The 72,089-nt window shown below is 33.0% G+C and overlaps 3 protein-coding genes and 2 pseudogenes across 3 annotated transcripts; 3 read left to right on the top strand and 2 right to left on the bottom strand.

Moving 5' to 3' along the window:
- Nucleotides 1-22,868: 22,868 nt before the first annotated feature.
- On the bottom strand, nt 22,869-25,619 carry LOC114724427 (probable disease resistance protein At5g63020). Its single transcript, XM_028910774.1, has one exon. It carries the CDS (start codon nt 25,617-25,619, stop codon nt 22,869-22,871), a length of 2,751 nt encoding a protein of 916 aa, XP_028766607.1.
- Nucleotides 25,620-33,503: 7,884 nt separating this feature from the next.
- LOC114724426 (MACPF domain-containing protein NSL1-like) lies at nt 33,504-36,618 on the top strand. Its single transcript, XM_028910773.1, has 5 exons — nt 33,504-33,629; nt 34,255-34,321; nt 34,404-34,604; nt 35,282-35,454; nt 35,905-36,618. The coding sequence occupies exons 1-5, from the start codon at nt 33,504-33,506 to the stop codon at nt 36,616-36,618; spliced, it is 1,281 nt and encodes a 426-aa protein (XP_028766606.1).
- A 3,131-nt stretch (nt 36,619-39,749) lies between these two features.
- LOC114724425 (MACPF domain-containing protein NSL1-like) lies at nt 39,750-42,654 on the top strand. Its single transcript, XM_028910772.1, has 6 exons — nt 39,750-39,887; nt 40,492-40,575; nt 40,672-40,774; nt 41,515-41,687; nt 42,053-42,080; nt 42,206-42,654. Exons 1-6 carry the CDS (start codon nt 39,750-39,752, stop codon nt 42,652-42,654), a joined length of 975 nt encoding a protein of 324 aa, XP_028766605.1.
- A 291-nt stretch (nt 42,655-42,945) lies between these two features.
- Nucleotides 42,946-47,280, bottom strand: LOC114724424 (probable disease resistance protein At5g63020; annotated as a pseudogene).
- Nucleotides 47,281-61,742: 14,462 nt separating this feature from the next.
- Nucleotides 61,743-68,061, top strand: LOC114724423 (MACPF domain-containing protein NSL1-like; annotated as a pseudogene).
- The last annotated feature ends 4,028 nt before the right edge of the window (nt 68,062-72,089 follow it).

Genomic DNA, 72,089 nt, shown 5'->3' with positions numbered 1-72,089 from the left:
TAATAGCCACTTTCCAGCAAGTTGAAATAGTATGAACCAATCAATATTTTCAGCCAAGACATATCAACATCATAACTTCATCTATATAGACACATTAATTAACTAACTAGTCAAAAAAGAAGAACAAATTACAAAAGTCAATATTGATCCTATTGTCTCTAAACATAAACTTGCTCAATCCCTGGATCACAATTCTTGAAGCAGTTGCTGTGCCAAAAGGTCTCGGATGAAGTTAATGTCATCAATAGTATATGAACAATCATTATCAAAAATATGTAAATTGACAAATGAACAAATTTAAACATAGGAAGAAAATAAAATAAGTAACAATTCAATTTAAAAATTCAACTATTACAAAACTAAAATTATATTTACTTACCTCATCAAATTTTGTAATACATCCGCTCTCAATAATCTCAAACATATAACGGATAATGTAATATCCGCACTCTGTTGGCCCTTGTTGCTTAGCACACTGCAAATCACAAGGAAATGATAATCCAAATTCATATATAAAATAACTGCCATCAATGAAAGAACTTCAATTTAAAGTACTCACACTAGGATATATCCAAGTTGTTGAGCCATTTTTCCCGGAACGCTTCCCACCATTTTTCCGTTATTGCTACGAGCATTCTGTTTAGCAAATTCAATAAATCGTTCTACTCCGTTCTCATATTCATCACTTGTTCTTAAAGCATTCATCCAACTATGATCCATTCTGTTACTACCTAAGGAATTATAAACAATTTAATTCCATTCAGCACAGTCCCAATAAACATTAACCAAATTCAAAACTAATGATATCAATTGAATCCGATTCATTCCAATTACAACATAAATCATGCCAATTCCAAACAAATGATTTCAAACTTCAAATCTATTACCCAATCAATGTAAACAAATTTTAACTTATCTAAATACAATTTTTTCATTAATCATTTAATGTATACCCAATCCTTAATCTAAATTCAACACATATAGCAAACTATCTAATGCAATCCCTCTTAGGCATTTTAACAAACACCTTGTATGCATTATTTTTCTAACAAGATTAACAAGGCTTGAAATCATTAAAATTTCTATCCAATCAATATATACAAATTTAAAACTATCTAAACACAATTCTTCAGCAAAAATTTAAACAGCAACCTCAGAAACAAATTCAAAACTCCTCAACCTACTCAAACCCACCGTACAACACACTAAAATGCAACGGTTGAATGAACTTACCTTCACCGTTCTGGCGTGCCTTCGAATCAACGGCCTACAGAGAGGACGACGACGGTGAGCTGCTGTGCGTGTGAGCTTCACGGCTTCAACGGCGAGCTGCTACAACACGGCTACTGCAGAATGAGCGACGCAATGGAGGGAGTCTGGCTACGGCGCGGCCTTGAAGAGCTGAAACCAGGGGGAGAGACCGAAACAAGTTGAAATAGCTCACGGCTACTTCACGAACAAGAGGAAAATGAGAGGGAGAGACCGATCGAAACTGAAAGTTGGGTGCGAGATAGCTGCGAGCTGGAGTTCTTCGATCGCGCGCGGTACATATGCAAATCTGATAGATAACTACTGATGCGGCGAGCTGCGCTAGCTGCGGGCAAATTTTTTTTAAAAATGAAGCCCCTTCACGTCTGTTTACTTAGAAACAGACGTGAGTTCACGTCTGTTTCTTATAAACGGACGTGAGTTCACGTCTGTTTTGGGTCAACGGACGTGAGTTCACGTCTGTTTTGTTTAAAACAGACATGAAGTCTCTTCTGTTTTGCAAAACAGACATAAATGAGGGAGGTAAATAATACATTTTGTTGTAGTGTATCTATTTCATGTCCTTTATTCCTGTTGTCCTGTTGTTCATTTCAACTATTATTATGCTTGCCTACCTAATGCTTTATTTGGCTTACCAGAGTTCAGGAGAAGGGAGGAGAGCGATCTTAACAATCCCTTGTTTGAAATATAATGATTGGAAAGAAAGGAAGGAATGTTAATGATACCTGCTTAGGAGAGAACCCGAGGGGAGCTAATAAAACAACTAACTATTTAACCTAATAAAATCTAAATCAATATTTCTCGATTTTCTATTTTATTAGTTTATAAATGTGTATAATGCAATTTCTCAATTCTGACTTTCCATAATAAAAATTCTTCATTATTTATAATACCGTAAAGTGTTTTTTAGTAGCACATAATATCTTAAATTAATTGTTACTGCATCCAATACCCTAAAATATTTTTTAAGAAGCTGAGTGCAAATGAAAAATCTTTTAAGAAGCTGGATGCATAAAAATTACTGTAGAATCCTAGATGTCATTAAAAAAAAAATAATTTAAGATGTTGGATACACATAAAAATTACTTTTTAAAATTTGCTTTGTTATGCTTGCTTACCGAACGCTTTATTCGACTCAACTAATTTGCAAAAGAACGAAATCTTAAAATTATATGCTTTATTTGTCGGGTAGCAATGTTTGGCTATCAGTTGGAACTATTGAAAAATTATGGTAAGCAATTTTTAATAATTTAAATTAATTAGACGGTCTATTATGCAATTAAGTTTCTCCATCAACGGTCTAAAACTGCGTTCCTTGTTTTATTTTAATTTTATTTAAATTGATGGTTATCCTTCCTTAGAAAATAATTACTCTATATATGCTAATATTTTAATTTATCGAGTGAAAACCAATTCTGGGAATTTGTATCAGTAAAATCCCAAAAGAATTTTGCACTCGACAGGACTTCTTGTGGTGTATGTGTTGGCATTTGATTTTCCTTTTGTATGTCTATACGACAAAGAAGATATTTTATATTTTAAAATACATTAATAGACAATTTAATCTTTGTTCTTTTCATGCATGCTTGAAGAAAATTATAAGATAAATTTTATTGGAGGGCTTTGATTTTTTTATAAAATAACATTTACTTTTTTTCTAAACATTTAATAACTTTTTTTCAATTTTACCCCATATACTTTTTTTCTTTACTGTTTAGTTCATTTACGTCCTGTTTGGTAAGCTGGAATTGAGGGGGCAGAAATAGAAATAAAAATGAAATCCGTGCCTCTTGCATGTTTGGTACATCAAAACACCATGGAATTGGCTTCCACATAGAAACCAAACTGATGGAATCCATCCTACAACCCAAAGATTTGCATTTCCATGCTACACATTTCATTTTTGCCCTCCTTTCATGCTTAACACACAAGCTTCATACCCCACCATAGGCAAGCTTCACAACGTAAACCCACCGCTGGCAAGCTTCACACCCCACTGCCGGCATCTTCTCAACCCAACGCTGGCAATCTTCTCACCCACCCGTAGATCTTGCCACTACCTGTTCTTCAGATCATAGTTGTTAAAGGTGTTAGCTATCGAAGAGATCTGATAAGTCGAAGAGAGGAAGAGGGGTCAAGAATGGCATCTCCTTTGTCTACCTGGGTTTCGATTCCGGATCTGAAAATTGAGGACGACGACAGCTTCAATCTAAACCCATGATTTCATCTCCATATTGAAGGGTTCCTTAGTTTTGCCATTTCTTCTGCCTTATGCTTCATTTGCTTCAGTGCATTTAGCTGAAGCTTGATGGCATCTTTTAGCATCTGAGAAGACATTTTTGCTTTTGCATCTCGTTTTTTTATTTTCTTTTGATGGTCATTGATTTTTGTAGATCAGTCATGGTGTGTTGATTATGGATTATTGGTAATGCTGGGTAGAGATTGTTTCTGGTTGGTTGAAGCATGGCCATTGTTTTCGGTTTGTTGAAGCATGGCCTACTATTCTGCAGCGTGATGGTTCGCGGAGGAGGTTGGGGATGAAGAAGGGGGATTTTCCTTTTTTTTTTTTTAATTAAAGGGTATTTAAGTCTTTTCAAGCAAAAGTTAAGTCTAACTCCACCACCATACCAAACATATTTTTAAATCCCATTTCCATGTTTATTTCCATTTCCATATCCATATCCATTTCTATTTCTATTTCCATCAAAATCAATTCCGTCATACTAAACAAGTCCTTATTGCATTTTATATATATTCTTTTTATTAATAAGGATATATTTTAATATATATATACTTTATATATTTATTGTTTTAAACTGATTTTAATTAATTTAGATAAAAATTTATCTTATATTTTGAATATATGAAACCCACAAACTGCAAGGCCTCTGCCAAAATAACCCGTAATTTGATGAGTACCAAATTTTCTAGGATACACGGACGACAAAGGAGTTGGATGTGATTTAAATAATTTTTCAAAGGTGTGGGCCCCTAACTTTTTCTCTTGTGCCCACAAAGCTGAGCATTTTTTGGAGCCTTTATAGGGGCAGGTGCCACCGGACTTGTTACCATTATAAGCCACCATCGATTTCATGCTTATCTTTAGTAGACTTTTCAATATCATTAATGTGATAATGAAATGGACCTCAGTGCTCACCTTAGTTAAGAAGAAAAATTCTTTTATACTTTGTGAAACTGGTTTTTTTTTCAAGTATTTACATTAGACGGCATAAAATTACTTGAAATAAACTAATCTTTATACGAACATATACTTCAACGTGTAAGTTGCTAGATACTAGCTGTTATTAAAAAAATGTTTTACTATGATGAGTGCACAAAAGATTATTTTAATTGTTGAAAAATAATTTAGATTGTTGAATGTTATCTTGAAAAAACTCAAGTATTTTACGCAAAAAAAGGTATAGTTTCAAGTAGAAGAGGGACATCACACAATAACAAAACAGCTTGTTACTGATCAAAAATTATCCTGTCGCTATGTTCCGTCACTGTTCACTTATGAAGTTATAATCCTCAAGAAATAAGGCACAATACAAAAAACATGATTTATAGGTATCATCCAGCAGTTTGTTATAACTAAATCACTACAAAAAAAAAATCGAATTAGTAACGAAATTTAGTGACAAAATTTTCGTTACTAATCAAAATTAACAACTGATTAGTAACGGAATTTTTGTATCATTAATTCCACCGTCACTAAATAATTAGTGATGGAATTCAAAATTCCGTCGCTAATTAACGACAGATTAATGACAGAAATTAGTGACGAAAAATCCTTTGTTAATTAGTGACGGATATCTCACAAAAATTTTGTCATAAAATAATGACGAATTTGTGATAGTCACTAATCCATGGCTAAATATGTTTATTTTGTAAATTTAAAATACTACTTGGCAACTATTGATTGCCGGCACGTGTCATATTTGTGACTGCCACCTCTTCTCTCTCTCATGTTATCATGTCATCCCCTCATCTACATTATTATCACGTGTCATCAACTTTAATTTTGAAAAATTACTGAAAACAGTCTTTGATAATTTGAACTACTGAGAAGTTGTATAAAACAGTGTTTCTTGTTTTCCTTTAATTTTATTTAAATTGATGGGTATCCTTCCTTGTAAGAGAAAACAATATTTCTATATGCTAATATTTTAATTTATTGAGTGAAAAACCACTTCGTGGAATTTGTATTGATCCCTTAAAAATGTGTTACTCAACAAGATTATACTAAGTTATTTCCATTAAAATCTCGATGTCCTTCTTGAAATCTGTGATGTCTCGTAGCTGGTACTACGAGCATTTTGAATAGGTTTAGATTTTTGTAGCATACGTTGGCATTTAATTTTCCTTTTGTTTATTTATATTATGTAATAAAGAGATAATTTATATTTTAAAACAAGACGGAAAAAAATGGAAAACACAAAGAAACTGCATGTGACTTGAATAATTTTTCCAAGGTGTGGGCCCCGCTTTTGATTTTATGCTTATCTTCAGTAGACTTCTCAATCTCAATGATGTGATGACGACATGGACTTCCTTGCTCACCTTGTTTTTTTTTTTTGGGGGGGGGGGGGGAATCTTTTATACCTTGTGAAAACAGTTTTTTCCCCCAAATATTTACATTACTCGGCGCAAAATTACCTGAAATTAACTAATTTTTATACAAACATAGTCTCTCATTCAAACTATATATACTCCTGTATGGGGAACATCGATCGACTAATTTGCACGAGCAAGAGTTCTTAAAATTATAAGTAACGTTACATTTTTTTCTGTTTTGAGAAGTGGACTTTACATTGATTAAACATATATATTTTCAGAATTATAATGCATACGATTATTAAATACTATGTACAAATTTAGTTCAATATATATATATATCCTCTTGGAATTTATTTACAGGAAAAATGACTTAAGAAATAGAAATCTGAATGTAATTTGACCTAGGAATAACATTTTACTGAAAATCGGATTCATCATTCAATCGGTCGAGACAACAGTGCAATTACACCCGGACCAGCCATAATTAAAATAATATGATTAAATATAAATATATAAAAATGTTCACAATTAATTTTATTTTATAATAAAAATAATATTTAAATAAAAAGACATTAATTCTCGCCCAGTCGAGCTCCTCTAGGTTCTTGCGCGGCCCTTCAATCCATCGTGCCGTAAATCTTTCATGAAAATATCAGTCTTTCAAGGTAATTTACTGATTCGCATGGCAGTTACCTGATTTGGGTCCTTATTTGTGCGTTCGGGCTTTGTTAATGATACCTGCTTAGAAGAGAATCAGAGGGAGCTAATAAAAAATTACTTATTTTAACCTAATAAAATTTAAATGGAAGTTTCTCAATTTTCTATCTTATTAGTTCATAAATATGTGTAATGCAATTTATACACTTTGGCTTACCATAATAAAAATTACTCATTATTCATATAAGCCTGTAAAATATTTTTTCAGTAACACACAATGTGTTAAATTAGTTGTTAGTATATTTAATATCCTAAAATATTTTTTTAAGCAATGTGCATCCTAAACTTAGATATCGAGCGCAAATGAAAAATCTTTCAGAAAGTTGGATGCATAAAAAAGTTTCTTTAGAATATTGAATGTTACTCAAAAAATAATTTAGAAAAAATTACATAGAGGTCTTAAGGAATAGAATTTATTCATCCAAAGTCCCTGAAAATCGTTAAATTGTTCTTAGATCTCTAGGAACTTGAGGGCAAAATACTACAATTATAAAAAGACTATTTTGGCTTCATAGATTGAAAAAGAAACAGATACGGAAATGGGGATCACTTTGTGCATCTTTTGCCGCTGCATGGGAGAGGGAAGATTAACAAAGAGGGAAAGGAACTCTACAACCATTTTCATCATCTCTATTATTTCAGGCAAACTATCTCATTGGAGTACTAAATTTGTGCAGGTTTACTTCATTTTCAAAACTCAATGAACATGAATTTACCAAAAGAAGCATGTGTCACAATTACAAGTGGAACCCAAATTTACATAGTGCAAATCAAATTGGCAAAATTATTTTCTTTTCCAGAAAACTCAAGGAGACCACTAAAAGAAGAAAAATATAGTCACCATCTACTATTCCTATTACTTGCAGAAAATGCATAAAGAAAATCAAGGAATTAAGCAAAATTTCCGTCGTCCAAAATCACAACTCATCACCGAAGCGAGAGGGAAAACTTCATCAGAATTTGGCAGCAGAGACAAATCTTTACTTTCCCACGGGCATAGAAGCTTGGAGTAACTTGAAGAGTAGGTGAGAGAAGAAGAAAATGGCTTTGAGCTCAAGGCTATCATAGGACACTGGACGAAGGTTAATCGGAGAGAGGAAAATACTCTGGCCTCAACATCTATCATCTAAATTCAATTAACCGTACTAATGAGGATAAATTGAAGCCTCTGCATGTGGTTCCACTTAAATCTCAGTCAAAAGCAGCACCTAAGACGACCTTTGACCAATTGATAACATGCACTCCATGACATAAAAGAAACATAACGATAATTCAGAGTTCAACATCATTTGCCGCGGCGAGCAAAGTCTTTCACTACGGTAAACACAAAAATAACTAAAATCAATAACAAGTCATGCAATTGATCCATGTCCCTAATGTGGCAATATTACAAGGAAATCAAAGCATTGGAGGCGATGCTACTCTCCATAATAGCTTCTAAACCTTCGGAGCCTTCCTTACTGGTTCTTCTTCGAAGCTCCAAGTACTGAAAGAGGAAAAAAAAAAAGAAAAGGAAAAGTAGCGAGACAAATGTTTCAGTCAAAGCCATTTGGAGATCCTCAACGCTAAAATGGTACAATAACCATCTTTTCATCAATCATGTACTTCAAGCTATGTTGATTGATTTGGTCTGCAAATATCTTGCTGTCAATAGAACATAGCAAATTCATACAAAAACTTGTGCCCTTCATAAAAGTAAAGACTGGTGGAATATATAAAAGTAAAGACTTAATTTTCAGCCGAAAATTAGATATTAATCATTGCAGTTAATGTCTTGATGATGCATATTCAATTGAAACTCAAACCACATAGCGCTGTAATATCAATAAATGGTACTCATTTGTCCGCATATTTGAGACTTTGCATCCCTGCATGCAAAGTTTAGCCGGGTAAAAAAAAAATAATCAGCGAAGGTTCTTGGTAAAAAAAAGAACATTACTGCAGCAGATGAAGAAGAATAGTTATTACTTTGATATTTCTTTTTTATATTCTATGAGTCAATAAATTTGTTACGGATTGGTTTAATGCCCGTTATTCTCTTGTAAATTTTCTCTTGTGCGTTGCTTTTCAAAATAAAATATCATAATTATTTTTATATACCACTTCTGGTTCTAATTATAAAACTTCATTTGCAGACTATAAACCAAATCTTATAATTAGAACCGGAAGTAGTATAATTTAACGTGTGTGCAATATATATGCAATTTTCTTACCAAAAAAGAAATATGTAGTTTTTTAAAAATATATAAAATAGAATTTGTGTGCATATATCATTTACCATTTTACTAAAATATCTCTTGAACACGGCTTAGAATTCAATGTTGGGTCTTTGAAGTATCTCTGATTAATTCTATTAATAAACTAATTAATTATTCACAAATTTTGAAAAATTAAACCATTTTATATTCCTTATATAAGTTTCAATAATTCATTGCATATAATAGCTTTATGGTTTTAATTGGGAATGAAAAAAAATTATATTCATATAATTTTTTTGGGTCAAATACCCATTAAACATTTTTACTTCAATAATAGAAACAGACTAGAAAAAGGCCCAAGCTAAAAAGAAATCAAGGGCACGAAACCCAAAAAATTTTAAACCAAATAAAAGCAATCTTTTTTTTTTGTTTTTTGCAGATTTATATGTCAAAAGACATATAAATTTGTCATTTCTCTTCATTTTCCCAGCAATTCTATAGAAGTGTGGAAACAAGACATATGCAGGTAACTGTGACAATATCAAAATTTTCATATGTTATTTGTACTTTTTTTTTGGCTGAAATATGCTGTGTGTACTTTAATAAAAAATTCTAGAAATTTTAAAATGTTGTGAAATTCAAGTGCAACAATCCATATGAGATAGTGGGAAAATAAATTATTCACAGACATTATAATCTTATGATAAATATTTATATTCATGTAGTGCTTGGGTGACCAATAAGAAAGCATTAGCATTTGCAAAGTAAGAATAACTTTACTCTAAAGCCTTTAACCGATTCCGTTTACTTGGCAGAAATATTACCTTTCAAATTTTGATGAAAGAAGATGCTTGGTTGCTTCATCTTCCCATTTCAATTGATCCAACAACTGATCAGGATATACTATAAAGCGTTGTAGGCTTTTCAATGCACTGAGAATTAAATGGGAGCCTCTTCAAATTGGGGCACTTTGTCACTCGAATCTCCTTCAAACAAGAAAACTGTAATGCCATTCTACAAATGCTCCTTAAGTTGCTCAGATATATCAAATAAAGATAAGTGAGACTAGACAATAGATTGCTTTTCACTCTCTCAATGTCAGCAGTCCCAAAATCTGCACTCACAACTTCAACCACTGAACCACAATCGGCTATTTGAAGGACTTTAAGGTTTGGTGCACGTATAAGCCAATTCAAGTCAACTATATTACCGCAACCATCGAGAACCAACTTGCGGAGGATGACTATATATTCGTGTCCTTGAAATGAGTTTCTCGGAATATCCGCAGCTTCGGAATCATAAACTCGTAATGTTTCGAGATGCTCCATCTTTCCAAGTGATGAGAAGAAGTCATGGAGTGGTGAGCTTACTCCTTCAACAAATAACTCACACATGCACCTTTCCAATTTTGAGGAGATCACTATTCTTCCAACAGAGGATATGCTAAAGACAGATATGCGCATATCTTAAGATGATCAAGCCTTCTAGCTCATCCAACAACACATTTTCATCAATCCCTCGAACCTGCAACTGTGTCGTGCTAAAAGCTCGAAGGGATAACAAACAAGATATAACTTCCTTTGGGAATTCAAGCTTTCTTAGCCCGTTTAGTAATAAGAACCTCAGCTTCTTCAAATTCTTCAACTCCTCTCGCAATTTTCTTATTCAAGTATATGATAGGTTCATGTGTTTGAGGTTTACAAAGTCCCTAATTTCTGATGGTAGATCTCTTATTTTGTAATTTGATGACAAGTCTAGTACTCTAATAATCCTTGGGAGAACAAATACCTCCGTTGGAAAGACTTGTATCCAAGTATTCCTAATAAGCAGAGGAACCAGATTATGACAATGAGGGTTTTGTGAGAAGTTTGTACTCACTTCAACCCTGCCCCACATTGACAGCTTTTCTACCTCTTTCCACTTTGCATGATTGTATACTTCAAGGCCACTAGTCCCAAAACCATCTCCTGCAAAGAATTTTGCCTTTTTCCCATGATCACAAGCTACCCAGAGAGCCATGTCTTTTTGATAAATCCCTATTTTAATATATTATTTAATGTCTTTTTGGGGATATTTATCAATTAAAGTGGGATAAATTGGATTGATTGCAGGTATTTTGAATCAAATACTGATTACATGAAATTAGAGATTTAATAGGAGATCTTATCATATTTTTATCTCTTTAAAATTGATTTTGGATTTTATGATAGTATCCCAATTTATCTTTTGCAGGCCTTAAAAATAAAGAAATAAAGATCATAGAAAGCTGAAAGGAAGAAGAAGAAAAAAAGGAAATTGGAGACACAAACAACTTGGACATCAAGGCATCAGATTATTATTTATATCTTTATTCATGAAAAAAAAAAGGGACAACAAGGAATTCCAGAAGGCTGCCAATCATCTCTGATCCTTCAGATTTGATATTGGATATAGATCCCCTCCTTCACGCAATTTCACGCGGCCACCTCCCTCAATCCCTTTTCTATATATGCCACCGCAACACACAATCAAGAGACGCCTCATACCCGTTCCACACATATACACCAGTTCTCACGCAATCACAGGCGGCGCACCCATTCAATTCTCATATTCCCCCTTCGGCCAAAGACGCACTTCACCCATAGTGGCGCGTTGTCCACCTATTCCACAAGCTTCATTATCATCATCCATCTCTTCCATAACTATCATCATCACCGTCGGCCCCTATTATTTGTATTCTTCTACAAATAATCTTCACACCCACTTTCTCACCCAAGCCTCCATGAATTCTCATTGCTTCAAAAATATTGTGGATTCTTTTAGAGCTATGAGAGGCTAATTTTCTTGTGCTTCTTGGAGATGGAGGAGTAGCTTGAGCTTGGAGCTTCAACGAGGGGAGTATTTAGTTTTCCAATTAATTTTCTTATGAACTTCATTAGATTTTTCCTGTATTAGGAATATTTCATTTGATTTGAAGGCTGAGATTATGCGTTATAATTTCTTTTAATTGGATTTTTGCAGTTTAATTTGAGTTGTATTACTTAGGATTTGAATTTATATATATTTCCTTTGCATTCATTAAAATTATTTTATCTGACGCGTTGTTAGATTTTATGATTGAGATGTATTGCAATTGAGTGTCTCCATGAGCATTCTTTGAGAGGGAACAAGTTTTATTAACTCAATTTAAGTTGCACATCAAGTGGTTTTTAAAAGTAACTTAATAACTTGATTACTATCTAGCGTTTAGGGTAGTTAAGTGTTGAGTTTGCTTGACCCAAACCGTGTTTGGGGTTGTTTCTCTTAACTTGGTGTATTATTTTACTCCCACATCTTTATTAAGCAAGGATAGCTATATTCCATTTTCAAGAAGCCTTCTCATTATTGATTTTCTAAAATTCAAATTTGCTTTTTTTCATTCTTTCTTTATTAAAAATACCAAAAAAAAAGTAGTTTAGATTTATTTCTTATGTTCATAATTAGTTTTATTAATTGAAAAATTCATTTTCCAAACCCCTCCTTTTTATTCCTTGTCACTTAGTTAACTCAGGAATTAATAAAAGGCTCCTTAAGAGACACGACCCGAGTTGTGCTTTACTGCATAATTTGGTTTTATTTTTGATTTAACCCAAGGCGACTAAAAAGGTTCAAGTCACTCTTATGACATCATACATTTTAAATGTATCTTGTTCCACACTATTTCCCAATAAGCAAGTGTTCTTTAGACTCGAAATTATGTCTTATATCTTCTCCTTGCTTACATGCTTCATGTATATCATAATCAAATTCACCCAAAAAAACCTTCTGCTATCCAGAGCAAAATAAGCTTTTGTTTTTCGAAGTTATAATCCTCAGGAAATAAGGCACAATACAAAAAACATGATTTATAGGTATCCTCTGGCAGTCTATCATAACTAAACTCAAGCAAGTAATAGACATCTTTAACAATACCTTGGACCTTTGATGGATAACTCCTCAAAATTTCTATAGCATGCTTCCATTTATTGGGAGTTACCTTGTTAGTCATTGCACATCTAATGGTATAAAGAGCAAGTGGCAGGCCTCGACACTCTTCTACTACTAGTTTTGCAAGAGGCAATATATGAAAGTTTTCAAGAGTAGTTTCACCCACTTTCTCCTTGAACAAGTCAAATGCTTTATCTAGCGTGAGACAATTTACTTTTATACTTTTTCGCGCAACCATTTGACCACATATCTCTTTTGACCAAGTTGTGAATATTATCTTGCATTCATGATTATTAGGAGAAGGAACCCCCTAATTTCAACAGGTCAATCCTTTCCCACACATCATCTACTAATAACGCAAATTTCTTATTCTTTAAGATATTATATAACAAACGAGCCCTGTCATCAACTGTCTTATTATTCCAAGTGTCATCTCTGATGCGCAATTTCTTCCTAATATCCTCTTGTATTTTTCCTGGGTCTACATCTTTAGATGCCTCAATCTGGATGACTACATATTGTGGTATTGTTGAGAGGAAATCATTGTTGAACTTCTTAAGCAGTGTTGTTTCCCATACAAACCAATGACGCGCACTTGATTGTTCTCAAAGCATGAACGTAGCTCCTCGAATGTTGGTTCTACACCCACGGCCCTATCCACGGGAACTTCGTCAAACTGATCACGAACAAACTTTTCTGCTACAACATCAAAATGTCCATTGCTTATAAGATCATTAACATCACTCAACTTCTGGGTAACGTCCTCGTGTAGCTTGTAGCTAGCCCAACAATTCTTGGGACAAGAACCTCCAAAGCACTTGGCTTGCATTTCTTCATCACCTTGCTGCAGGATGGCCGGACTTCATTTTGTAGGTCTTCAACTTTGCCCATCCAATCCCTTACCTCATTCAAAACCATCAGCTCTGGGTCTGGATCCTGCTGTGCCGTTTCGACCCTCATCTTGACATCAAGGTACCTGCTATTGAGTTGACTTGAAGCATTTCTCAAATAGTTGAGGTTGTCTCCTAGCTGGCGTATTGAATCGATCCATTTGGAACGGTAACCACACAAACAAGTTAGGATGTCGATTACAAGAGTAATAAGGTCCGCCGTGGTTTGGTTTGGGTGCACCAAAGAAGTGAAGATAGATATTAGTATTTTAATTTATTGAGTGAAAACCACTTCGTGGAATTTGTATTGATAAAATCCCTTAAAAATATTTGAATCGACAGATTTTACTGGGTGTTTTTTTTTTTTGGTCGAGATTTTACTCTATCATTTCCATAAAAATCTCGTCATATCGTTCATGAAATCTGTAATGCCTTGTAGCTGATACTACTAGCATTTTGAATAGGTTTAGATTTTTGTAGCATATGTTGGCATTTAATTTTCCTTTGTTTCTGTATATTATGTAATAAAGATATTTTATATTTTAAAATAAATTAATAGGCAACTTAACCTTTGTTCTTTCCATGCATGGTTGGAGAAAAAAGTGGTAGAGGCAGAAGAGCTGGGGAAAACAGAGATAAAAGGTTGCCTTTTACGCGACTTTTCCATGGAGAGAAAAATAGAAAGGACGAAAAAAGAAGATGGAAAATAACCTATGGAACCCGCAAATCTGCAAAGTAGCCTGTAACTTATCAGCATCAAATTTTCTAGAACAAGGAGACGATGACAATTGCTTGCGACTCAAATAATTTTTCCAAGGTGTGGCCCCCCACTTTGTCTCTTGTGTCCACAACGGCGAGAGCTTTTACCGGGACGGGTGACCCCAGACTCATTCCCATCATAAACTGCCATTGATTTCATGCTTATTTTCAGTAATCTTTTCGGGATGTGTAGGTAACATGAAAAGTATTTTTTAAAAATATTTTTTTTTATAAATCGAAATAAACTCTTCTACATATTAATTTCGTATATTTTAAAAGTACTTTTAAAATCATAGTTTTGATTTTATCTAAATACTCTCAGTCTCACTAATGTGATAATGAAGTGAACCTCATTCTTCAACCCTCATCTTAGTCTTTCTACTCTTTTTTTTTTTTTTTTAGGTGGAATCTATTTGTTTCCTTATGGGTTGCTTTGTTATTGCAGTTTAAGGTGACTGGGTTTGGATGCTGTAGAGCATTCCGAATTTCTGTCGGAATTGCATGGCTGCTCTGAAAATTTAAATGAATGTTTCTCGATTCTCTATTTTATTAGTTTCTGAATATATATAATGTAATTTATCAATTTTTACTTACCATAATAAAAATGATTCATTATTCATAAAACCGTAAAGTATTTTTTTAATAGCACACAATATTTTAAATTAATTATTAATGCATCTAACACCCTAAATTTAGGACACCAATCACAAATGAAAAATCTTTTAGGAAGCTGGATGCATAAAAATTACTTTAAAATATTAGATGTTACTGAAAGAATAATTTAAGAAGTTGGATGCACTTAAAATTAATTTAGGCCACTAATAAGTGTTTTTGGAAATATACTTCAAGGTGCAGCTTGCTAAATACTGAATGTTATTAAAAAATTATTTTATGATACAGAGTATCCAAAAATTACTTTAAGTTACTAAGTGTTATTAAGAAAATAATTTAGGTTGCTGAATGTTATTTTTAGGGAAAGAAGTGGTCAGACTCATTATTTTTACATCAAAATGGTATGGTAATTTTGAGTAGAAGAGTGGCAGCGAATGCTAAAAGTAAAGGAGAAAAATTGGTTCCTTTTTAATTTTGCTTACCTAATGCTTTGTTTGGCTCAATAGAAGAAAGGGAGAAGAATGTATGGATTTTAATTTTTAATGATCTCTTGTTTGAATTGATTAATTAGGAAGAAATGGAAGAATTTTAGTGATACTTTGTTTGACTTAATTAGGAGATGAAGGGAGAGGAGTTAATAAAAAATTAACTATTTTAGCTTTATAAAAATTTAAATGAATGTTTCTTAATTTTCTTTTTTTATCAATTTATAAATATGTATAACGCCTTTTATCTTCTTTATGAGTTTATAATTTCTGTGTTTGTTTTCTACGATTTTTAGCTTATGGGATGTACCATTTTTTTTATAGAGGCAATAAAGGAAACATGTACAAGAATGTGATTTTCTTGAGATGTTCTGAATTATTTTTTTTAAATTTCTGATTATTTTTATTTATTTCTTTGACCAATCTTGTTACTTTGTTTGATGTGTTTGGTCGGGATTTTTTCTTGGCATTAAAATTAGTGGGGAAGACAATTATGAAAACACTGGTTTTATTGGTTAGAGCACAGATGAGGTGGTACTCTCTGTATATGTAAGAATCTCTAAAATAAAAGGTGGGTGATGCCAATGTGGCAAGTGGGGATTGGAGAAGTGGCAGGCTCACGTGCGTCACTCTGTTTTAGAGCGAAAACGGCTTCGTCTAGGAGTAGAGGAGAGGCCGCGGAGATCATGAATAAAGGAGAGAAGCCAGATTCGTGTGTGTGTATAAAATCCAATTATTTAATAATTCCCAAAACGTATCTATTTAATCATATAAAATCCAATTATTATTATAAACACAAAAAATGCACCGTTATTTTTCCGTATAGTTTCAAGATTTCGTGCTTTTGCAAATCAATTGGACTCTCGTTAAAAAATTTTTATTATGTTATTTAGTTTGACTAATCAACTTTTGAACCCCTAAACAGAGCCATACTTGCGTTGTTACAAAAGTTGAATATGTTTGGCATATATTGGACCCATTTAGAATGCTTATAAATGGCTTATAAGGGATTCTAATCATGATTTCAAGGAGGGCCATAATTGAGAGCACATAAATAGCAAATTAGCATTTAGCACTGCTCGAAGAGGTACTGGAAATAAAAGTAAAAGTCATCAGCACCTGAAATAGAGAAAATCAACATCTTTTTTTTTTTTGAAAAAAAATTTTTGGCCATCCGAACAAATCTACACCTGTAATTAAGATGAAAAAGGAAAACAATTTGGTGGTCAATGAAAGAGTAGAGAACCCTTGTGGGTTTGAATAATGGATAAGAAAAATTATAAGGAAAATATGAAGGTGATCTTTAAACACTAAAGACTTACTAAATCTTCATTCAAAAATTAGATATTAATTATTGCAGTTGATGAAATATATTCAAATGAAACTTTGCAATACATCATAACATAAAAGAAAATAAGTTTCGGGTGCAAATAAAATTTGTTCTAAAAGTTTTCACTCAAAAGCACTGGATACTTGAAAGTTTTTCTTGGATTCAATATTATCCCTGAAGTTTAAAATCAAAATTTTGCTCCATACTATTAAAAATGTTGATGGTTAATGTTAATATTTTAATTGTCAACATTAGTTTTTTAATAATATGCGACAAAATTGGTATTATTTTAAGCTTCTGGAGTAGTACTGAACTCAAAAAGGCTTTCAAGTATCTGGTATTTCTGAATGAAAACTTTCTGAACAAATTTACCTTATATTCCAAGAAAATACATACATACAATCTTGACAATACAATACAACATGTCCTACAACATTTACTCATCATTTATTTTTCCAGAAATTTAATCTTCAATATAGACACTCTGCTTTTGACCGGAAAAGGAAAATTCTTTTATGCCACCTCATCACCAAGATGTTTCAGAATGATCCATCCCTTGTGAAAGGTTTACTCCCTGAGGCACTGGGCACTATTTTTTGGGTTTTTCTCTAAAGTAAGTATTTTGAACCAACTGTCAAGTATTCCTCCGCCTAGCAATGCTTGACCAGTTTATTTGAAGCTGTCAAGCATTTATTCACAATATTTGTACTTAAATAGCTGTCAAGTATTTCTTTTTTACCAATTTTTACCTCATCTTTTTTAACCTTTTTTTTTTCCCACAACCGTCAAATATTTGGCTTCAGATATTTAATATGTAGTAATTTCTCTTCCTTGGAATCCAAACTTTATCCACCATGAAGGTAATTTATTAGTAGTATTACATCATTTAAAGTATGAGCTTGCACATTGTACTCATGTATTTTCAAAACGGTCCACACTTGAGATTGGTTGTGGTCCCATTACATGCTCAGTTTTCTTTACCCAGATGATGTACCCACAAACGTCCTGAAAGCGGTGTTTGGTTTACTGAAAAGAAGGTAATCAGGGAATTCAAAAACAAGGTTGATTTATATTTTTTAATGCAGTGTTCATTATTTCTTTATTCTTGTTACTAAACACTGTTTATCCCTTATTATTATTATTTTAAGTGAGAGTTTAGGTATCATTTTGCATTTATTTTTCATTCTTTTTCAATACCTGACATTTTGCTTTTTGACTTTGCAAATTTGGAGGTTGACTCTGGATGTTATTCTGATATAGGCATTCTCTTGTTGTTGGAAGGCAGAAATTAGAGAGTGGCCGTCTATCTATCCATCTCCAGCATCTTTCAAATAGTCCACAAATCCTTATAATCTCTTATGATCTTGGTTGTGAATCTGGTGATGAGCCAGTTGACAAAACCTTCTTTCAACCTTTGAGGTGGAAAAGTTTTTCACATGTCTGCACAGCACCACTTGTTCCCTTTGATAATGAGGCCTCAGCCACTGTAACAAAAGGCTTGGCTTGAGTTCAGGCATGTGAAAAGGAGAAAAATTCTTTACTCGAGGCTTGGATTTTCTTTGGTGGAACCTATAGAAATTTACAAATCAGAAGAGGATGTATCTCAGAAGAGGGGTCAATTGCACCCTAGTGGTCGCTTAATTTACGATCCTTTCTGAATCTTTTTTTCCGAGTTTTTGATATCTTATGAATAAAAAATTGTAAATTTTTTTAATGATTTCTCAAAGAATCAAATATTAAATCCTTGAAAAATTGTCAAACAAACTTAAAATTGAACGATTTTTTGCCCATAGAAAGAAACTAAAAAAATTGGGAAATTCCTCAAAATTCGAGGGGCCAAGAAGACACACCCTGATATTGGGTGGTCATTGGAGCCAAACTTTGAAGAGAGGGAGGCAAACATTTTGGGCCTTCAGTTGCAGGATATGATTCCTTCTTTTCTAGTGAATACCTGCATGAACAAAAATTTTGCGTTTTTGCACTGTAATGAAGTTTGTTAGTTTTCGCTTGGTGCTGCCAATGGGGTTCCTTATGAATCATCTGGTTGTTGCCACGTTGGGTCACATTGGAAATTTAGCAATTTGACACCATTAGAGAAGGAGGAATGCTAATCCATAAGGACTATGCCCATGTCACAATTACTACAAATACCTCTAGCTGAATTCGTCTTGCTTTAAAATAAGCTGCAACTACTACTTATTGGGTCCTTGTCTGAGTTTGTGTTGGAGTGATTTTAATTATTTTGGATTCAGTTCTGTTTTTGGTTATGAAAACAGAGGTGAACAGAGCATATCAAAGTGTGTTTGTTTTCTTTGGATTACCAAAACCTCCCTTCTTTTGGACTCATTCCCAAGCCTATTCAGCATGAACAGTAAACAAACGCACAACTCTGAATATCAATCTATTACCAACTGAGCAACTTCCCGATCTTTCTGCTATAACTTCCTGACAAATTTTTGAAGCCAAACCTTAATCTCTGTGGCTCTGATTTGACATTCTTGACTACATACAGCTTCAAACAACATTTATTATAATCCTTCGGGTCCAAAAGACAAGATGAAAATAAGGATGTGAACCGCTTTGTTTCAATTCATGCTATCCATTTCCTTCTTGCTACCATGATCACTCCCAACAGACATCCCAATGGCTTCTACTTCCCCGTATATATCTATGAAGCTTCTCTCTTGTTCTTATTATCTTACTCTGGAAAACACTTGTGTACGATTTTTGCGAAGGGAGAAAAAGCAACCGGCACAAGACAAGGAGGAAAGGTTTGAAGAAGACATAAATGTCATAGCAGGAAACACAGTCACGGGGCTTCACATTCGTCTGTTTCTAAATCTTTTTCCAGGTACTCGTTCAAAAGTCTCATTTTGGCGTTCGGTTTCTGTATGGGTTTTTTTGCATAATACTACTACATAAATTCTTATCATAATCCATTTCTCCATCTCTATCAGAATTCCTTTTGGTCATGGCCTCTTACGTGTTGCGTTTTATGGCTCTATTTTGTTTTTGTCATGTGGTCAGCAAAGTTATCCACTCATCTCCCGAAGTAAGCAACTCCAAGCCTTTTAGAAATACAAGGACTAACGCTCCAATGGGACAAACTTAGAAGAATCAAAAAGCACGCTCTAATATTAGGGACTAAAATTAAAATAAAAAGAAAGTATAAGCACACTAATGATTATACTAATCCAAAATTATAAGAAAAATTATAAGCACACTAATGATTATATTAACCCAAAATCATAACATAAAACAAAGGACATAGCGTACAATCTTATGGCAATGTTTATGGATAAACAGTAAAAATATTCAAACCATAGTGCTTGAGAGGATACATGACGGTGCAATCTGAGAGAATATAGGAACATGGCAACACTAACTATAACATTTACTCACTCATTTATTTCCAGAAATTTTATCTTCAATATATATACACAAACTCTGTTATTCACCTGAAAAGGAAAATTCTTAGGCGCCCACCTTCGACGCCCGCCTGCAAGATGTTTTAGAATGATAACCTTTTCTTAAACGACACACTCAGATATTAGCCTGCATGAAAAGTTAGCAAGGGGAAAAAGTTAATTGGTGAAGGCTCTTGACAATTAAAAAAATACCACCTCTTATCTTTAATATAAGATCTCATTTAATTTTTATTTTGATCTTAAATATAAGATCCAAATTCATTTTATCTTTAATATTTATATATTTTTTCTCAAGATAGTCCTTCTAATAATAGTAATTCTAACCAACACATTTGATTAACAAAGATATTTTAAGAAATACAACACCTATTTACTACAAACAACCTTAATCTCCTCGAATTAGTCATCTAACTCTTATAATTAGAATTAGATGTAGTATAATATTGCAGCTGATGAACACAATTAATCCATCCGTTTATATTTCTTGTTAATATTCTATAAATCAATAAATTTGTTTAGCAATAATTTTATGCCTGTTAGTCACTTGTAAATTTTCTCACGTGTTGCTTTTCAAAATAAAATTTATAATTTAATGGATGTGTCTGTATATATATGTGTACTTTGATTCAAAAAATTATGAAGGCAACCTTTTTTTTAGGTGATCTTTAAACAGCAAAGACTTGCTCAATATGTAGGTTTGAATAATGAAACTTGCGATTGCAATCCATCATAATATAAAAATAAACAATATACTTCTCTAATCTTAAATATAAAACTTTTTTTATGATATAATTTATTTAGAAAATAGTTCTAAATATTGTGTATCAATAAAAGGTATTTGAAAGGATGAAATAAAAGGTACTCACAGATATAAGTGCTTCGGCGTAGCCGCCCAAGTCGAGGTCCAAAACGAGAGGCCCGATCTCTTAGCGCGCCGAGGCAAAAAATTAATCAGCTAAGGAATTGATTAAAAAAAAAAACCAAAAAGAAAAGATACTGCAGCAGATGAACACAAATAATTGCTATGGAATGGTTCAATGCCCGTTAGTCTCCTTTAAATTTTCTCTTATGTGTTGCTTTTCAAAACAAAATGTCATTATATTATTTTTATGTATAATTTAATATATGTGTATGGGTAATTTTCTTACGAAAAAAGTAGTTTTTTCAAAAAATATATATACAAGAATTTGTATGCATCTATCATTTACTAAAAACATTAGATCTTGAACACCACTTAGAATTCAATGCTGGGTCTTTGAAGTATCTTTGATTAACTACATTAATAAACTATAGTTAATTATTCCTCGTGTAAGTTTTACGCTATGTTTGGTACGGGGTTTTCGGAGGGGAGGGGAGGGAAGTTGCTCCCCTCCCCTTGTTTGGCTGGTATAATTTTTAGGAGGGGAGGGGAGGAGCTCCCCTCCCCTCGTTTGGTTAAGATGTTTTTTAAAGAGGGGAGGGGTTCTTCTCCCCTCCCCTCCCCTTCTAGCCTCCCCTCTAAAAGTGGGGTTTTTTGGAGGGGAGGTGAGAGATGATATTTTAATTCCTTATATGCCCTTTCGATTTGTTAACCTCTAATCAATCATAAACATTTCTACATAATAGAGTTCTTTTGAGCATCTAATAAGAGGTTATTAAGATAATTATCTCCAAAATTAGTGAGCATTTGTAAACTTTTTTTCTCTTCTTCTAATTCTAAGAGGCCGTTGGTATTTTCTTTCACCTTCAAGGTCTTTTCTCTGATTGAAATCTATCACTTGTGACTTTTTGTCTTGATATTCTATAAGTGTGTGACTGTATCTTGTAAATCAAAATTAGTGAATTGTATTATATATATATAGTTATATCTTAACAAAATAAAAAGTGAGAAAATTCATTTAAATTTTATGAGGCTAAAATAGTCAAATTTTTTTTAGAACAAAATAAGGTATTATTAAAATTGCTCCCTCCCCTCCCCTCCAATCAATCCAAACAGGAGATCATTAAAATCCCTCCCTCCCTTCCCCCTCCCTCCCCTTCCCTTTGTAGCTACCCTCCCCTTTCCTCCCCTCCCCTTCCCTTGATTAAAATCCCTCCCCTCCCCTTCCCTCCGTCGAACCAAACATAGCCTTAATAAATTTATTGCATATAATAGCTTAATGGTTTTTAATTAGGCATGAAAAAGAATAATTTATATCAATTTTTGCCAAATACTCATTAAACTCCTTTATTAAATAATAGAAACAGACCATACAAAAGCCTAAGCTAAAACAAAACAAAGGGCACAAAACCCACAACCAGCAGACAGCAACCCAAAAAACTTCAAACCAAATAATAAAAAATATTTTGTTTCAAAATATTTACAAATTTATTATTTTTCTTTATTTTCAGTTCTATATGGAAGAGGACGTATGCAGGTAAGCATGACAATATTATCAAAATTTTCTTACATGCTATTTGTACTTTTTTGGTGAAATATGCTATGAGTACTTTAAATTAAAAATTCTACGTTTTTTTTATGAACAAAAATTCTACAAATTTTAAAACGTCGTGATATCCATATGAAATATTGGGAAAACAAATTATTCAAAGATTTAATAATCTCGTGATATATATTTATATGCATGCCGCTCTTGGGTCAATTAGAAGATAGATTAGAATTTGCATGGAAGTGTGAATAACTTTGCTCTAAAGCTTTAACTGATTGCATTTAGTTGGGAAAAGTAATTACCTTTTTTCAATTTTGAAGAAAGAAGATGCTTGGTAGCTTCGTCTTCCCATTCCAACTGATCCAACCACCGATCATCAAGAGAGCCCACAGAAAAGCGTTGCAGATTATTCAATGCACTTTGAGAATTAAATGGGAGCTTCTTCAAATTGGGGCAGTTCGTTACTTCAATCACCTTCAAACAAGGAAACTGTATTGCCATTTTACAAATGCTCCTTAATTTCGTCAGATCTTCCAACTGAAGATAAGTGAGACTGCAAAATAGAGTACTTTTCTGCATCTCAGTGCCAAAATCTTGACTACTTATAACTTCCACCAATGAATCACAAGAGGCTAGTTCGAGGAATTCAAGGTTTTGAGCATGTATAAGCCAGCTCAAGTCAAGTATATTACCACACCTGTGGAGAACTAACTTGCAAAGGGTGATTCTATAGTCAGGTCCCCAAAATGAGCGCCTCGGAATATCCACAGCTTCAGAATAATAAACTCGTAATGTTTCAACATGCTCCATCTTTCCAAGTGATGAGAACAAGTCGTGGAGTGATGAGTGTACTCTTTCAACATGTAGCTCACATATGCGCCTTTGCAATTTTGAGGAGATCAGTATTTTTTCAATAGAGGATGTGTTAAAGACAGCAATGCGTATATCCTGAAGATGATCTAAGCTTTCTAGCTCATTCAACAACACATTTTCATCAATCCCTCGAATTTCTGACCATCTCATGCTAAAAGCTTGAAGGGATAACAAACCGGATATAACTTTCTCTGGGAATTCAAGCCATTCTGTTTCGTCCAGCAAGGAGCCCCCTGGGACAAAATGCACTCTTATTCCGTCCAACAAGATCTCTCGGACTGAACGCACTCTTATTCCGTCCAGCAACAGGACCTTCAGCTTCTTCAAATTCTTCAACTCCTCTGGCAATTTTCTTATACCAGTATATGATAGGTTCATGTGTTCGAGGTTTACAAAGTCCCCTATTTCTGATGGTACATCTTTTATTTCCCAATTAGAAGAAAGGTCCAGAACTCTGACAGTACTTGGAAGGACGAATACCTCAGTTGGAAAGACTTTTATCCAAGTATTTCTAATAAGCAGAGTCACGAGATTAGGACAATGAGGTTTTTGTGAGAAGTTTCTGCTCACATCAGCCTTGCCCCACATTGATAGCTTTTCTACCTCTTTCCACATCGGATGATTGTATACTTCAAGCCCACTTGTCTTGGAATAATCTCTTACAATGAATCTTGTCGTTTCCTTGTGATCACAAGCTAGCCAGAGAGCTGTATCTCTGATCACATCATGCATCTTAATTGTATCTTCTTCCTCACCATTTTCCAATAAGCAAGCATACTTTAGACGTGAAATTATATCTTCTCCTTGCTTATGTGCTTCATGAATATCATAATCAGATTTAGCCAAAAAGCCTTCAGCAATCCAGAGCAAAATAAGCTCTCGTTTTTCAATGTTATAGTCCTCAGGGAACAGAGCACAATACAAAAAGCATGATTTGTAGGTATCATTTGGCAATCTATCATAACTGAATTCAAGTAAGTGATAGACTTCATCAACTATACCTTGGACCTCTGAGGGATTCCTCCTCAAAATTTCTAAACTACGCTTCCATTCATCAGGAGTCTCTTTACTAGTCATGGCACGTCCAACAGTACAAAGAGCAAGTGGCAAGCCTTTGCATTCTTTCACCACTTGCTTTGCAAGAGGCAATATATTAGGTTTTTCAAGAGTAGTAACGCCCACTTTCTCCTTGAACAAGTCGTATGCTTCATCTGGTGGGAGGCAATTTACTGGGATGCTTCCATCTGCATCCGCACCCATTTGACCGCAAACCACTTTTAACCGAGTTGTAAATATTATCTTGCATTCATGATTATTAGGGAAAGGAACCCCCAATTTCAACAGGTCAATCCAGCCCCACACGTCATCTAATAATAACACAAATGCCTTGTTCTTTAAGATATTGCATAACAGAACAGCTCTTTCATCCACCGTCTTATTATCCCAAGTATCATCTGGGACATTCAATTTCTTCCAAATGGCATCTTGAATTTTTCCTTCATTTGCATCTTTCGATGCTACAACCAAGATGACTACGATGTTTGCTTTTTTTGAGAGGAAATCGTTGTTGAATTTCCTGAGCAGACTCGTTTTGCCTACCCCTCCCATTCCCCACAAACCAATGATGCCTCTCGGATTGTTCTCAAAGCATGAACATAGCTTCTCAAATGTTGATTCTACCCCTACAAGCTTAGCCACAGGAAGTTCATCGAACCTATAACGGGGAATCTTTTCTGCTACATCATCAAAATGGCCTTCGCTTTTAAGATCATCAACGTCACTCAGCTTTTGGTCAACCATATTTTGTAGCTTGTAGATAGCCCAACAATTCTTGGGACAATGACCTCCGAAACATTTGGCTTGTATTTCTCGACGACCTTGCTTCACAATTTCTTCGACTTCCTTTCGTAGCTCTTCTTCTCTGCGCATCCAACCCCTCACCCGATTCAAAACCGTCAGCCTTGGGTTCTGCTCTGCTGCTTCGACCTTCATCTTGACATCACGATACATATCATCGAGTTGCTTTGAAGCACTTTCCAAAGAGTTGAGGCTTTCTCCAAGATTGCGTATTGAATCGGCCCATTTGGCGCAATAACCACACAAACAAGTTAGGATGTCAATAACTAGAGGAATAAATTCGGACATGGTTTGGTCAGGGTGCACCAAAGATGCAGTGAAGATAAAAATTGAGAAGGAGAAGATAGAAATGCAGTGAATGACAGATAGCTACGTTTGGCTATCAGTCAGAGAAAGCTTTAAGGACGATACTTAAAGTGGATTCGTAGCTATCAGTCAGAGAAAGCTTTAAGAAAGATACTTGAAGTGGATGACCCAACCTGCAGCTATTGAAAAATTACAGTAAACAATTTTTAATAATTTAAATTAATTAGACGGTCTATGATGAAATTAAGTTTCACCATCAACGGTCTAAAACTGCGTTCTTTGTTTTATTTTAATTTTATTTAAATTGATGGTTATCCTTCCCTCTAAGAGAAAACGATATCTCTATATATGCTAATATTTTAATTTATTGAGTGAAAACCACTATTGGGAATTTGTATCGGTAAAATCCCTTAAGAATTTTTTACTCGACAAGATTTTTTGTAGTATATGTCGGCGTTTGATTTTCCTTTTGTTCGTCTATACTCCTTTAGTTCTATTTATAAGGTACTTCCAGCATATTTCACACAGACCAAAAAAAACCTTAAACTTCATTAACTCTCATTTAAAATTTAATAACTTTTCAACTTTATCGTTATTTAATATACATTATACCTCATATAAACAAAGTCAACACAATAATAAATGAGGGGTAAAATTGTATATCCATACAAAAAATTTTCTCAGTGCCCTATAAATAGGACCAAAAAATACATTCTCTCTCTGTCCTATAAATAAGACCAGAGGAGTATTATGTAATAAAGAAGATATTTTATATTCTAAAATAAATGAATAGACAATCTAATCGCTGTTCTTTCTATGCATGCTTAGAGCAAATTAAAGTAGAGGAGACCGAAAAGTAAAGCTGGGAAAAACAGAGAGAATAAATTGCATTTTAAGAGGTGTTTGGATGAAACCAAACTATAATTTGAAAAATAGCTTCTGAAGAATAGAGTTTGTGAAAAAGTGATTCTGAAAAGTGAGAGTGTTTAGATAGTTATTATCATAAGCACTTTTTATATATACAAATTATTAAATAAAAGTATAAGTTAATATGATCATTACATAAAAAATAGATTTTACAATACATTTTAATTTGAAGGAATAAAATTGTTAATAATATATTTTTTACCAATTAATAATACATAAGATAATGTAATTAATAAATAATTAATATGTGTATATATATTTATAAGATATAAGATTAAATATGTTTATAAAAAAATAATTGAGGGATGTTAAAGTCATATTATTGTTGAGATTTATTCTCATAGATACAATCATACTCTCCAATTTGAATTAGAAGCAGAATAAATTTACTTCTCCTGAAACCATGGTTTTGAGTTCCAAAACTATGGTTTTGGCCCAAATTATGATTTCAGATTATTGGTCTAAAATTAATACTGTTTGGATGACATCCCATCCAAATTATAATTTTGCCTCCCAAATCATGAATTTGAGGTGCATCCAAACATGCCCTTACCCGACTTTACCATGAAGAGAAAAATAGAAAGGACAAAAAAAAAAAGAACAGGACGGAAAATGGAACCTACAAACTGCAAGGCCTCCGCAAAAGCACTCGTGACTTTTTCAAATGTGAGGACCCCGAACTTTTTCTCTCGTGTCCACAAAGCTAAGCATTTTTTGGAGCCTTTATAGGGACAGGTGCCACCGGACTTATCACCGTTACAAAGCACCACTGATTTCAAGCTTATCTTCACCAGATTAAATAATTATTTTCTTGCACGCCTTAGATCTGGATTAGTATAGGGATGTTGTCACGAAAGACGCTTATTTTCCTGGGATATCAGATAGAAAAATCCAAAAAAAAAATATTTGTTTCCTTGTTATTGCAGTTTAAGGTGACTAGGTTTGGACGCTGTGGAGTATTCCGAATTTCTGTTACTTCTCATATCTATTTCATTTTCTTTATTCCTGTGGTCCTACCGTTGATTTCAACTATTGTTATGCTTGCTTACCTAACGTTTTATTTGGCTCAACAGAGTTTAGGAGAAGGGAGGAGCGGGATCTTAACAATCCCGTTTCAAATGATTGGAAAAAAAGGAAAGAACATTAATGATACCTGCTTAGGAGAGAACCAAAAGGGAGCTAATAAAACAACTAACTATTTTAATGAAATAAAATTTAAATGAATGTTTCTCGATTTTCTATTTTATTAGTTTATAAATGTGTATAATTTAATTTATCAACTTTGACTTTCCATAATAAAAATTATTCATTATTTATAATACCGTAAAGTGTTTTTTAAATGGAAACAAACACCCTAAACTTAGGATACCGAGTGCAAATAAAAAATCTTTTAGGACGCTGGATGCATAAAATTACTTTAGAATATTAGATGTCATTTAAAAAAAAATTCATGATGTTGAATGCACATAAAAATTATTTTTTAAAATTGCTTTGTTATGCTTGCTTACCTAACGCTTTATTTGACTCAACTAATTTGCAAAAGCACGAAATCTTAAAATTATATGCTTTATTTGTCGGATAGCAATGTTTGGCTATCAGTTGGAACTAATGAAAAATTACGGTAAACAATTTTTAATAATTTAAATTAATTAGACGGTCTGTGATGCAATTAAGTTTCGCCATCAACGTTCCGCCATGAACGGTTTAAAACTGAGTTCCTCATTTTATTTTAATTTTATTTAAATTAATGATTATCCTTTCCCGTAAGAGAAAACAATATCTCTATATATGCTAATTTTTTAATTTATCGAGTGAAAACCACTTTTGGGAATTTGTATCGGTAAGATCCCTTAAGAATTTTTTACTCGACAAGATTTTTTGTAGTATACTACATGTTGGCATTTGATTTTCCTTTTGTTTGTCTATTTTACGTAATAAAGAAGATATTTTATATTTTAAAATATATTAACAGACAATTTAATCTTTATTCTTTTCATGCATGCTTGAAGAAAATTATAAGATACTCTAAATTATATTGGAGGGGTTGGATTTTTTTTATAAAACAGAATTTACATTTTTCTAAATATTTAATAATTTTTTTTAAATTTTACCACCATATATTTTTTTCCTCTTTACTGTTTAGTTTATTTATTGCATTTTATAGTCATACTTTCTATTTATAAGGAATTTTTTTAAAAAATATATATTTTATATATTTATTATTTTAAACTAATTTTATCTAATAGTGCAAAGCCTCTGCAAAAAATAACCCGTAATTTGATGAGTACCAAATTTTCTAGAACACACAGAAGACAAAGAAATTGCATGTGATTTAAATAATTTTTCAAAGGTGCGGACCCCAAACTTTTTCTCTTGTGCCCAGTTGCCCGCAAAGCTGAGCATTTTTTTGAGCCTTGAGGGGGACAGGTGCCACCAGTATTAATTTCATGCTTATCTTCAGTAGACTCTTCAATATCAATAATGTGACAATGAAATGGACCTCAGTGCTCTGTGCTCAGTGGCCACCTCAGTTAAGAAGAAAAATTCTTTTATACTTTGTGAACCCGGTTTTTTTTCCCCCAAGTGTTTACATTAGCTGTTATTTCAAAAAGATTTTACAATGATGAGTGCACAAAAGATTATTTTAATTGCTGAAAAATAATTTAGATTGTGGAATGTTATCTGGAAAAAACTCAAAGTATTTTACACAAAAAAAGGGCATAGTTTTTTTTTTTTGAATGAAAACTGGATTCAAAAGAAACAAAAGTACAGCCAAACTAAACGAGCTAACACTCGTCATCAAGCTCCTCCTCCTGTTGCATAAGAGGTGGAGGTTGATCAAGAGTACAAAAATTGCCTTCCATCGTGTGAGATGATTTGGCCAAATAGTCAACAATTCCTAAGTTCTCCCTAAAGGTGTGGCTAATAATCACTTGCCAATCCCTACAAAAGAGCATCCTACAATCATTTACAAGGTCTCTAAAAGGGTGGTAGTTGTTACAACCTTTGAGGACCAAATTTAAAGCCTCAATACAGTCAGAATAAAGGCAAATGTTTTTGAAACCCTTAGACCAGCAAATGTTAAGCCCATGGATAATACCAAGTAATTCCGCTATTGCAGGCGGAACCTTAGTGAGCTTACATTTGAAGCCCAGTATCCATCTGCCTTCCTTGTCAAGGGCATAGTTTCGAGTAGCAGAGGGACAACGCACAATTTAAAAAAAAAAAAAAAAAAAAACGGCTTGTTGCTGACCAAAAACTATCCCGTCGCTATGTTCCATCTTCTGAAGTTATAATCCTCAGGAAATAAGACACAATGCCAAAAAACCCATGATTTGTAGGTATCATCCAGTAGTCTGTTATAACTAAGGTACTACAAAAAAAACATTAAATTAGTAACCAAATTTAATGACAGAATTTTTGTCACCCATCAAAATTAGCAACGGATTAGCAATGAAATTTAATTGGCAACGGAATTTTTGTGTCACTAATTCCACTGTTACTAAATAATTAGTGACGGAATTCAAAATTAGCAACGGAAATTAGTGATGAAAATTTTCCGTCACTAATCAGTTCCTAATTATGACTGATATCCCACACAAATTCTATCACAAAATAGTGAGGTATTTATGATGGAAATCATCACTAATCTGGCATTGAATTTTTTTATTTTGTAAATTTAAAATACCACTTGGTAACCATTGATTGCCACAATGTGTCATGTTTGTGACTGTTACCTCCTCTCTTTCTCATGTTGGCATGTCATCCCCCTATCCACATCTTCGTCGTCGTGTGTCCATGGACTTTTGAAAAATTACCGAAAACAAAGTTTGATATATTTTTTTTCGGGTGAAAACAGTCTTCCATAATTTGAACTACTCATAAGTTGTATAAAACAGCGTTCTTTGTTTTCTTTTAATTTTATTTAAAGTGATGGGTATCCTTCCTTGTAAGAGAAAATAATATTTCTATATGCTAATATTTTAATTTATTGAGTGAAAAACCACTTCGTGGAATTTGTATTGAACCCTTAAAAATGTTTTACTCAACAAGATTCTACCAGGTTATTTCCATAAAAATCTCGTTATCCTTCCTCAAATCGGTGATGTCTCGCCGCTGACACCACCAGCATTAATAGGTTTAGATTTTTGAGGCGTATGTTGGCGTTGAATTCTCCTTTTGTCTGTATATCATGTGATGAAAAAAGGGGAACAGACAGAAAAGCCGGGGAAAACAGAGATAACAAGTTGCTAGAAAGGACCACAAATTTGCACAAACATTATCTCTCGTCCAAACTATAGATACTCCTGTATGGAGAACATCGATCGACTAATTTGCACAAGCAAGGAATCTTAAAGTTATAAAGCAACGTTATATTTTTTCTGTTTGAGAAGTGGATTTTACATTGATTAGACAGATATATTTTCAGAATTATAATTCATAAGATTATTAACTACTATGTACAAATTTAGTTGAATATATATATCATGTTGGAATTTATTTACAGGAAAAATGACTTAAGAAATAGAAATCGGGATGTAATTTGACCTAGGGATAACATTTTAGTGACAATTGGATTCATCATTCAATCGGTCGAGGCAATAATGCAGTTACAACTAGACCTGCCATAATTAAAATAATATGATTAAATATAAATATATAAAAATGTTTACAATTAATTTTATTTTATAATAAAAATAATATATAAGTAAAAAGACGTTAATTCTCGCCCAGTCGACCCCCTCTGGGTTCTTGCGCGGCCCTTCAATCCATCGAACCTTCTGAATGAGATGTCCAGAAATCTTCCATGAAAATGCCACTGTTTCAAGGTAATTTACTGAGTCGCATGGCAGCTGCCTGATTTGGGTCCTTATATGTGCGTTTGCGCTTTGTTAGTGATGCCTGCTTAGAAGATAATCAGAGGGAGCTAATAAAAAATTACTTATTTTAACCTAATAAAATTTAATTGGAAGTTTCCCAATCACCCTAAAGGGTAGTTTGAGTGGTGACTTTTTGTTGTCAATAAAAGTCTGTTTTAATATTTTATTACTATTATGTGTGTGTATCTGATTTCACAATAACTATCACCAAATTCATTCCAACTCAATGGCAAGAAGAAGGAACGCCTAAGAAAAAGGTCAGGATTTTGAACCATAAAAAAGCCATATTTATGATGATAATATCCAGCTGGTGACTGGTAGATTGAGGTGTGGACACTTGGTATAGACAAGGTGGCAACTGACGTGGTAGCAATCAATGCCTAGCAGGTGATGATGTAGTGGCAGCCGATGGTGGTTCTATTTTCTGCAGCAACACTTTCAACGGCGACTCTTTCAAAGTCGCCATTGAAACTCTACTTTCAACGGCGAATATTTTTGTCACCACTGATGAGTTTCAGCGGCAGTTGCTATGGCATTGACTTGGTTGTCGCCATTGAAAACCTTTAGTGATGGCTTTTTGACTTTCAGTCATTGTTGAAGGTCAATTTTTTTTGCTGTGACCAGAATTCATTTATCTAAAACTGGCATCACACTTTGGGAATGCTTGGCTTGAAGGGTGAAAAATCACGTTTCTAAGCTAAAAGTTGAGTTAGAGTTTCAACAATTCATGTATTCTTAGTGTAAAGCATTAGAGTTTTGATGTTATTTTTTATTAAAATACTAAAATACTTGCTGAACAATACTTTAGTCCGGCTGTGACGTGATTATGATGTTACTCATTTCTACTCTTTGAATGAGAAATTGAAACAGTATTACAGGTATAATGGCATAAGGGGCATGTTTTTTAGATTGGGATGTGCTCGTAATTTACCTTCTTTGGATAGCATATATATTTGTAAATTGTAAATTGTTCTAAACTTCAGTTTACCAAATTTTTATTTTTTTAATAAAAAACCTAAAGGGAAGTAATTTACACATACATTAAATTTCTAACTAGATTGAGGTTGAATGCTGAAGTTTTCCAATGGAAAAGAAAATATAAGTCTCTTTCGTGTATTATTTTTTATTTTAAAAACCATGTGCTACCGTCGCCTCTGATTTTCTCGTAGCATCCATCTATTACCTCAAAAATGAAAATCATTTAACTTTCTAATTTAATCTGGCATGAGTACAATTGTAATTTTTGAGATATATACATGATCATCTAACACACAAGTATCTTTGTATCTGGATTCAGTGCAATTTGAGCCATGGAAATTCTTCCAAATTTGCCCTGTTGCAGATCTCTGAACACTTGAATTTAGCATTATCTTTATCTGGGAAAGTTCTGTCTGGCTTATAACAGTTGGAAGGAAGATGCAGCTTCCACTAAAATCTTTGCATTTGATGGTTGGTTCATAACTTTGTATAGTGTTGAGTTAGATAGAGCCCACCTAACCCTCTCCGAGCATGTGAAAAACCAAGTGCCTACTTCATGAACCCTGCTGCTGCCCTTGCTGAGTAAGTGTGTTTATTTTTCTTCTTGTTATACCTTCGTTCATTTATTTGATTTCTATTACTATCGTGGTTAATTTGTCATTATTTTTGCTTGTATTGTTTTTGTTATGGTAAAACTTCGAATAAAAGTTATTTCTGATGTGACCACAGAATTTTTTTCCCCCTGTGTAACCACGGAAATTCAGCATGTTACCTTGACAAAATTCTTGTTAATAGACCTGCAACCTGATGGGGTTTACTTTCAAAATTTGACTGTAACAATTGATCATTTTCTCAACCACATATTGCATGAAAGTAAACAAACTGTAAGCTCCTGCCCGCAAGAATATCTCCATAGATATAGATATTTAAGTATAAGATGCTAGCAGTCTATGTGAATGAGTTTTGAACCTACTTTTTCTTATCTTTCATCCACAGAAACATTTCAAGTTTCCTTTCACCTGAATGGTGCACTGAATAAGACATAATTCTCCAGGTTCATTGAGGTAAGGATATGGTTCATATGACGCTGTTCAAAAGCTCACATCTTCAACCCACTGAAGTGCAGAGATTGCTTAAGGAAGAAGCTGATAAGAGGTTTTCTGAGGATGGAGATACATGTTCCGGTTCCGATCAAGCCGGAATATCAGTAACATTGAAGATTCAGAAGATTAAATGCATCACCATCATTTTTAGCTCTCTAAAGAGGATTATATATACTGTGGAAAATATGCCATGCACAAGCCTTTCTTCTTGACGGTATTACCAAAATTAAAGTCCTAAATACAAATAGTCTACCTGCACATTTTTATCTGAGTTTCCTCACACCTAAATTTTCTTTTATTGCTTCTGTTCGTAATTCAGAACCAGTATAAGTGTGAGTTTTGCATTCTGAATTTGATGAAACAATTTCGTCTCGTTTTTCTCTTTGTTTCTTTTAATTGTATGCAGTTTTACCTTTTTCTCCTTTCCTTTTACTTACAGTAACACTGAATTTATCTTAATTACCAGGAACCGTTGTGGTGAATGGGAAAGAGAAATATGTCGATATTTTCTTCATAAATTGATTTGTTGATAATAAGACTACGCTAGTTTGCTATACTGCGCGTGTGAGGGCGCGTGCTCAAAAACACCTTAACATAGAGACATAATTTTATATTCACTATTAAACATAACGGACAGGGAAAAAATCGATTTTCATTTAGTTACTTCAAATTTTAAAGAATATATGAAATGTTCTACTCGTCAAAAAATATTTGTTGTGATCTTTGCAGGATGATGGAGATGAGTCATGGAAGGTTGAAGTTGCTCTTGCTACAGCTGTTAGACCAAGTGTGAAAAGTCACTCAACCCAGGAGTAGGTTGCTTCTTCAACGCATCAAGCAACCATCTTGCCGTTATCACATTTGGGCTGTTATTTGAATATACTTCAAACAGGATCTCATAAGCATTTCTGTTCGAAGGGGAGGTATTGTTGGCATTCACCAACACCATAAGGAGTGGCTTTCTACTATATCACAGTCGCCTGAGGCCATATCAATGCTGTTTGTGCCTATTACTTCACTGCTTAGTTCCAGTCCAGGCCATGGGTTCCTAAGTCATTCAGTGAATTTGTATCTCAGATGTGAGTACACATTTCTTGATGCCAATTTCAATCTCTATATACTATTTTCAACTTCAGTTGACGTTATTATTGCTTAAGTTAGTGTGCTTCATTTTCTCTGCATTTTGGCGAGTCTGATATTATGTAACGTGTCTTTATCTATCATGTCTTGGAGCCAATGAAACCTCTGGCTTGGAATAGGGTTCGCTTGGAAGGCTAAGTGGAAAGGTTTTGACTTCCACTAGTTAGTCTTTGTTCTAAGAGAATGGAAAATGAGATAATTGTGAATGAAGATTAAACTTTTGGCATGGCATTTTATTCCATTTGATTCTATAGATGGAAATGTTTTTCAAGGGTAGAATGCAACTAGCGAAGCATTATCTATTAACATCCTAGCGAGAATGCGTATAATGATTACTCATTTGCAATTCTTTCACGTTCACTCCCATATACATTCTGACCTGGTTCCTTGGAAGCATCAAACTTCCTGTTTTAACATGTTTTAGATTATTTAATGAGAGCAATCTCAAATAAATTCATGCAAATTCATCTAGAGTTGTTCTGAAACATTCTGATTAAGCCATCGAGGACTCATTGATTTTTTATACTGAAGTTAAAATAAGAATAATCTTATATGCGGATTCAAAAAAATGTGATTTATCTAGTATGGGTGTTAAATGAGTTTTTATTTGGTGCAGATAAACCCCAAATAGATGAACTTCGTCAATTTCTTGAATTTCAGTTGCCTCGGCAATGGTCTCCATCGTATGATGATGTGCTTCATGGATTTCGTCCTAGACGCCAAAAGAACAAATCGCCATCACTCCAGTTCACTTTGTTCGGATCCACGCTTTATGTTAACACCATAAAGGTAATTTGTTAATACATTATTTAAAGTCTGAACTGAAGTCTGAAGTGAAGGTTGTGTAAGCCTACATTCAAAAAGAAGGGGAAAAATCACATTGTATTCATGTATTTTGTCTTTGCGTTACCATTGCGGCAATTCCACATACACCACCAAGCAATGTAAAACGGTTCACACTTGAGATTGTTTGCTGTCTCGTTACATGCTTAGTTTTCCTCCATAAACATTTTCAAAGCCATGTTTGGTGTGCGGAAAGGAAGGTAATCATGGAAAATAAGGTTGATTTTTACTTTTTAATGTAGTGTCTGTTTTTCCTTTATTGTTGTTACTAAACATTGTTTGTCCCTTAGTATTATCATTTTTATTAAGTAGGACTATGGGTATCATTTTGCATTTATTTTTCTTTACTTTTTGATAATACCTGGCATTCTGCCTTTTAACTTTACAAATTTGAAGGTTGATTCTGGATATTGTCCTGTTACAAGTATTCGCTTGTTCTTGGAAGGCAGCAAGAGTGACCATCTGGCTATCCATCTCCAGCATCTTTCAAATCTTCCACAAATCCTTAAAATCTCTTATGATATTGGTTGTGAATCTAATGATGAGCCAGTTGATAAAGCCTACTTTGAACCTGTGAAGTGCAAACAGTTGTCACATGTCTGCACAGCGCCAGTGTTGTTCAATAATTCGCTTGATAATGAGACCCCAGCCATATTAACGAAGGCCTGGCTTGAGGTCAAGCATGTGAAGTGGAGAAAAGTTCTTTTCTTGAGGCTTGGGTTTTCCCTGGTAGAATCTGTAGAAATTTACAGATCAGAACGGGATGGATCTCCGTTTCCATTTCGAAAGTCAGGGTTCTTTTCAGCATTGACGAGCACAATGCTGACCAAGGAACTGCATCACGTGATTGAGAATGAAAAGCCGACTGAAGAAGATAGCATAAAACTAGTAGTTTATAATAGTGAGTCTGGTACTGAGGCACCTCTTCCAATAAAGGCCCTAAAAATGCTCAGCTTTGTGGATACGAAGGAAAAGGTTAAAGGTCCAGAAGACAGGCCTGGATATTGGGTGGTCACAGGAGCCAAACTTTGTATAGAGGGAGGCAGAATCTCCATCAAGGCCAGGTATTCATTGTTAGTTAATATGTCAGGAGATTTTATGACTACATGAGCAGACAGACATCTCTTTGTACATTTAGATACATGTAAATCTGACTTGTACCTTCATTTATCATTCATCTAGTTTCCATTTTGGTCCTTCAATTGCACGGTATGATTTATTCTTTGCTAATGAATACCTGTATGAACAAAATTTTGTATTTTTGTGTTCTGTTGTATTTTGTTGGTTCTCGCTTGGTGCTGCCAATCGGCTTTCATCTGAATCATTTGGATGTTGCCTTGATATTGGAAATTTAGCACTTCAATGCGATTGGATTGGAGAACAGAGGAGAAAAGTTAAAGAGGGGATTTATTTTATTACGTGGCATACATCAAATAGGATTCGTTCCACCTTTCTTGGACTTAAGAAACCTTGAATATCAAAGAACAAAAATTGGATATTTTCACACACATGATTGAGACCAGGAAGTAACAAATTAATGGAGCTCCAAGAGGTGGAATATATAAAAGTCATTGGCACCAGAAATTAAGAAAATCGACATCATCACCCGTTACTTTTTGTAAATTTTCTCCTGTATGCCGCTTTTCAAAATAAAATATCATTATATTGTTTCTATATATAATTTAGCATATATGTGTTATATGTATAATTTAATATACATGTAATTTTTTTAAAAATATATATATTAGAATATGTATACATACATCATTTTACTAAAATATTAGATCTTTAACACGTTTTGGAATTCAACATTGGGTCTTTGATGTATCACTGACTTATTGCAGGAAAAACTAACTTAGAAGTTCATATAATTTACCTCAGTTTTGAATCTGGTCCATAGTCACCCCGAAGCAAAAAAAAAAAAAAAAAAAAGAATCAATCTTTTCACTTTACATTGTTAGATCCATTAGTCCCTTAACTAATGACCGTTATCTATCTCCTTCCCCCATAAACCCCAAAAGTTTCAGACCAAAACCCTCCTTCCTCCTTCGATGTTCATTCATTGCTCAATATCTTTGTTCATTCCTCCTTCGTTCTGCTATAGAAGCAATTGCAGAGATTATGGCTGCATTTAGCCACCGATGGCTATTTCTTGTTTGTGTCATTGAAATCCTGCACCATTTTTGGCAAGCGAAGTGAACTTAGCTCAAACTTCGAACGTCCTCCATCTCTGTTGGATGAGTATTTGTTGGTGGCAACGAGTTTCTCCAGTGAGAAATTCCTCAACACACTCAGAGATTGGTTGTCAAAGACGAACAACTTTCTTGGCAACAACTTCAAAACTAGATTTGACGAATCATTTCGAACCATCGCTTCCCTGAGCTTTCAGGCATCTAGATCAATGATTTGATCTTAGTCGAAGGCATATGGCCTAGAGAAGTATTAAATTTGTACAGTTTTACTTCATTTTCAAAACTCAATGAATATGAATTTACCAAAGAAAGCATGTGCCACAATTACAAGTGGAACACAAATTCACATAGTATAAATTGAATTGATAAAATTCTTTTCTTTCCTAGAAAACTCAAGGAGACTATTAAAACAAGAAAACTACAGTCACTATCTACTATTCCTATTACCTGCAGAAAATGCATAAACAAAATCAAGGAATCAAGCAAAATTTCCATCGTCCAAAATCGCAACTCATCACCGAATTGAGATGAAAAACTTCATCAGAATTTTGGCAGCAGCAACAAATCTTTACTTTCCCACAAGCATAGAAGCATGGAATAACTTGAAGAGTAGGTGAGAGTAGAAGAAAATGGCTTTGAGCTGAAGGCTTTCATAGGACACTGGACGAAGGTTAATCAGAGAGAGAAAAATAATTTGCCAGAAAGTCATTAGGTAAGGGAGCTATATGGAGGAAGTGAATGGGGATTTAGAGAACTGAACCCAAACTGACTTACCAATGGTCAATGATTTTGCTCCTTCATTTTTTTTTGAACTTCGGATCATCAATAGGAACGTCAAGTATTTGGAGATGACCAATGAGGTAGCTGATGTTAGAAGATGTGAGTCTATACTTTCCTCCTTTTGTCTTTGTTTCTTAAGACTTTACACTCTATACTTTAACACCATTAGAATCACCAGATGAGCCAGGGTTAGCTTGTAAGATGGATTTAACAAGTATGGCTTTCTTTCGCTTCTTGTTCTTCTTCTTGTTGGCTTTGGAATGGGCAAAAGTTGCTATAATTTCTTGCAGGGACTTGACCTCTGTGATCAATTGTGTTATAAGCTTAGACAAGTTCTCAATCCTTTCAGTGGTACCTGCAATATTAACACCCACAATACCTTTCTCAAGGCAATTTGAGTCAGAAACAAGAATAACATTTGATGTGTTAACTTTATAAGTACATGATGTGAAAAAAGTACAATCCAAATGAGCAACTGTGGAGTATCTCATTTCATCACCATTCATAGGGAAGGGAGAAGAATGGGGTGGAGAAGTTGGGGGTAGCATATAACCATTAGCATGAGCATGTGTGAGAGATAACCCATGTTCACTTGAAGCATCATCAATCAAAGTATCAATAACACTAACAGCAAAAAATGAATTATTTTCATACAATCTTTTCATGGCATCTTTAATGTTGAAATGCACATAATGGTCTCCCATAGACATGGTAATAGTCCATCTTGACAAGTTAATATTAGTATTTGTAGTCATCAAGAAGGGCCTACCTAGTAATAAAGAACCATTACCCCTAGACTCATTAGCTATATCCAACACATAAACGTCAGCTAGAAAGATTAATTTATCATTATTTTTGCTTGTATTGTTTTCTTTATGGTAAAACTTCAAATAAAAGTTATTTCTGATGTGACCATAGAATTTTTTTTTTCTGTGTAACCATGGAAATTCAGTTTGTTACCTTGAGAAAATTCTTGTTAATAGACCTGCAACCTCATGGGGTTTACTTTTAAAATCTGACTGTAACAATTGATCATTTTCTCAACCATATATTGCATGAAAGTCGACAAACTGTAAGCTCCTGCCAGCACGAATATCTTCATAGATATAGATATTTAAGTATAAGATGCTAGCAGTCTATATGAATGAGTTTTGAACCTACTTTTTCTTATCTTTCATCCATAGGAACATTTTAAGTTTCCTTTCAACTGAATGGTGCACTGAATAAGACATAATTCTCCAGGTTCATTGAGGTAAGGATGTGGCTCATATGAAGCAGTTCAAAAGCTCACATCTTCAACCCACTGAAGTGCAGAGATTGCTCAAGAAAGAGGCTGATAAGAGGCTTTCTGAGGACGGAGATATATGTTGCGGTTCCGATCAAGCCGGAATATCAGTAACATTGGAGGTTTAGAAGATTGAATGCATCACCATCATTTTTAGCTCTCTAAAGAGGATTATATATAATGTGGAAGATATGCCATGCACAAGCCTTTCTTCTTGACTGTGTTACCCAAATTAAGTCCTAAATACAAATAGTCTACCTGCACATTTTTATCTGAGTTTCCTCACACCTAAATTTTCTTTTATTGCTTCTGTTCATGATTCAGATCCAGTATAAGTGTAAGTTTAGCATTCTCAATTTGGTGAAACAATTTCATCTCGTTTCCCCTTTTGTTTCATTTAATGGTATGCAGTTTTACCTTTTTCTCTTTTTCTTTTACTTATAGTAAGACTGAATTTATCTTAATTACCAGGAACCATTGTGGTGAATGGGAAAGAGAAATATGTTGATATTTTCTTCATAAATTGATTTGTTGATAATAAGACTACGCTAGTTTGCTATACTGCGCGCGCGTGTTCAAAAACACCTTAACATAGAGACATAATTTTATATTCAATATTAAACATAACGGACAGGGAAAAAATCGATTTAGATTTAGTTACTTAAAATTTGAAAGAATATATGAAATGTTCTGATCGTCAAAAAATATTCGCTGTGATCTTTGCAGGATGACGGAGATGAGCCATGGAAGGTTGATGTAGCTCTTGCGGCAGCTGTTAGACCAATTGTAGAAAGTCACTCAAACAAGGAGGTTGGTATTAGTTTCAACTGTCATTGTTTCTTACGCATCAAGCAACGATCCCGCTGTTATCACATCTGGGCTGTTATTTGAATATACTTCAAACAGGATCTCATGAGCATTTCTGTTCCAAGGGGAGGTATTGTTGGCATTCACCAGCTAAGGAGTGGCTTTCTACTATATCACAGTCAACTGAGGCCATATCAATGCTGTTTGTGCCTATTACTTCACTGCTTAGCTCCAGTCCAGGCCATGGGTTCTTAAGCCATGCAATGAATTTGTATCTCAGATGTGCGTACACATTTCTTGATGCCAATTTCAATCTCTATGTGCTATTTTCAATTTCAGTTGACATTATTATTGCTTAAGTTAGTGTGGTTTGTTTTCTCTGCATTTTGGCAAGTCTGATATTATGTAACTTGTCTTTATCTATCATGTGCTGGAGCCAATGAAACCTCTGGCTTGGAATAGGGTTCGCTTGGAAGGATAAGTGGAAAGGTTTTGACTTCGACTAGTTAGTCTTTGTTCTAAGAGGATGGAATTAAGATTAAACTTTTGGCATGGCATTTTATTCCATTTGATTCTATAGTTGAGGTGGAAATGCTTTTCAAGGGTAGAATGCAACGAGGGAAGCATCATCCATTAACATCCTAGCGAGCATGCGTATAATGACTACTAATTTGCAATTCTTTAACATTCACTCCTATATACATTCTGACCTGGTTCCTTGGAAGCATTAAACTTCCCGTCTATTAACATATTTAATATTATTTAATGAGAGCAATCTCAAATAAATGCATGCAAATTCATCTGGAGTTGTTCTGAAACATTCTGATTAAGCCATCGAGGACTTGTTGATTTTTGATACTGAAGTTAAGAACAATCTTATATACGGATTCAAAAAATGTAATTTATCTAGTGTGGTGTTACATGAGTTTTTATTTGATGCAGATGAACCCCAAATAGTTGAACTTCGTCGATTTCTTGAATTTCAGTTGCCTCGGCAATGGTCTCCATCGTATGATGATGTGCTTCATGGATTTCGTCCTAGATGCCAAAAGAACAAGTCGCCATCCCTCCAGTTCACCTTGTCGGGCTCCAAGCTTTATGTTAACACAATAAAGGTAACTTCTTGTTACATTATTTAAAGTCTGATCTGAAGGTTGCTTAAGCCTACATTCAAAAAGGAGGGGGAATGTAAAAACCTTCACACTTAAGATTGTTTGCGGTCTCGTCACATGCTTAATTTTCCTCCAGAGACATTTTCAAAGCCATGTTTGGTGTACGGACATAATCATGGAAAACAAGGTTGATTTTTACTTTTTAATATAGTGTCCGTTATATCTTTATCGTTGCTACTAAACATTGTTTGTTCCTTAGTCTTATTATTGTTATTATTAAGTAGGAGTATAGGAATCATTTTGCATCTGTTTTTCATTACTTTTCAATAATACCTTACATTCTGCCTTTTAACTTCACAAATTTGCAGGTTGACTCTGGATATTGTCCTGTTACAGGTATCTGCTTGTTCTTGGAAGGCAGAAAGAGTGACCCTCTAGCTATCCATCTCCAGCATCATTCAAATCTTCCACAAGTCCTTAAAATCTCTTATGATATTGTTGTGAATCTAATGATGAGCCAGTTGACAAAGGCTACTTTGAACCTGTGAAGTGGAAAAGGCTTTCACATGTCTGCACAGCGCCAGCATTGTACAATATTTCCCTTGATGATGAGGCCCCAGCCATTGTAACGAACGCCTGGCTTGAGGTCAAGCATGAGAAGAGGAGAAAAGTTCTTTTCTTGAGGCTTGGGTTTTCCCTGGTAGAATCAGCAGAAATTTACGGATCAGAATGGGATGGATCTCCGTTTCCATTTCGAAAGTCAGGGTTCTTTTCAGCATTGATGAGCATAATGCTGACCAAGGAACTGCATCACGTGATTGAGAATGAAAAGCCGACTGAAGAAGATAGCACAAAACCAATAGTTTATAATGGTGAGTCTGGTACTGCGGCACCTGTTCCAATAAAGGCCCCAAAAATGCTGAGCTTTGTGGATACAAAGGAAAAGGTTAGGGGTCCAGAAGACGCGTGATATTAGGTGGTCACTAGTGCCAAACTCTGTATAGAGGGAGGCAAAATCTTCATCAAGGCCAAGTATCCATTGTGAGCTATTATGTTAGGAGATTTTGCGACTACTTAAATCTCAGTCAAAAGCAACACCCAAGGCGGCCTTTGACCAATTAACAGCATGCGCTCTATAACATAAAAGAAAGATAATGATAATCCAGAAACAACATTTGCCCGAACAAAGTCTTTCACTGCGGTAAACACAAAAACAACTAAAATTAATAGTATATTATACAACTGATCCATGTCCCTAATGTGGCAATATTACAATGAAATCAAAGCATATATAATGAATGGTGGAGGCGATGCTACTTTCCATAATAGCTTCCAAGCCTTCGGAGCCTTCCTTAGTGGTCCTTCTTCAAAACTCCAGCAAAGAACTGGAAAAAAAAAAAGGAAAAAGAGTGAGACAAACGTTTCAGTCAAAGCCATTTGCAGATCCTAAACGCTAAAATGGTACAATAACCACCTTTCATCAATCATGCACTTCAAGCTATGTTGATTGATTTGGATTATATAAGTACCTCTGCAAATATCTTGCTGTCAATATAACATAGCAAATTCATACAGAAACTTCTATCTTCATAAAAATTAAAGAATGGGGCAATATATAAAAGTAAAGACTTAATTTTCATTCGAAAATTAGATATTAATCATTGCAGTTAATGTCTTGATGATGCATATTGAATTGAAACTCAAGCCACATAGCGCTGTAATATCAATAAATGGTACTCACTTGTTCCCGAAATTCAGCTTGTGCATCCCTGCATGCAAAGTTTAGCGGGGAAAAAAAATAATCAGCGAAGGCTCTTGGTAAAAAAGAACGTTACTGCAGCAGATGAAGAAGAATAATTAATACTTTGATATTTCTTTTTTATGTTCTATAAATCAATAAATTTGTTACGGCTTGGTTCAATGCCATTAGTCTCTTACAAATTTTCTCTTATATGTTGCTTTTCATAATAAAATATCATTACATTATTTTTATATACTACCTTTAGTCCTAACTATAAGACCTCATTTGTATATTATAAACGAGGTCTTGTAATTAGAATAGGAAATAGTATAATTTAACGTGTGTGCGTGCAATATATATGCAATTTTCTTACCAAAAAAGAAATATGTAGTTTTTAAAAATATAAAAAAAAAATTTGTGTGCATGTATCATTTACCATTTTACTAAAATATTAGATGCCGAACATGACTTAGAATTCAATGTCAGGTCTTTGAAGTATCTTTGATTTATTTATTAATAAACTAATTAATTATTCACAAATTTTGAAAAATTAAACCATTTAATATTCCTTATATAAGTTTCAATAAATTTATTGCATATAATGGCTTTAAGGTTTTAATTAGGAATGAAAAAAGAAGTACATTCATATAATTGTTTTTTGCCAAATACTCATTAAACGTTTTTAATTAAATAATAAAAACAGACAAGACAATGCCCAAGTTAAGGAGAAATCAAGGGCACGAAAACCCAATAAACTTCAAACCCAATAAAAGAACACACGCAGGTTTTTCTTTTTTCTTTTTCTTTTTTTTTGGCTATAAAGATCACACGCAGATTTACATCTCAAAAGACATACAAATTTGCTATTTCTCTTCATTTTCCCTTCAGTTCTATAGAAGTGCGGAAACAAGACATATGCAGGTAACAGTGACAATATCAAAATTTTCATATATGTTATTTATACTTTTTTGGTTGAAATCTGTTGTGCGTACTTTAATTAAAAATTCTAGAAATTTTAAAACGTTGTGAAATTCAAGTGTAACGATCCATATGAAATATTGGAAAAATAAATTATTCATAGACATTATAATCTCATGATAAATATTTATATGCATGCAGTGCTTAGGTGACCAATAAGAAAGCATTGGCATTTGCAAAGTAAGAATAACTTTACTCTAAAGCCTTTAACCGATTCCGTTTACTTGGCAGAAATATTACCTTTCCAATTTTGATGAAAGAAGATGCTTGGTTGCTTCGTCTTCCCATTCCAATTGATCCAACAACTGATCAGGATATATTATAAAGCGTTGTAGGCTTTTCAATGCACTTTGAGCATTAAATGGGAGCTTCTTCAAATTGGGGCACTTTGCTACTTGAATCTCCTTCAAACAAGGAAACTGTAATGCTATTCTACAAATGCTCCTTAAGTTACTCAGATATCGTAAATGAAGACAAGTGAGACTAGAAAATAGATTGCTTTTCACTCTCTCAATGTCAGCAGTCCCAAAATCTGCACTCACTACTTCAACCAATGAATCACAATCGGTTATTTGAAGGACTTCAAGGTTTGGGGCATGCATAAGCCAATTCAAGTCAACTATATTGCCACACCCATCGAGAACCAACTCGCGGAGGATGATTATATATTCGTGTCCTTGAAATGAGCTTCTCGGAATATCCACAGCGTTGGAATTCATAACTGCTAATGTTTCGAGATGCACCATCTTTCTAAGTGATGAGAAGAAGTCATGGAGTGGTGAGCTTTCTCCTTCAACGATTAACCCACAAATGCACCTTTGCAATTTTGAGGAGATCAGTATTTTTCCAATAAAGGACATTCTAAAGACAGATATGCGCATATCTTGAAGATGATCTAAGCCTTCTAGCTCATCCAACAACACATTTTCATCAATCCCTCGAACTTGCGACAGTGTCGTGCTAAAAGCTTGAAGGCGTAATAAACCGGATATAACTTTTTCTGGGAATTCGAGCTCTTCTAGTCCTTCCAGCAACAAGAACCTCAGCTTCTTCGAATTCTTCAACTCCTCTGGCAATTTTCTTATACCAGTATATGATAGGTTCATGTGTTCGAGGCTGACAAAGTCCCCAGTTTCTGATGGTAGGTCTCCTATTTCGTAACTTGATGACAAGTCTAGAACTCTGACAGTGCTTGGAAGGACAAATACCTCAGTTGGAAAGACTCGTATTCCATTATCCCTAATAAGCAGAGTGATGAGATTAGGACAACGAGGTTTTTGCGAGAAGCTTGTACTCACTTCACCCCCGCCCCACATTGATAGCTTTTCTACGCCTTTCCACTTTGCATGATTGTATGCTTCAAGGTCACTGGTCTTGGAACAATCTCTTATAATGAATCTTGCCTCTTTCCCACGATCACAAGCTAGCCAGAGAGCCATATCTCTGATCACATCATGCATCTTAATTGTATTTTCTTTCTCACCATTTTCCAATAAGCAAGCGTACTTTAGATTTGAAATTATTTCTTCTCTTTGCTTACGTGCTTCATGTATATTATCATAATCAAGTTCAGCCAAAAAGCCTTCAGCAATCCAGAGCAAAATAAGCTCTTGCTTTTCAATATTATGGTCCTCAGGGAATAGGGCACAATACAAAAAGCATGATTTGTAGGTATCATTTGGTAATCTATCATAACTAAATTCAAGCAAGTGATAGACATCTTCACTGATACCTTAGACCTTTGAGGGATAATGCCTCAGAATTTCTATACTACGCCTCCATTCATTGGGAGTCTCCTTGTTAGCCCTGGCACGTCCAATAGTACAAAGAGCAAGTGGCAAGCCTTTACATTCTTTCACCACTTGTTTTGCAAGAGGCAATATATGAGGGCTTTGACGAATTGTCCCACCCACTTTGTCCTTGAACAACTCAAATGCTTTATCTGGTGTGAGACAGTTTACTTTTATGAGTCTTTGTACATCCATTAGGCGACATACCTCTTTCGACCGAGTCGTGAATATTATCTTGCAGTCATGATTTTTTGGAGAAGGAACCCCCAATTTCAACAAGTCAATCCTTGCCCACACATCATCTAATAACAACACAAATTTCTTGCTCTTTAAGATGTTGTATAACAAAAGAGCTCTGTCATCCATCGTCTTATCATTCCATTCGTCAATCGTCATCTCTGACATGCAATTTCTTCCCAATGGCTTCTTGAATTTTTCCTTCATCTGCATCTTTAGACGCCACAGCCCAGATGACTACATCGATTGCTTTCTTTGAGAGGAAATTGTTGTTGAATTTATTCAGCAGGGTTGTTTTGCCTACCCCTCCCATTCCATACAAACCAATGATGCCTACCCGATTGTTCTCAAAGCATGAACATAGCTCCTCAAATGTTGATTCTACTCCCACAGTCTTATCCACTGGAAGTTCATCGAACCCATCACGGGTAAGCTTTTCTGCTATAACATCAAAATGGCCTTCGCTTGTAAGATGATTAACGTCACTCAGCTTCTGGGCAACCATTTTAGGTAGCTCGTAGGTAGCTCGACAGCTCTTGGGACAACGACCTCTGAAGCACTTGGCTTGTATTTCTCCTTCACCTTGCTGCAAAATGGATCGGACTTCATTTTGTAGCACTTCTACTCTGCCCATCCAACCCCTTACCCGTTGCAAAACCGTCAGCCTTGGGTCTTGCTCTACCGTTTTGACCTTCATCTTGACATCAACATACATGTCATCGAGTTGATTTGAAGCATTTCTCAAAGAGATGAGGCTTTCTCCAAGATTGCGTACTGAATCTGCCCATTTGGCGCAATAACCACACAGACGACTTAGGATGTCAATCACTGGAGTAATGAAGTCGGCCATGGTTTGGTTTGGGTGCACCAAAGAAGTGAAGAATGAAGGAGATTGAGAAGGAGAAAGACACAAATGCAATGAATAATGTTTCAGGTTGGCGAAGAGCAATGTTTGACTAGTCTCTCGCTCCTTTACTTTTATAATTTATGCATGATAAGTGTCTTGTCGCCTTCTCTCTCTCTCTGTTTTTTTTTTTTTTTTTGAAAAAGATTAAAATTCTTCGTCTTCTCTTTTATTAAAGGGAAAAGTGAACATTGAAAAGCAGGAATTGCGATTTGAGGACTTTGCTCTGGCCTTGGATTGGTTTTTAAAATATAGAACAGCGATACATATTTTATTTAATTTTATTTAAGTTGATGGGTAGCCTTGTAAAAGAAAATAATATTTCTATAAAATTACATCTGATTGAGTTAAAACAACATTGTGGAATTTATTTTTATAAAATCTCTCTTAAAAACCTTAGACTGGACAAGATATTCTATACATTTTAAAATAAATTAATTGATGATTTAGTTTCTGTTCATTTAATTACTTTTTGTGAAACTTGAGCCAAATACATTATGCTATAAATTGAAAGCTGTTGATTAATATATACGTGTGTGTGTGTGTAAGTATATTCAATATAATTCTCTTAAATTATAATGACATGTATCTTCTCACCTATTGCATGGCTAAAGTGCGGCTTCCCTGGTTTCACACAAAAATTGAAAGGAGTTACACTTATAGGATGATTCATTATATTATTTTTATATTTTGTACTGGTAATTCCGCTTGTGAAGATATTATTTAAAATTATTCTCATTGTTTTGAATTAATTTTGGTTAGATTTATTTTGAAGTTTGAAGAACATGATGAAGTTGAACCGCCATTGGTGGGCCTTATTTTAATTACTTAAGCAAACAAAAAAATCAAAATTAAATTCTTGATAAAAAGATACTCCGAAGGGGACTATTATTGAAAAACTGAAAAATTACTAATCTATTATTTAAATAATGCCTTTTTATTATTTAAAGAAATTATTAAGAGAATGTTTATCCACATGTTTTAGATTCAGCAAATTTCCTTTTTCACTTTTTGTTTTTATATTTCCATTCCCCTAAAAACTCGAAAATAATATTACCCTAGCTTGTAATTAGTTTGTAGTGAAATAATACTCCCTACAGTTCTAAATATAAGAATTAGTATAATAATTTGTTTTAATTTTAAAAATAAAATTTTAATCTACTTTATGTTCTAAATTTATAATTCTTTTTCCATGCTCCCTCGTGTTTCTATCCCAACATAATTTTCAATACAAATGATCAATGGGGTACTTAGGAAAACTAACTAATATTTATTTATAAATAACTAACTTAATTATTTTTTAATCTCCATAAATTAGTTATTTAGCTCTTATGTTTTCTCATATATATGTGTGCGTGTGTGTGTATATATCAAGAGTGACGCAAAGCATATTTCTTTACTAAGTAAAGAAGTAATTCTTGCTGTTGCCGAAGAAAGATGTTGCTTTAACATATTTGCTCATATGCTTTGCTTCATTTGTTGCTATAACCAAGAGTGAGGCAAAGCATATCAAGATAAAAGCAACATATTTCTTTATTCCTTACCCCTTTTTTGGTCTTTGATTGAGGTTTAATTTAATTTATTCCTTAGTTTTGTTTCTACTATTTGCCGCTATACGTACTCAGGTATTGGCATGCAACTGGAATACAAAATTAGGGCCAATGTAATGCATGATATTAGTAACCTTCACTTTGTGAATAATTTTTTAAAAGAAATTTACTTGAAATTTTTATTAAAAAAATTAATTTTCTGAATTACTTAAGGAAAATTTGCTTCCCTCAGGACGCTGTCTCTCTAGATCCACACCTAAATTACAGAAAAGCATTTTCAATTATCTCGGTTATTTATGCTGGTTAATAGAAAACCCGACACAGAAAAGTGATTACTAGCATTCTTGTAAATTATAATTAACTTCTTACTTTGGTTTTTGAAATATTGAAGCAATTAACCTTTGTCATCTTAAAAAAAAAAGTTGAATTATTAATTATTAATTAATATATGTACATATATTAATTTTCGAACATGCATAATATCTAAGATGAATTATACATTTATTAATTCATATTAACTTTCCCATTAAATTAAGTTTATGTGGGGAAAAATTAATTGGCCAAGGTTGCTAGAGGACATTGCAACATATGAATGCGAGTAACTAACAATCCTTGTAAGTTTGTATCAAATTCTAATTTAGTTTCTTAAAATTATATAGTGTCACTTGATCTTAATATACAGAAACTAAATGTTGACTCTACAATTTAATATAAATAAATCATGATTATGTTTTAATACTTTAATATAATATTTTTATAATATAAATATTATAACAATCGGGATCTAAGAATCCATAGAAAATTTTGGGAAAATAAATTATTCACAAATATAATAATGACATGTATTTTGTAACTTACATTAAGTTTCTTATATCTATTATATTAAGTTTTTCAATCAAAAATGGTCATGTGTCTTATTTTTGAAATAATATAAGTTATTTATAAAATCATATAAATAGGATAATCCGTGTGGTCCATGTGTAATTAGAGAACTTAATATAATAAATATAAGAAACTTGACCTCTATATATATATATATATATATATATATATATATATATATGTTCCCAATTATAGCCCCCTAAACACTGATTCTGATTTATAGTTGCCCATTGTCATCCACTGCGTAGCTAAAGTGGGGCTTGTCTTTTTAGACAAAAATTGAAAGGAGTAACACTTGTTAAAATTTTATGTATAGTATGATTTCATTCAATTATTTTTATATCTTACACTGATAATTCCGCTTGTGACGATAATATTTAAGATTATTCTCATTGTTTTAAGTTAGTTTGGGTAAGATTTATTTTGAAGTTTGAAGAACATGATGAAGATGAAGCGCCATTGCTGGGCGTAATTTTAATTACTTAAGCAAATAAAAAAATCAAAATTCAATTCTTGATAATAAAAAAAATACTGAGAAAATGACTATTATTCAAAAACTGAAAAATTACCAATCTTCTATTTAAACAACGACTTTTTTGCTATTTAAAGAAATTATTAAAAGAATATTTATCCCCATGTTTTTTAGATTTATCAAATTTCCTTTTTCAGATTTTGTTTTTATATTTCAATTTTCCCTAAGACTTGCAAATAATAGTACCCTAACTTGCAATTAGCTTTTAGTGAAATAATACACCCTCCAATTTTAAATATAAGAGCTACTAAAGGAATTTGCTCTAATTCTAAATATAAAATAGGATTAAGGTGCGCCCAGCACCCCGAACTATTTACCCAGGTGCGTCTAGTGGCCTAAAGTAATTTTTGGTGTATCTAGTGTCCTAAACTAATTAAAATGGTGCGTCCATATCCCAGGCTAACAGAAATGTTATGTTTAACCGTTACTTTCCTGACTCATCTTAAAGTTGATCCCAGATATTTTAAATGGTCAATATGTGGACATTTGATGTGTATTATTCTTACTCAAAATTGAATTTATTTTCTTCCTCTTCTTCTAAATAAATTGACTTTTGAGTAAAAATAATACACATCAGGTGCCCATGTGTCTACTATGTAGAATATCTAGGGTCAACATTAAGCTGAATCAGGAAAGCAACTGTTAAACATAACATTTTTATTAGCCTGGGATATCGACGCACCATTTTAATTAGTTTAGGACACTGGATGCACCAAAAATTACTTTAGGCCATTGGACGCACCTAGGTAAATAGTTTAGGGTGCTGGGCGCACCTTAACCCTATAAAATATCAATCAACTTTGTCTTCTAAAATTATAATTCTTTTCTCAAAAAATCTTCCTTATTGATCACACATACTAAGAGGTTGCTATTTAGAAGGTAGTTTAATTTTCAATGCAAATAATAAATAACTAATTTAATTATTTTTTAATCCCTGCAAATTAGTTATCCATATATTTAATTTTAGGATGCATGGAGAGTAGTATTTATTGTTTTCTACAATATATATGTATAAATATATATCATATCTATATAAAACCAAAAGTGAAGCAAAGCAAAGCATATATATTTCTTTACTAATGAAAGATGTTGCCTTACACTGTCTTTAATAAAGAATTAATTCTTGCTTCTGCTAAAGAAAAATGTTGCTTTAACATTTTTACTTAATTATATGCTTCGCTTTATTTTGTTGCTATAACCAACAATGAAGCAAAGCATATCAAGATAAAAGCAACTTATTTCTTTATTCCTTATTAAGTCTTAATTTAATTTATTCCTTTGTCTTGTTTTTACTATTTGCCGCTACGTATGTCATGCAACAGGAATGCAAAATTAAGGCTAATGTAATGTATAATATTAGTAATTTTTCACTGTAAATTTTAAGGAAAGTTTTGCTTCCCCTTCTGACGCTGACTTACTATATCCATACATAAAAAAAAATTTTGGCCATAGATCCATACCTGAATTACACAAAAGCATTTTTAATTATCTCGGTTATTTATGCTAGTTAATAGAAAACCCGATATAGAAAAGTGATTATGGCATTTTTATAAATGATAATTAACTTCTTACATTGGTTTTTAAAAAAACTGAAGCCGTTAACCTTTGTCATCTTAGAAAAGTAATTATTAATTATTAATTAATGTATGTACATGTATTAATTTTTACACTTGCATAATATCTAAGATGAATTATACAGGTATTAATTCAGTATTAAATTAAGTGATAAAAGGAGAAAAAATCTTAGACACCTCCTCTAAGATGATCTAGAATGATGTGGATCCCTGCATGCAAGTTTTAGTGGGGGAAAAATTAATTGGTCAAGGTTCCCGGTTAAAAAGATATTGCAAGTTTGCAACACAGCAACATATATGAACACGAGTAACTAATCCTTTTTTGGTTTTACAAGTTAACGTGTATATGTTTAGTTCTATAAGTTTATATTAAGGTTCAATTTAGTCCATAGATTCATAAAGTGCATTTTCAGTCCCTTAATTTTGACATCATTAATCTCAATAATGAAAAACGTTGATTCCATGAATTTAAATGATGACTCTGCAATTCAATGCTAACAAAGCATGCTTAAATTTTTAATTCCTTAATATGATATTTTTATATTATAAAAATATAATAATCAAAGTGCAAGAATCCATATGAAATTTGGAGAAAATAAATTATTTACGGATATAATAATAACATGATGAATATTTATATCATTATATGCACGCAGCGCTTGGGTTAATCAGAAAGCATCAGCATTTGCATGAAGGTGAGGAAAACTTATTTACTCGGAAGCTTAACCCATTACTATTACTGGGAGAAATTACCTCGCTCCTAATTTTGATGAAAGAAGATGCTTGATATAGTTTTGTTTTCCAACGAGCGTATTAGGAAGGGGGCGGGCAACCTTTGAGAGAATATAGCAACGTTTACTCACTCATTTATTTCCAGAAATTTTATCTTCAATATATATACACACTCTGTTATTGACAAGGAAAATTCTTAAACATCCTCCTGCAAGATGTTTTAGAATGATAACCTTTTCTTAGACAAGATACTTTGTTATTTTCCTCCTGCCTGAAAAGTTTGGGGGGGGGGGGTTAAATTAGTGAAGGCTCTTGGTAATAAAAAAGAATATAATATTGCAGCAGATCAGATGAACATAGGTGATTGGTCCTTTCATATTTCTTGTTATATTCTGTAAATAAATAAATTTGTTAAGCAATGGTTCAATGCCTGTTAGTCGCTTATAAAATTTCTCATATGTGTTTCCTTAATTTCAAAATAATATTTATAATTTAATACTACTATGTGCTCATGTGTGTGTAATATATAAGTAGCTTAATTGGAAGAAAAATATGAAGGTGATCTTTAATGATTAAAAGACTTGCTTAATATGCAGGTTTGGATAATGAAACTTGCCGTTGCAATCGTCATAACATTAAAAAATGAATTAATGCAATTTTTATCCCTCAAGTTTTTTTCATTTAAAGCAATAATCCGTATAATTCAATAAAAAATTGGATAATTTTGCTCCTTGAAGGAGTAAAACCTATAGTTTAAAACTCAAGTTTTTAAAACCAAAATAAAGACAAATTTGAGGGATCAAAAATTATATTAATCCTAAAAGGAAAAATATATATATATATATATATATATATCTCTCTCTCTCAATAAACCGTACTTGAAAGGATATGTAACATTACAGTAAAAGGTACTCGCTCAGACCGTGTGCCATAATACCCATGTGTGTTTCGTTCTTCTCTGTGCGAAATAGAGTATGTTAGAATTTGCGTGGAAGCGAAAATAACTTTAAAGGTTTAACTAACTTATTGCAATTACATGGCAGAAATAATTACCATTCTTCAAACTGGGGCAATTTGCTACTTCATTGTCCTTCAAACAAGGAAACTGCAATGCTGTTCTATCTACAAATGCTCCTTAAGTTCCTCAGATATCCCAGATGAAGATAAGTGAGATTGCAAAATAGAATACTTTTCTGTGTCTCAGTGCCAAAATCTTCACTACTGATAACTTCCACCAATGAATCACAATAGGCTAATTCAAGGAATTCAAGGTTTGGGGCATGTGCAAGCCAGTTCAAGTCAAGTATGTTACGACACCCAACGAGAACCAACTTGCGAAGGGTGATTATAAAATCATGTCCCATGAATGAGCTCTTCGAAGTATCCACAGCTTCAGAAGCATAAACTTGTAATGTTTCAAGATGCTTCATATTTCCAAGTGATGAGAACAAGGCGTGGAGTGGTGAGTGTACTCCTTCAACAAATAGCTCGCACATGCACCTTTGCAATTTTGAGGAGTTCAGTATATTCTCAACAGAGGATGTGCTAAAGACATAAATGCGTATATCTTGAAGATGATCTAAGCCTTGTAGCTCATCCAACAACACATTTTCATCAATCCCTCGAACTTGTGACTCTGTCTTGCTAAAAGCTTGAAGGGATAACAAACCGTATATAACTTTTTCTGGGAATTCGAGCTCTTCTAGTCCTTCCAGCAACAAGAACCTCAGCTTCTTCGAATTCTTCAACTCCTCTGGCAATTTTCTTATACCAGTATATGATAGGTTCATGTGTTCGAGGCTGACAAAGTCCCCAATTTCTGATGGTAGAACTGTTATTCCATAATTAGATGACAAGTCCAGAACTCTGACAGTGCTTGGAAGGACAAATACCTCAGTTGGAAAGACTAGTATTCCTTCATCCCTAATAAGCAGAGTGATGAGATTAGGACAACGAGGTTTTTGCGAGAAGCTTGTACTCACTTCACGCCCCCCCCCCCGCCCACATTGATAGATTTTCTACCTCTTTCCACTTTGCATGATTGTATACTTCAATGTCACTAGTCTTTGAACAATCTCTTATAATGAATCTTGCCTTTTTCCCACGATCACAAGCTAGCCAGAGAGCCATATCTCTGATCACATCATGCATCTTAATTGTATTTTCTTCCTCACCATTTTCCAATAAGCAAGTGTCCTTTAGACTTGAAATTATATCTTCTCCTTGCTTACGTGCTTCATGCATATCATAATCAAATTCAGCCAAAAAGCCTTCAGCAATCCAGAGCAAAATAAGCTCTTGTTTTCAATATTATAGTCCTCGAGGAACAGGGCATAATACAAAAAGCATGATTTGTAGGTATCACTTGGCAATCTATCATAACTAAATTCAAGCAAGTGATAGACATCTTCAGTGATACCTTGAACCTTTGAAAGGATAATGCCTCAGAATTCCTATACTACGCCTCCATTCATTGGGAGTCTCCTTATTAGCCATGACACGTCTAACAGTACAAAGAGCAAGTGGCAAGCCTTTACATTCTTTCACCACTTGTTTTGCAAGAGGCAATATATGATAGACATTTTCAGTGATACCAAGAATCGTAACTACTGTGGTTGAAACTTACCAGTGGTGACAAAAAAAGTTGCTGCTGAAAGAACACTACAAAAAAATTGACTTTCAACGGCAACTTTTTGCCGCTAAAAGTGTCTTCCAGCGGCGACTTTTTTGTCGCCACTGAAAGTGAAGTCTAAGAAAAATTGGTTTTACCAACTCCACGTCATCACCGACCGGGCTCCATGTCATCACTAGCCACCTCCACGTCATTATTGGCCGCCTCCACATCGTTGTCACATCACTTCTCCCTGCCACGTCACTGCCCAAATATTTTCACCTTAAATTTGTCTTCTTCAATGTTCAAACTCGTGACCACCTCCTTTCATATCCAATCTTCTTACCCGTTGAGCTAGATTGAATTTGTTTATTACTATTTTGAAATAAAATATATATTATTATATTGTACTTTTAGCGGTGACATTAAAAAGTCGCCACTAAAAGTTCGCCGTTGAAAGTGAACCCTTCAATGATGACATCACCACCAAAGGTCTTATATTCAGTAGCAACACAAAAAGTCACCGCTGAAAGTCTTTCTTTTAGCGGCGACTTTATTTGTTATCAGCTAAAGTCTCTTTTTTTTTGTTGTGGACCCTTCAGTAGTGACTTTTCACTACTAAAGACTATTTGTTGCTAGAGAAAATAGGACTATTGTTGGCTATCGCCATATCATCATAGGCTGCCATCGACCTCCGATTGCTCACCAAGTGTCGCTACATCACTCGCCACCTCACCTATGCCACATGTCCACACCTTAACATGCTATGTCACCAACTGGATATTATCACCATAAGTATAGCCTTTTCATGGTTGGAACTCCTAACCTCCTCTTTGTGCATCCCTTCTTCTTGCCATTGAACTGAAATGAATTTGGTAATAATTGTTATAAAATCAAATATATATATAATAGTAATAAAAAGTTGAAATACATTTTCAACGAAGACAAAAAGTCACCGCAAACACAACGTTCTAGCAGTGACAAAAAATGTCGCCGCTGAAAGTGTTCCTTGATAGTGACACAGAGTCACCACTAAAGGCTATTATATTAAATATTATTAAATAATAATACTATTATTAAATGTTTATATTTATTTTTCTTATTTGATTAAAATATTTATTTATAATATCCACTTTGTATAAAAATAATAACTCATACAACATTATTTGTTATTTTTTATTTCCAATTATTTAAGCTACTGTATCATTTATTTTAAGATTTATATTTATAATTATGAAATATGAAAATCGTATATAAAAATAATAAAATTTAATTATAAAATTCATCATGTTTATTTAATTCTCTCACACATAAATAATTATAATGTGCCCATTTGGATTGGCGGTAGAAAAAGTAGCTTAGTTTTAATTTGACTTTTGAAAAAATTAGATTGGGTAAAAGTTATTAGATTGGTTAATGTGATTTATATTTAAATTGGCTTTTAAAAAAGTTAGATTAGATAAAAGTAAAATTTGTTTGGATTATGATTGAATAAGTAAATTTACTTTGTAAAATTATCAAAATGGGTATAACTTTTGTTTAATAATGAAAAATGAAAAAGAATTATCAAGTTATATAATATAATAATGTTAAATTATTTTAATAGAAAATAGTTGAATTTAAATTTAATAAATAAAATATATTTAAATTAAAAATTATAGTACTGTGAAGACAAAGTTCAATATCCACCGACTAGTTCTTTTGGCTGAAAAAAGAATAGACTACGCAATGTTCTATAAGTAGTTTATTTTCAATTTGACTTTTGGAACAAGAAAATGGAGTAGAATAGCGCCCTCTTTGATCAAAGCTTCAATACCCAACAAACGTCGGCTTTCACTCCCTCCAAACATCTGCGACACTCCTCTCTTCTTCCAGGTCAAAGACTCACCATGAGTATAGTGGTTATCGACTTCTTCATCTCTCTAAACCTGTACTCACTGGTTCTTAGATCTATGTTCCCTTAGCTCCATATCTAGTCGGCCTCCAACTCCTCCGTTGTGTTTTGCTTGCCGTGAAGAATTAGAAGATGAACAGTGATCAACTAGTCTCGTCAAACACTAAGACAAGAAGAAGGTCTATTTGGTGAACTCTCCCTCTCCCAACAGGCTAAAGACGATCATTAGTGCTCCCAAAGTCACCTTAAAAGCACGATTCCAGAAGCTATAAGCAAGAGGATCCTACTTCTTCAATGGAGCTTAAAAATTGCAGCTTTTGGCTATAATTGAGGTTGGACAACAGCTAAATGAAACATTCTATTGAGAGGCCAATCGTGCTTGTGCCTTCAAAAGCTACTTAACTAGTGCTCAAATGCTCACACAAACAGAGTTAATATCTTATTTTCATACACACACTCATTCCTTCCTCCTTCCCTCTCTCTTACTCTCACACATACCATTCTCTCTAACCCTTTCTTTCTCTCTCTCTCTCTAGCCCAACAACATGAAAAATTACTCTATTTTATCATAACAAATCACATTAATAAACAAAATTATTGTCTAAATATGATTTTTTTATTAAAAAACTTAAAATAATAATAAAAAGTTACAATAGACTTTCAGTGGTGACAAAAAGTTATAGCTAAAAGTACCTTTTAGTGGTGACAAAAAACATCGCCTCTAAAAGCTTACAATGACAATAACTATTGCCGTTAAAAGTTCTTTTTAGTAGCAGCATTAGGAATTACCACTGAAAGTCTCACTTTTGAAAACCGTCAACGAAAGTCTTTTTTTTTTTTAGTGGCTTCTAAGTACTTAATGCAATGAGCTATTCCAAGCTGCAATCTTTTCCCAACAATACAATTCTCCCACCTTTGTGGAAAGGAATGAATCCCCGCTCAATTGTTGATTTTACACATCTTATGCCCGAGAGTTTTTAAATTTTTCTAAATTTTCCTCCCAATCGATTCCTTTGATAATTTATTTATGCATCAAATTATAATGAAATATATAGTGATTATAGCTTTCCTTTAGTTCCCCATCCAAAATAATCTAGGCTATTTTATTACTAGATCCAATCCTATATATCCACTTGCAGAATTGAGCAATAACCTATATAAAATATGAATCTGATTGTGTGGTGCACATCTATGAGATCTAACTTGGAAAGAGTGTCTTGTCTACTCATCTCATAGTTTCTTACCCAAAGAAATAAGTAATAATACCTCCTCCGGTCCTTAATATGATATATATTTGATTAATTTGAAAAAATTAAAAATTAAAATAAATTACTTAATTATAACATATGTTATATGATTTTTCTAAAATACTTATATGTATCATTATACGTCAGTTTATAAATAAGGCAATCAATTTGAAGAAAAGCAATAAATATAAATATTTTAAAGTAATTTATTTAGCTTTTTTAATCTCTCTAAATTAGTCAATTAGATATTACTCCTCCGGTCCTTATTATAAGACCCAATTTGACTTTTTATTTGGTCCTAATTATAAGACCCAATCCATTTTATCTCTTATATTTATGCATTTTTTTCAAAGATAATTCTTCTAATAATGATAGTTTTAGCCAATATACTTAATTAGCAAGGATATTTTAGGAATAACAACATTTATTTATTATAAATAATCAACTTAACTTACTTCCTTAATCTCCTCAAATAAGTCAATTGGGTCTTATAATTAGGACCGGAGGAGTATATAATTAAGGACAGGATATAAGATATACGGAACTTATCCTTCACAATATTATGTTATAGTCTAATATTCAATTCCTTAGATTGGCAATGAATGTGAATGTGCCATTTTGAGTGGTCTTGAAGGAATATAATAACCTAATTAACTTGAGGGCATGAATGTCTAGCTCTTTAGTCACAGCTTCTTGTTCTTAGCTGTGTGTCCCAAGGTTTGATGATGGCCCTTCTTTAACACTCCTCCGGTACTAATGGTAGGAGTTAAATAATTAATTTATGTTTATAAAAATAAATAATTAATTAAATTAATTGAGTTAATTATTTGTAAAAATTGTGTATTGGTTTTTCTTAAAAACCACTTTTAATCATTTACACTGCAACCATTTTGCTTGCTCATATAAACCCCTCTTAATATATGCAATGACATGGGTAGTTTAGAAAATAGTTATAAATTCAGATAATGAAAACAGATTAAAATTTTATATTTAGGACCATAAATTTTCAACCAACTCATATTTTTAAGACTGAAAGGAGTAATTTTTAAGGTGCATCTTCTTAATACATATTATATTTATTTAAAGAAAAATCAAATTATAAACAAAGGGCATAAGAGTATTAAGAACCAATCTTGTGTCCATTCTATAGCCTGCCCATAATATATATACATATATATATTGATAAAAGTATTAATAATCAAATCATAAATAATTTAAAGTTTTTTTGTTAATATTTTGGCTAAAATAAATATTTAATTTTTTAACTTTAGGCAAGGTTTTAGTTTGGTTAATTAATTTTAAAAAGTGTATTTTTGGTCTTTTAACTCTAAAATATTAGTTTTAAATGATGATTTTTTATAACAATTTTGATTATTTTAAAAATTAAAATTAAAATTAATATGTTAGCATTTGAAAATATTTTGTCAACATACAAAATCTCAATATCATCATTTTTTTTAATAATTTTAGGATTAAAGGATTAAAAATATAGTTTTTAAAGTTAAGTGACTAAACTAAAACCTTATGTAAAGTTAAAGAACCAAAAGTATACTTTAGCCTAATATTTTTATACCTATTAGGTCTATCTGTTTCTTTTATTACATGTTAATTTGAAGAATTTTATTTACTGTGACATCATTTTGTAACAGAGCATCTGCAAGGATTCTAATGAACAACAACTATTTATCATTGACAACTATTTTGAAGATTATGGGAAATCATTGTTGATGGTGATAAATTGAACTTTTTATAATACAAAATTTTTGAGAATTTGAACTTAAAAAAATATTCCGGCCAACAATAATGACTCAAAGATAGGCCAACTTCGTAATCTGCATTGTAAGTTACAATTTTATAACTCTTTTTTTTTATTGACTAACCAATGGCTGTTTCGCATTAAAATACTGCTAGTCAATAAAATACGGAATAAAATTTAGGAAACTTTGAAGTCCTTGATACAATAAAGTTTTTAAGGGCAAAGAATTTCTTCTTCCGTATAGACCATTCATTAACTTGTATTTATTATTATATATTTTTTGTTATTTTTATGTGAGTAATTATACTATTTGCAACTTAAAAATAGAGTAATTTGTTTATATACTATACATATACATGCATTGATATTGATTTTTATGATAAATACTACGTACTGTCGTTTAATTCTTTGATGTAACTTTCTATAATATTTTGGCCAATAATTTTCTGTAGGATGAAAAAAGAAATTAGGACCAAATTTACAGTAATTTTTATATATTAATATGAACCATAATTTTTTTTTGTTAGTAAATACTCTTCTAGTTCTTAATATAGGACCTAATTATTGAGTTAATTTTGGTCTTAAATATAAAACCTATTTTTCATATTTATCAATTTTTTTCTAAATTACTATTATAAATACTCATTCAACTATAATCAAACAGAAGATAAAGGGAAGATATTAAGAAAGATAATTATGGTGTGTTGAGAAAAACATGTTATATTTTTTATAATTAACTAATTTACCTAACTTTCTTAATATAATCAAATTAGTTAAATATGTCTTATACTAAGTACATAAGAAATACTGTTTAATTTAAACTAGATTTGTATCATGCGTGTTAGGCCATATCTTCAAAATGAATAGTGAATTGATATCGATAGTTTTTTTCCCAGCAAATACATTGAGGATTAATAAATGGTGTGTATAGTATATTTTTCTTTTGGCAAGAGTATACCGTAGATTTATATTAAAAGAACATAAAGTGAATAACACTATTTATAATTTATAAATGATATTTTTGAAAAAATTGGCTAAAAAAAAGCTCATTGCAAAATTTATTATCCAAAGGTACCTAAATATTCATTTCATTGAGTAAGTATAATTTATTTTCAGAAGGTGCAACTCATTTTTAGCAAGAGGTAACATATCTTTAATTATGCGTAAATGCTTTCCATTTTACGCATAGTTAAAATGAACTTGCACTTGTTAAAAATATGCTTCATATGAGTCCTTGTTATAACTCATCAAATGAGGTATTAGTTACATTTTTCTAAGATTATTCCCATTTAACGTCTCATTAATTGCAAATTCTACACATTCTTGAATGTAATTTATAGTTGTAGACATGGAGAAATTTGAAATCTTATTCATTTTCAAACAAAGTTGATGGCTTATACATTCTCCTTAGAGTTGCATATTACTGTTACATATGCAAGTCATTGATACCTCATTTCTACATATTAAGGAATACATTAAATTAATAAATTTTTCTTTATTTGCCTTATTAAATACACTGTACTTTTTTTTTCTTACCTATTTCCTCTTTCTTATATTCAACAACTGTAAAATTAATCAGTATTGTTATTGTAGCTTCGGAGAGGTTAAAGGAGCATTGAGTATGGGCAGTATGGCGGACTTGAATCCCCACTCGGCGGCGGAGAAAGCCGTCTCTGTTATTGGGCTTGGATACGGTCTCTGCAAAGATATACGATTCTCTTCTTGCAAAACCGAGAGGTTGATCAACATTAATAAGAAGCAGACGAGGGACGCCGTCTTCCCTGGTGGGGTTGTCGTTTCCGACGTTCCCACCTCCATCGAGTGCGAGAAAGGTGAGCGCAACAGGTTCCGCTCCGATGTGCTGACGTTTAATCAAGTGATTAAGATTCTTAAGATTCTTATTTTTCACATATTGGTTGTGTATCAATTCACTGTAGTTCGCTGTAGTGCTCTGCTCGCCATGAATGGTTAAGCCTCTCTTTATACACACATAAACACACATATAAATGATCTTTGTTGTTTCAATAATATTGAAAGAAAGCTTGAAATGTAATTTGAACTGAAAATAATAGTTTTGGTTTAATTTATCTTTATATTCCATCTAGTCCTAACACTTTTAGCCCTTTTCAACGAATCTCGCGGCTTATGGAGGGCAATTAAAGATAGTTAACAACCTTTAATCTCTTGAAAAATCATACTTTTTTCCCAAATCCACTTTTATTATTGTTACATCATCCACTTTTACATAAATTAAATAGGAGTATATTTGATGATGACTAATAAATATTGCATATGATCATATATTTAGGGCTAAGGAAAAGAGTTCTATATTTAGAACCAGAGGGAGTAATTCATTATTAACATGTTTATTTTATGTTTGAAATGCTTGTTGAAACCTCAATTTTTTTTTTTAATACCGTTCATTTTTCATGTCTTAATTCGTTCAATATGTACATACATATATGCGCCTCATATGTGAATGTTAACATTTAAAACATTGTGATATTCTTGTATTGCGTCGTCTGATACTCATTCTTCTTTGTTTGGAAGTTGCATTTGAAGCATTCTCAATCATTGAATTTACTAAATAAGGAGCTACTAGAACCAAATTCACGATACTCACTGGTGTTTTATGGTATTATCGTTAGCTTGCTGGTGTGTCCTAAATTATGGGTGTTTGGTACAATGCTATCTTAACAATGGATGAAAGGCCTCGACGATATACATTTGAATATTATTCATGTTAAAGTTCCTGTTGAGCTTGTTGCAAATTTTAGCCCTTCCTTTTTCTTTTGTTTTTTTTGGGTTGAATTCATGCTTGTTTTTCCCCCTACCATGGAACTAAAATCAAGAGCGAATATTGGGAGACTGTTAATGGATTTGATGAGAGTACAAGGCATTAATAGGAGCTTACAATTTCGTTATGTATAATATATTGCAGATGTCTAATCAATTCAATCAAGAACTCTCTTTGTTGGGAAAAATACCATCTGGCCTTTTCAACGCCATGTTTGACATGAAACACGGCTGGTCAAAGGATGCATCTTCCACCAAAGCCCTTGCTTTTGATGGCTGGTTTATAACATTGTACAACATTGGGTTAGACAAGACTCACATGACTCTTTCTGAAAAGGTGATTAAGGAAGTGCCGTCTTCGTGGGATCCAGCTGCACTTGCTGGGTAAGCGTTACTGTGATCATTCCCTCCCTCCTATCATCAACATTTCTAATACTGATGATGGCAATGATGAGAAATGATAATGAATGAAGTCACAATAAGAAGACACGGGGCATTAAGGTCTCTGTTTCTGTCTTAGTGGAGTTACTATTTATGCAGATGAGTGAGATGTACTCATGAATACTCACTATCAATTTTTTCCCTTAGAGGTAGTTGCTGACCTTACAGTGGGAGACTTTTGTATGTGTAAGTTCTATATAAATCATTTAGAGCTTAGAAGCTGAAAGGTGAATTTATAAGTCAGCAAACTTATTATAGCTGCAAGGTTTAAGTGACAATCATGTGGAAGAACAATGAATTTGAATGTTTCAGTTTACTAAATGGCATTATAATTTTACTTTAATGTTATAATGATGATTTCAACTGTGCATATGAATCATGTGTGAATTAAATTTACAGGGAATATCCTTTGCACTTAATCATGAAGCATTTTAGAATGGATGGGTTTGTTTTGTCTTTATGTTTAGACAACATATTTAGCAATGTATCATATATGGGATAAACAAACATGGTTCTCAGTTCAAGATGCTAGTTGACTAAATGTAGGTTCTTACTGTATCTGGATTTGTTTGAATTGTCTTTGTCTTTTGGTGAAAAATCGTCTTTGTTTATTTTGTAAGAAAATATGAATGGTCTTCCTCTTAGACTTTTAACAGTGAACAACATAAAACATGACTCCTCAGGTTCATTGACAAATATGGAACTCATATTATTGTTGGCGTGAAGATGGGGGGTAAGGATGTGGTTCATATGAAGCAGTTGAGAAGTTCAGATCTCCAGCCCACTGAAGTGCAGAAACTCCTCAAACAATTAGCTGATGAGAGGTTTTCTGAGGATGCAGAGCTAAGTTATCCAGGCCAAGTATCAGGAAATCTAAAGGTAATAGATGCGACTCTAAATTTTCTGGAACTGGACCCGCTGCATCCTACTTTCTTGCTTGCTCTTAAAATTAATACGCTTAAGTGTGATGATTTTCAAAGGTTCTCAAGTTTATACCCTGGAATGGTTAATTATGAATTTATGATAATTTTGATGTTTGTGAGTGATGACAGTTTTGCCAATGAATGATCCATTTATTTTAGAATATGAGTGAGACATATGAGGTTACATGTGTTAAGCTCATGTTTTCCGTTCTACTTAAGAATTGCTTGTTGATTTCGAACTCTTCATCAATTTTTTTATTGGTCCTTACAGCTTGCAACACTGTTCGTCTGTGAAATTTGATTCTTTTAAACCTGTTTCATCAGGTGAAGAGGTCGGATATGTAATAATCTCTTTAAGTGTTCATGATTCTAGAACTAGAGCTCATTTAAATGAATTCTGTTCTGCAGATGGTTCTTGGCTGAGTTTACCATACGCTTAATCTCTTGATTTAACAGTGTAATATATATAATAATGCAAAGAAGCGGGCATTACATTTTTTGTTATTACTTATCTAAATGTATTTGAGTCCATCTTTGCAGGATCATCCTGCTAACCTTTGGGCAGCTCAAAGCCCTTTTCATGCTGCTGGCAGGCCAATCGTAAAAAGTCTCTCCAAGAATGATGTTAGCACTTGTCAAGAATTTCAGTGCCTTTCTTTTGCTTACCTTGTATCCTTCCTGCGTATCAGAGATTTGAACATCTATATTACTTTCCAACACAGGATGTTGTGAGCATTTCAGTTCAAAGGGGAGGTATTGATACTGGCCAATCTTATAGCCTGTGGCTCTCAACCATATCACAATCACCTAATGTCATATCAATGTCATTTGTGCCTCTTACTATGCTGCTGAACTCTGTTCCTGGCAATGGGTTTTTGAGTCATGCAATGAATTTGTATCTGAGATGTGAGTAGATAACTGTGTTATGATGACTTTGGTTTCCCTCCTATTTATTGGGTTCTTTCAAATGTTTGTGTTGATAATGCTACTGATTAAAGTTAGGGAAGCTCATTTTCTGAGCTGTCTGAAGTATGAAAGGAATTACAATCTGGATCCTTTGCATTTAAGGAATAAATGCACAATGTGCACTTGGGGCGAGATAGATTAAAGACTATGGGACTGAGTAGCTTGCAACGTTGACGAGGAAGAGAGAAGTTTCTAACATTGAAAACTCTCATGTCTTTCTCTCTCCAATTGCAACCTGTACAGATCTGCAAAGGGTCCATTTGCAGAGAATTGAAAATAATCAGACTCTTCGAACTACTGTAGCATCTATCTAACCTGTTCTGAAAATTTATTGCCCCTAGTCTGTTCAAACCCATGATTCTTTTAGTTTGGCACATTTGAAAGCTATTTTTTGGAGCTTTATTTTACATCTTGTTTTGTATTTCTTGATTCTTGATTATTGTTGATTCAGATTTCATTTATGTTTTTTAGATGCTGATATTATTCCCTTCAGTGAAGCCTAGGCATGTGATATGTGAGTATGCATGGAAAATCATCATATAACTTGACGACTTGACCTTGCTCTTATTTATGAATTCAAATACAATTCTTATCTTGTACAAGTGTTTGACTTTTCATTCATCAAGCAGATAAACCTCCAATAGAAGAGCTTCATCAATTCCTCGAATATCAGTTGCCTCGACAGTGGGCTCCTGCCTATGGTGATCTGCCTCTTGGACTTGGTGCTGGGCATAGAAAGAACATGTCGCTCTCACTTAAGTTCAGTCTCATCAGGCCCAAGCTTTATGTTAATAATGCAACGGTAATTTACGCATTCAGTGGTCACTATATTTTTGGATTGGTTAGTACTTCTTTCATGTGATCTTCACAAAATTGAGATCTGTGACTTTTTACCAAATAATGGGCGTGGCTTCAAATTGAAGCACATTTATCATTATTTGTTAGAAGGGTATCAACCTGGCTTTTATTGGAAGGTAAAAAACAAAATGTTTTGTTCGCTGTTAAACACTTTTCCCTCCTAAGGCAATGATCCTAGAATGTTTGGATGGGGAAAAAGTGATTTCGGAGAATAGATTTTCCCAAAAGCATCATTCTAGCTTTTCCTCAAACCATGGTTTTATCCCTCCAGACCATGGTTTCTAGTTCTATAATCACTGTTTGACATTTTTGGGTGTTTGGATGAAATTACATCAAACGGAGTAATATTTTGTATGATACTTGTAAATATGATTTGTATCCCTTTTTTTTTTTTTCAATTTTCTTTCTTTGATTTTAGAGGGATTTGTTGCTTGCAATCTTTACTTTGACATTTTGGACGTCAGTTAATATCCAAGATACATGTGTTACACTATTAGCAAAATGATAGGTCTGTCCTACGATGTCATAGCATCACACTTTTTGGATAATATCTCATGCTACTCAAAAATCACAGGGATCTTCTGTCTAACATCTCTTGTCCTTTTTAACTTTTGTGAACTTGTGGTTTTGTGTGTTTCACGTGCTAATTTTCAATTTCCATACCAAGCAAGAGTGTCTAGACACCATGATCTTATACCTTGCCAATGTATCTAAGATACCGTAGAATGAGGTATCAGCGTACAGGTCTCCTTTGTTTTGATGGTCATTAACTTAATAAAATGTTTGAACTATTTCTGGAAATCATGAATGCTTAATTAATCCGTGCGTGGGGCTATAATTGCTCAGAAATGTCCCTCTAAAATGACCCTTATATGGCTTTCTTTCAAATAGGGAGAGGCATTAAATTAACTACTCCTCCGGTCCTTATTATAAGACCCAATTTGACTTTTTATTTGGTCCTAATTATAAAACCCAATCCATTTTCTCTCTTATATTTATGCATTTTTTTCCAAGATAATCCTTCTAATAATGATAGTTTTAGCCAATATACTTAATTAGCAAGGATATTTTAGGAATAACAACACTTATTTATTATAAATAACCAACTTAACTTACTTCCTTAATCTTCTCAAATAAGTCAATTGGGTCTTATAATTAGGACCGGAGGAGTACCATATAATTAAACATTATTTTGAAAGCATGCTTGTTAGTTAATCATAGATCTTGGCGTTCATCCATTATTAATGTGTCTCACAAAGGGTCTGTGAACAGTACATTTTCTTTGAGTTATCAAAAATACCTATGCTGATTGACTTGGCTTTTCCTGTTACACATTACTAGTTCTTTTATACAACCAATATACTAAAGACCAAAACTCGTTCGTTGTTACTTTGTTCTACATTTTGCAGGTTGACTCTAAAAATCGACCTGTAACGGGTATCCGATTATATTTGGAGGGCAAGAAAAGTGACCAACTCGCGATGCATCTCCTACATCTTTCAGAACTTCCTGGTATCCTTTCAATCTCAGATGATCATAAGCATGAACCTTTTGATACAGTTGCAAAAGGCTACTATGAGGCTGTGAAGTGCCGTATGTTCTGGCATGTGTGCACAGCACCAGTGGATTACAACAGCTCCTATATAGATGAGTCCGCAGCTATTGTAACAAAGGCCTGGTTGGAGGTCAAGTCAATGGGAATGAAAAAAAGTGCTTTTCTTGAATCTTGGATTCTCAGCGGTTGCTTCGGCTGTAATCCCCGCGGAATGGGATGGGACTTCAACTGGAACTGAAAAATCAGGGTTTTTCTCAGCCTCGCTAAGCCTCCCGCTCATCAATGCTGTTTTTCTCAGTACGTTTAAGTGGAAAGGGAGTGTAATGGAGAGGTTCCGCGCCGTTCTCCAAAGGCACAGAAAGAGAGAGGAGGCAGAAAAGTGTTAGTATTTTAAAAGATAATATAACTTTGAAGGTCATTTAGGTAAGCAACTGTCAAAATTTTTTTATGAATATTCCTATATATTTAGAGTTTTGTTTAGAGAAAATTTTACTCTTTGGGTATAGAGTAAATATTGAGGTTTGATAATATATGATAGTAGAAATTTAAAAGTACATTGTTATAAAATTTTAATCGGTTTATATTTATTCATTCATTATTTTGAAAATTTTAAATTAAGATTTTAGTTGAAAAATTTGTGATTCAGGACATATATAATGTTTTTACAGATTAAATTTAAGTTAAATAACTTATTAAATTATTTAGTATATTATAGAGATTTTAATCGGTTCGAATTTAAAGATATATTGTTGAAATAATTTTTGAAAGCTTGAAGAAATGTACATTGAGAATTTTATAAAAATTAGAGTTTATTTATAATTCAAAAGAGTTGTTTAGGTTAAGAAAAAATTTTAAATGAGACTATAATAAATAATATATTTAGATTTTGGATAATAAATATATATTTATTTAAGATATTAAATTTAAATATTATCTTACATGAAAATTTTATTTCCAAATAATATTGTATCTATTATAAATAGCTTTATCTGTGAAAGTTAATATGTTTATATATTTTTAGTTTATACTTTATAAGGTAGCCTTTGAATTTTAGAATAGTTTTGAATTATATATTAATAAATTTTTATATGTAATTTTGTAGACTTGAGAATTTTGGAGTCTCATTGTGTCGTTATTTGTAAACTAAAGAGTAGCAGGTAACTTTGAAAATTCTTTCATGTACATATAAAATATGCATGATTATATTGTGAATTTATTATTTTTTTATATCATCCTGAAATATATGTATATATCATGAGTTTTCAAATAAATGCTTTAATATATTACTTATTTTGTTAGGATTTATTGCTATTAATTATGATCAATAATTAAATATATTGATAATTATTGAATTAGAATGAATTGTATTGGAAATTTGCATTGAAAATTTGTATTGGAATTTTATTTGTCTCTTATTTAGAAAAAAAAATAGTACTTTTGTGGGGGCATATTGATATAACATTATTTGTCATGTGACATATATGCATTGTTAGGCTAAGGATGGATAAAAAGAGATATGTTTGTTGTATAATTATCACGTGGTATGCTATTACTCGGTGCATAGCGGATGGCACTTATCAGGGTCTCTTCTTCTATGTTTTCCTTTGGCCAAGAATTCATTGGAGTTATAGGACATGTGACCCCTGCTTATTTTTGTTTTCCAAGAAGGGGAACTATAATTCGAACTTGAGCTCTATATCTTTGGTCGGATATATTTCCTTTTTTGGTGAGTTTGGAATAATCTAGTAAAATGGATTAGTTTCTATTGAATTATGTATTAGTCTATGACTCTTGTCAACTGTGTAATGATAGGCAGTGATATAAGGGAGATTGCAATTGTATTATTTTTTGATATAATGCAAACTGAGATTTATATGCATTTAAATTAAGACTGGATTAAGTTGAATGTAAAAATCTGTAATCTCCAAACACACACACATAATTGAATTTTTGTTTCTCATATATGGTTTGCTTGTAGCTATTAAGATATTAGATCTCATTCATTATATTAACATTTTTTTTCCAAGTAAACGATCTAGTAGGAATCAAGAAAAGGCATTAGTGAAGTGAGCCGTAAAGGCTTTTGTGCTTCTTAAACACATACTGTATTATATTTTTATTTGTCGTGACTATAAAACTTTAATGGCTTATTTTATTATGTGAGAAAAATATTCTAAAATTACAACCTGTTTTAGATGCTAGAAATATGCATGGATTTTTTCATGAAATATTTTTATTAGGTATATGGATTAATTATGTGATGTGTTACATGTATTTAGTTCTCTAAGTTTATATTAAGGTTCAATTTAATCCTTAGATTTATAAAGTGCATTTTCAATCCTTTAATTTTAATACCATTAATCTAAATAATGAAAAATGCTAAATGATGATTCTGCAATTAAATGCTAACAAAGCATGCATAAATTTTAAATCCTTAATACGCCTCCGGTCCTTAATATAAGACCCATTTAACTAATTTGATTAGATTAAAAAAGTTAGGTAAGTTAGTTAATTATAAGAAATGTGACACGTTTTTCCTAAAACACCATAATTATTTTTCTTAATACCCTCTCTCCCTCTTTTACTTGATTATAATTGAGAGAGTATCTATAGGTTAATTTAGAGAAAATTGATAAATATGAAAAATGGGTCTTATATTTAGAACCAAAATAAACTCAACAATTGGGTCCTATATTAAGGACCAGAGGAGTATAATATTTTTATATTATAGAAATATAAAAACCAAGATGCAAGAATCCATATGAAATTTTGGGAAAATAAATTATTTAGAGATATAATAATAACATGATAAATGTTTATATGCATGTAGCGCTCGGGTCAATCAGAAAGCATCAACATTTGCATGCAATCAGAAAGTATCAATTGTTACCAATGTGGTTGGGTCTAGCAGAAGGGTTTAGTCCCTCACAACGTGATGAACTAAGATTCGAATCCCCATTAGAAGAAGTGCCTACATTTAGTACCTGATAGTTTTAATATCTGACGGTGTCTCGAATATAATTTATTCTAATGAGAGGATACCTATGCTTTAATTAAAAAAAAGAAAGTATCAATTGTTGGACTAGTAATAGTTTTGTATATTCACATGAGTCAGGCTTCTGAGTACTCAATGTAATGAGCTATTCCAAGCTGCAATCTTTTCCCAACAATACAATTCTCCTACCTTTGTGGAAAAGAGTTAATCCCACCCAGTTGTTGATTTTACACTTCTCATGTCCGAGAGTTTTTAAATTTTTCTAAGTTTTCCTCTCAATCGATTCTTTGATAGTTTATTTCTGCATCAAATTGTATTATATAATGATTATAGCTTTCCTTAAGTTCTCCACCCAAAATAAACTAGGGCATTTTATTATTAGATCCAATTATATATATGCACTTGCAGAATTGAGATATAACCTATATATAATAGGGAAAATCCCAAAAAAGGTCCTTGGAATATGGGAAATGCCAGATTGGGTCCTTAAATTTCGAAAATGACAGAATGGGTCATTGACCCAATCTGTCATTTGTGAAATTCAGGCGAATTAACAATTTTGCCCTCATTTATTCATTCACTACAATGATTCAAGGAATCACTATAAGAGTTTCGGTGTTACCTAGATTCGTGTAGCGAATAACCACTCACTTTTTCATAGTCAGGTGTCTTATTATTAACTACAACTAATTCTGTAATCGCTGGAACAATGTAAGCATTATCTAAATTTGTGTAGAGAATAACTACTCATTTTTTCATAGTCAGATATCTTATTATTGTCAGGTACCTTATTATTAACTACAACGAATCTTGTAATCACTAGAACAATGTAAGCGTTACCTAGATTTGTTTAGAGAATAACTACTCACTTTTGCTCATGGGCAAAAATGTTAATTTGCCTAAATTTCATAAATGACAGATTGGGTCAATGACCCATTCTGTTATTTTCAAAATTTAAAGACCCAATCTGGGATTTGGTATATTCCAAGAGTTTTTTCTGGGATTTTCCCTATATAATATAATATGATTGTGTGGTGCGGGCGCATATATATTAGATCTAACTTGGAATGAGTGTCTTGTCTACTCATCTAGTAGTTTCTTAACCAAGGAAATAAGTAATAATACCTAACTCTAGTCCTTAATACGAGACTTATTTGATTAATTTGAATAAAAAAATTAAACAAATTAATATTAGCATATATTATATAATTTTTTAAAAAATACTTATATATATCACTATATTATATATCAGTTTATAAATAAGAGAAATTAGTTTAAAAAATATAAATATTTTAAAATAATTTATTTAGCTTCTTTAATCTTCATAAATTAGTCAATTAGATCTTATATTAATGACAGGAAATAACATAGAGGGATCTTATCATTCACAATATTATGTTATAGTCTAATATTCAATCCCTTGGATTGGCAATGTATGTGAAT

The sequence above is a fragment of the Neltuma alba genome, unplaced genomic scaffold (assembly GCF_004799145.2).
Source record: "Neltuma alba isolate B1F8T4 unplaced genomic scaffold, ASM479914v2 tig00012187_pilon, whole genome shotgun sequence".
Taxonomy (NCBI): Eukaryota; Viridiplantae; Streptophyta; class Magnoliopsida; order Fabales; family Fabaceae; genus Neltuma; species Neltuma alba.
Note: the sequence above shows the minus strand (reverse complement) of the source record. Positions and strands in the feature narration are given on the sequence as shown.

Excerpts from the sequence above, each read along its gene's own strand:
- LOC114724427 (XM_028910774.1), bottom strand. The coding sequence starts at position 25,619 with ATGTCCGAATTTATTCCTCTAGTTATTGACATCCTAACTTGTTTGTGT.
- LOC114724426 (XM_028910773.1), top strand. The coding sequence starts at position 33,504 with ATGACGCTGTTCAAAAGCTCACATCTTCAACCCACTGAAGTGCAGAGA. Across the intron at positions 34,605-35,281 it reads AGTGAATTTGTATCTCAGAT|ATAAACCCCAAATAGATGAA; the intron begins GTGAGTACACAT and ends TATTTGGTGCAG. Across the intron at positions 35,455-35,904 it reads TTTATGTTAACACCATAAAG|GTTGATTCTGGATATTGTCC; the intron begins GTAATTTGTTAA and ends ACAAATTTGAAG.
- LOC114724425 (XM_028910772.1), top strand. The coding sequence starts at position 39,750 with ATGAAGCAGTTCAAAAGCTCACATCTTCAACCCACTGAAGTGCAGAGA. Across the intron at positions 39,888-40,491 it reads GAATATCAGTAACATTGGAG|GATGACGGAGATGAGCCATG; the intron begins GTTTAGAAGATT and ends TGATCTTTGCAG. Across the intron at positions 40,576-40,671 it reads AAAGTCACTCAAACAAGGAG|GATCTCATGAGCATTTCTGT; the intron begins GTTGGTATTAGT and ends TACTTCAAACAG.